Source organism: Megalobrama amblycephala, linkage group LG13 (genome assembly GCF_018812025.1).
Source record: "Megalobrama amblycephala isolate DHTTF-2021 linkage group LG13, ASM1881202v1, whole genome shotgun sequence".
In the NCBI taxonomy this organism is placed as follows: Eukaryota; Metazoa; Chordata; class Actinopteri; order Cypriniformes; family Xenocyprididae; genus Megalobrama; species Megalobrama amblycephala.
The window spans coordinates 22,420,970-22,493,058 of NC_063056.1; the positions used below are offsets into that span (position 1 = coordinate 22,420,970).

At 38.1% G+C, this 72,089-nt stretch overlaps 1 protein-coding gene across 4 annotated transcripts; it reads right to left on the minus strand.

Annotated features, from left to right (window-relative positions):
* Positions 1 to 274: 274 nt before the first annotated feature.
* tgfbr2b (transforming growth factor beta receptor 2b) lies at positions 275 to 32,691 on the minus strand. 4 transcript variants are annotated; one of them, XM_048152269.1, is made up of 7 exons: positions 32,671 to 32,691; positions 21,794 to 21,950; positions 20,954 to 21,144; positions 9,729 to 10,531; positions 6,729 to 6,870; positions 2,962 to 3,089; positions 275 to 1,439 (listed from the first exon to the last, which is right to left on the minus strand). In XM_048152269.1, exons 2-7 carry the CDS (start codon positions 21,943 to 21,945, stop codon positions 1,251 to 1,253), a joined length of 1,605 nt encoding a protein of 534 aa, XP_048008226.1. In that variant the 5' UTR covers positions 21,946 to 21,950; positions 32,671 to 32,691; the 3' UTR covers positions 275 to 1,250. The 4 variants fall into 4 exon arrangements, with proteins under 4 accessions (XP_048008226.1, XP_048008223.1, XP_048008224.1 ...); XM_048152266.1 differs by lacking the exon at positions 32,671 to 32,691 and adding an exon at positions 32,420 to 32,657; XM_048152267.1 differs by lacking the exon at positions 32,671 to 32,691 and adding an exon at positions 32,374 to 32,657.
* Positions 32,692 to 72,089: the final 39,398 nt, after the last annotated feature.

Consider the following 72,089-nt stretch of genomic DNA (forward strand, 5'->3'; position numbering starts at 1 on the left):
CTGAAATGCAGGTGTCAGTTCTCCGAGGCATATTTGACAACTGATTTTCATTAAAGAGGTTCGTTTCCCACAACACTGAACTAGTGGGCGTGCGTGACAACTGGTTAATGGAATGTTTGTTAAGACTAACTGAAAACATTGTTGCAACCCGCAGCGGTATTGCAGTTAATAATGGCTGTCAATCATCATTAATATGAAAGGAACTGTCACACATTTCCCAAAACTCATAATTCAAAGAATACTACACAATGAACAAAATAAAAAAGGTGACCCATTTTTAGTGTCAATACTGTACATAAATGTATTTTAATCAAAGATTTACAATATATTACATAAAAAGTAGTAAAAGAGAGGCACAATTCAATACCCAGAATATGTGAACATATGAGGCGTTTTGTGATTTTAAAAATACTGTTCGATTAACAAATTTTTTTGGTATGTGTAGGGCTGGGCAATATGGCCAAAAAAAATCATATCTCTGTATTTTTGACGGATTGGCGCATGGCAGCGCTCGTTCACTGAAGTCTGTGAAGTCTATCTTGCATAAGGCTCGTCCACTCCTGACAGTAAAATGCATGATCTTCTAAGAATATACCTGTGAAATGCAAGCGATGCACTGAGGAAAACACCACGTATTGATATAAACAGTATTGCCTCATCCTATTTAGTTTATAAAAATATATTGGTATACCGTACAAACGCGATATACTGCCCAGCCCTAGGTATGTACAGCATATTCTTCCCTTTTTTGGCTCTCTCAATAGTGTGGGTTGAACAGTATTTACAACATACTTTTTCTTTGGCTAGCAAGAACAATACACTTCTCGGTAAAAGCAACACCAAACATACAAACACACACACACACGCTAGTATTCTTACACACTCGTGCACACAAACACACAAATCTCTCACCAAACACATTCTTTCATAAATCCAGAAAATCCTGAACTGATCTGTAGAAAGTCTTACAATCTCCTATGAATCTTTAGTGTCGAGGCAAAACATTTTCCTGATTACATTTGGCTCTTGGTCAGCTGTCAGAGGAGAAAACCCAGCGTCTGTCCAGCTCCTCTTGCGCAGTAGCCTGACCTTCCTCAGTGTGAGCTATGCATAATCTGATAAAGTGCATGAAATCTTTGGTTATGAAACAAAGCTTAATGAAAAGGCCATATTCTTCCAACTCCATCTCAATGGAAGGATCCAAACATTCAGTTTTTGCAGAGAGAGAGTGACCTTCCTCTCTCTCGCTCTCATTTGTCATCGCTCACGCTCACAGAGCAATCTTCTGGAATCTTCTCCTCGGAGCTGCTGCAGGTGGACAACTTGTCTAGGTCGTCGTCCATGTCGTTGAAGCGCTCGGCCACACAATGCGCCGTGAGCCGGGCCTCGGGATCGTGGTCCCAGCACTCGTTGATGGTGGCACAGACTGTAGCCACACCCTGGAGACAAAACAAAGTGTCTGAGCATGTATTTGCCTACAATACAGTCTTTTGTTTTGCTCATAGTTTTTGTCTTTTGATGAAAACGCCTGTTAACTACAGCTACAGTAGTTGAGCTAATCGACATCTTTGGGTTCAACTTGAGAACTAAACTCTACATCCCTGGTGTTTTTTCCTCTTTAAATCTCCCTTTTCGTCAGTCAGTATACACTACCGTTCAAAAGTTTGGGGTTGGTTTGACAGTCAAACTAATAAAAAAATTAAACAAAAGCACAAGCACAAAATTGTTTTCTTAAAGGCCATTCACACAAAACATGTTTTTGAGGTTAAAAACGTGAGACGCAGGTCAGTGAAGGGAAAAAACGAAGCGTCGTCAAGAGCATGTCAAACCAACAGGTGGCGATATAACCAATCAGAGGACTTGAAAAAAAAAAAAAGGTTATTACCGGTTCCGGTTCCAACGTCACAAACCAGAATCTTCGGTTTCACCGTCTACATGACAACAATGCAACCGGATTTTCTGAAAATCTTCACCCTGGCAGTTTCAGCGACCGTTACTACGTTTGCGTGTGGACAAATGGCCAAACCGCATAGAAAAAGCTGCGGTTTTGAAAAATACCCATGTTTGTGTGGACAGGACCTTAACTTGAGCACCACATTTTTAGAACTCCACGTCATGAGATGCTGCAAATGACGTGACGCAAGAGTTGTCAAACACGTCCATCTAGCACATTTACATTGAAAAACAATGGAAAAGTAGAGCGGTGGAATGGAAAAAACATGTTCTGTGTGAATTGCTCTTTACTCATTATCTCGTTTTCAAGCAAAAGTATCTAAACATCCTTAAAACAAGAGAAAAATAACATTTTTTGTTAAAATGTATGTATACTACAGTTCAAAAAAAATTTTTTTTTAACGATTTAAAAAAAAAAAAAAATCTTATACTCAACAAGGCTGCATTCATTTGAACAAAAATACAGTAAAAATAGTAACATTATGAAATATTAGAATTTGAAATAATTGTTTTCCACTTTAATACATTTTAAAATATGATTTATTTCTGTGATGGCATAGCTGAATTTTCAGCATCATTACTCCAGACTTCACATGTCACATGGTCCTTCATGGTCCTTCATGAATGTCCATGTCACATGTCACAATATTTTTCTCACAATACTCTTCTACATAATGCAGTAAGCTTTAATGAACAAAATCAATAGAGAACAATCATATGTTTACGTTGCTAAGAGACAGAAGCAGCAACAAACACATTCAGTGGCGCAGCGATACTTATGTAATTCGGTCAGCTCTATGCTTATGGGAATTTTGCAACAGCTTCGAACGCGGCTCAACCAATCAAAAATCAAGGGTTGGAACTATCCGTTTTATAATATATAACTAAAGCTATTTTTCCACAGGAGAACTGTTCGCTTTCCAAAAGTTGACAAAATTCTTATCTCTCTGCTAATATGCTGTTTTTTTCCATGTTCTGAGATCAAAATACAACCCTATGCTCTTTTACCTGGTGTTTCATCCAGCTGTTGGGGATCTCTGGCCTGCCCCGGTCTCGTAGCACGTTGTCTTTCATGCTCTCCACACAGGGGTGCTCTCGGACTTTAGAGCCGAATGGAGGTTCGTAGTCCTTAACCTCTGTGAAGACAGACACAAAACAATCAGATTATTAGACTTATGATCTATCTGCTTATAAAAACATGAAGAGTCGATCTTTTAGAGCATTTCAGAAGAAGTTGGAAACTCCTAAAGCTGGAAGCAAGCCCTGACGGAGGGGGGAAAGCATGTTTCATATGTTTCAGAATTCTATCCAGTCCTGAAAAACCTAAAAAGTGTAAATGCAGCAACTGGAGAAAAATGAAACAAAATCAGTTGCTCCATCAGAATGGCAACAATTTACAATGCTGAGTTTGTGGATCATTTGTTTTGTTCATGAAAACAAATTGGTGAAATACGAGGCTAATCACTGGACTGTGCCAGCGAGCTCCAAAAACAGATTTTCCAGACCTTGTGAAACTTGCAACTGCAGAGGCCCAATCATATATCTGTCTTCAGCCTCCATAGCCAAGTACTCGACCAGAGCTAGCTATAGATAACACACACAAACATGGGGTGCTAAACAGGAAAAAAAATCTGCAAGAAACACCAAAACCTCCCATAAAACAGCGGTTATTGTCCTCTTCGTGGCCAATATAAAACCCATTACAGCAAATGATGGTTGATGAGTACGTTTACTTTGGAGCGGCTTGCTCTTGATTGGAGAGTATGTTTTGTGGTTCTTGCCCTGCACTCTGGGCCCACAGGAAGGGGCTAGGCCAGCATACAGCCCAGGACAGGAAGTAGAGGACTGTGATTGGGACCCTGCGGAGAAGCTGACTCCACAAGCGAACGCATCCTGTTTTTGACAAGTGGACTTCCCCTGTTTCAGCTCTTAAACAAAATACTCCCACCCCTGTGGTGCTATTTCTGCTGTCCTCTGTGCCCTGTTTGTGGCTCTGACCCCAAAATGAGAATTTAGCATGCATGCAGTCTGCAGATGAGGACAAACAGCCGTCTGTCTGCAACATTAAGGTCACCTAGTGTCTTTCTTTTTTGGTCTCCATCTCTTTTTCTATACGTTTTGCTTTGCTTAAGAGGCCAGGCTCCACAAATGCACTCGCTATGTGAGGAATGCCGTGGTTTTTGGGAACAGATGTCCTGCCGGCTGAGGCCTCCCACCCTGGGCCCAGCTAGCGCTATCCAGGGAAACGCTTTTTTACTACAGTTTCCCCTTTAGATTAACTGTCTGCTACCTCCACAGACCTGCCTATCTGAGTCTCTGTCTGGGAAAGAGTGCAAGAAGAAGAAAAAGAAAAACAGTTTAAGGGTGTTTCTTCATTCTTGAGCACTTTTATGTCCCAGAGGCTGATTTTTATTAAAATTAAAAACAGCTTTTTTTCTTTTTCTTATACAGTATATAGTATAAGGCAACACAGTAAAACTTTCTTGGAAAATTTTCATCATGCCTTCATCATTCACTTTTGTTACGTTTTATTGTCCCAGACATAGGCTTTGAAACGTAGAAAAAAAAAAAAAAAGTTTAAAACTAAAACTAAAATAAAAAGTGATGTTAACAAACTATTTTAATATTTACTATTTGAAAAGCATTTATATAATGAATAAAAAAAATATTTAAAAAAATATAAATATATATTTTGTATACTTACTTCTATTAAAAAACATGACTGTCCAACAGTTTTTTATTACATTATTTTAATCACTCTGAACAATTTTGCCCCAATAATTTTCAAATCAAAATCAAAAAGTCAAAAATCAAAAGTTAGTGAACTTGGTCACTAAGAAAACTACAGTATCGTTGAAGAGTAGCTTGTGATGTTAAAAAAGGTAAATTGTGCAAGGTAAATATAATTTCCAGACAAACATTAATTTTAGCAAATTAAAAAGTTTAAAAATATTATTTGATTGCATTTAGGATAAATAAAATGCTAATTGTTAAACTGTGCAAGATTTTATAAACTGACAGTTTAGAAAAAAATAAAAAGAGATACTATTTTCATTAAATAAAACATCCATAAATCACAGTGAGTGAGACAGTCAATCAGGGCAAACAGGAGGTAAGATTCCTGCTTAAACACTTTGACCTATTTTAAAGTTGCCTAGAGAGCAATGCAGCAGCAATGTTGCCGGAGGATTTTTTCAGGCTTCAGTCAGTGTCTTTTGGGGTGGATCATGAGAACACAATTCCCTTGACTCTTCTGCACGTCTGTGAAGAGCTTGAGTCAGTCAGAGGCGTGGCGGCAGTGAATCTGAGACCTGTACTGATGGATGGCCACCCTGCATGGGGTTCTGCCACCTGCTAGCCAGCTGCTGTCCTCCATTTACTTGTTTTCCTCTCTTTCTCTGATGAAGGGAGGGAGTTCTCCTTGACTGGCAGCGTCTCAAGTTTGCTCTACTACTCTCGACCGGGCAGGCCGCACCCCGTGCTAATTCAGGACTTACTAGCATACACACTGAGCCGCAGCAGCAGAACAACGCAGCCACAGCTTTCCATTTCACCATCACCCACACATTGACTTTCTGCAGTCTTATGTCCCGAAAACTTCCTTTACCCCTTTTTGCAGGAGATCCCAGGTTTTTAACATTGGTAAAAAAAAAAAAAAGGAGCAAGGGCTTGAAGAGACAGACCCTGGGATGTCTGTCTCTACCCCCCTCAACACAGGCTGGAATGAGACAGTCTGTCTGGCTGAAAACACCTCCAGCTCTTCAGATAAGCTCCAAGCAGCATGGCAGGAGGACTCCTGCAACCCCTGTCAACCACAGAGGGCATGCCGGGGCATGTGGGTAACACAACTCTACAGGCACAGGGACAGGGAGAGAAACAATATACACTTGCAAATACACTCATACATGCACACTGTCACTCATATTCCCAGAGCGGATTTAAAGGGATTCATGAGCTTGCGATTCGATTTTGATTCAATATCTATTCATTTGGAGGCACATGGATATAGTACATGTTAATTTTTCTTCATCCATTTCAAATGCAAAAGCATTTAGCACTTAGCCAAAAAAAACCAAACAAACAAAAAAAAAAAACCAAAAACGCCAGATACTTAAATTTTCTTCAGTGGACCATCATTTCACAGTGCAGCTACTGAAACATTTTCAATGCAGGAAAAACCCTGATCACAACAACAAAAATCCCTCTCTCTTCCTCAATTTCCACATGCATTTATGTTTATATTCACCGCCATAACTAATTCCAACTTTTGCTGTTGTATTTCATAAATATGAGAGCATAAATAGTCAATGAGTGACAGCTATATATTGTCGTTTACGCCTATATCTTGGTGTGCCAAGAATCTTCCCACCTGACCAAAAAAGGGAAAGTTCTTAGGAAGCACTTGACATTTCACACATTCCTTACATTCCCCAAATAGAGTGAGTACACCGTACCATCTCTGCTCGTTAAAGAACGACTCCTCCAATAACAGGAAGCTGCAAATCGGTCAAAACACAGTGTGGGCCGCAATGGGCTTTCCATGCAGTGTACTGAAACAATAGCCCAATGATGGAAGAAAAAAACAAACCAAAATGCCACTGACAGAATCAGACAAAAAAGCAAGCCTATTTTCATCCCTGTTCTCCCTGAGGGACAATTACAGGCAGAATAGAAATAGAATAGCATTGTCTCAAGTTTACTAACCATATTGATTTGGGAAATGCCAAAATAACAGTAATGTTTCCAAGTGAGAGCTTTATGATGGTTGTACTCACCACCGATGGCATTACACCTGGACGTGATCTCCCACAGTACCAGGGCCATGGAGTAGACATCGGTTTGCTTGAATGACTCGATGTTCTCAAGGTTGATCCTCGATTCCAGCACTTCTGGAGCCATGTACCTGGCTGTACCCACCTGAGAATCAGATAAATAGAATACTTATTTAACTGTAAATAATTTGATATTGTCTATCTATCAATGTCATGACAACACAGCACTTTTAATAATAATAATAATAATAATAATAATAATATATTTTGTAAATATTTGTTTTATATTTATAACAAATATTAATTAGTATAATTAATTATTATTTGAAAATAGTGTTAATAATAATAATAATAATAATGATAATAATACATTTATTTTTACTATTATGTCATGACAATACAAATCACTATTATTATAAATAATTAGTTATATTAATAATAATAATAGTAATATATTTTTATATATTTATTTTATATATTATAATTATTATAAATAATTATTGATTATTATTCATTTGAAAATATAATTAATAATAAGACATTTATTTTTTACTATTGTCATGACAACACAAATTATTATTATAAATAATTAGTTATATTTAAAAATAACCATAATATATATTTTTAAATTTAAAAAAAAAAAAAAAAAAAAAAAATATATAATAATAATTATTAATAATAATAATTATTTATAATTTGAAAATGTTATTAAAAATAACACATTTATTTGAACTATTATGTCATGACAACATAAATTATTATTATCATAAATAATTAGTTTTAATAATAAAAATAATAGTATTTTATTATGCAAATGTAAAAAACAAAAGTATTATTTAAAAAAAAATATTATTATTATTATCATTAACATTGATCTAAATGAAAAGTTTACTCACTCCTTCCATATGGATTCAGATTATAAATTCATCTAATCATTCATTGATTTTGTTCAGAAAACTGTTTTGAGGGTACCAAGCTTCTTTTGCATCCTTTTCTTTATCTTTAAAACATGCACAACTCACTTCATTACTCAACTTCACTTTAAGAGTACAAAAGGTCACACAGATGAACCAACAAAACTAAAACGTGATAAATTAAACAACCTCAGCACTGAAATCTAAACTCCCTTTGAATGTGTTTAGGGTCACTGCCTGGGACCAGCAGAAGGTTGACAAACATCAAAGCACTCTGGGTATGGAAAGACGATCAGAGTCAGGCGATTGTTAGCTAGTTCATTACTGATTCACTCAGCGCCTTTTGTCTTTTCATTTTTAGCCTGTGAATCATAAATCTGAGCAGACAGTTTGTACAAAGGGCACACATACATACATACACATCTGCACATGGTGAGATGCCTGAGGGGACTTTCCCTGCAAGTTATGACAACAGCCCTGCCACTGTAAATCTGCACAAATTTACGTATACGTCAGCGCTTTACCTGGCACTTACAAAGATATAAAAGCATGTGAATCTAAATAGTCTGATGCACTGGGGCTGATAAAATGTAAGTTAAGCTGCTTCAGGTGACAAACTTCATTATTGAAATCAAAGAGGTAAAATTTAAGCAAAAAAATTAGGAAAAATTGCTTTTTATTTGAAGGAATTACAATCCCATAAAACAATGCAACTGACGTAAATAAATAAAAAAACAATGGTATAATATAAAACCATTGATTTATAGTAATTTGTTGGAAGAATAATAACTATATTTAAAATTTATTGCAAAAATAAATAAGATAAAATATAAATAAATAAGATGCCTGGCTTTATTACACGATTCACACAATTCACATTCACACGGGTGGACAAGATCTCTGCTGATCTATTTCATTGCTGATCTCTCGCTTTCATTTGTTCACAGATTGGTGGATCTTAAATTGAAATTACGTTGACTAAAGGCTTCAACAGTCTTCAGAGTTTATGGTAGGTCTGTCTTAAAAGATTTATGTAAATCGATCGATCACTTAATAGAGAAAACAAATGACTTGAGTTTACATTCATTCTGAAGAAATTAAATATATAGGCCTACACTGTGCATGCATATATAAAATTTTGGTCACACTTTAGTGTCTAATTCTCAAATTGCCTCAAATAAACTTCTAATTACTGTGTATTAATGGTTAGTAAGGTAGTTGTTAAAGGCATAGTTCACCCAAAAATGAAAATTACCCCATAATTTACTCACCCTCAAGCCATCCTAGGTGTATATGACTTTCTTCTTTCAGCCAAACACAAGTGCATCCAGTGATGATAAAACATACTCCACGCGGCTCCAGGGGGTTAATAAAGGCCTTCTGATGCGTTAAATGAGGATATTTGTCTTACTCAAATGCACCGATTTGCTTCAGAACGCCTTTATTAACCCCCCGGAGCCACGTGGAGTACGTTTTATAATCAGTGGATGCACTTTTTTGGGCTTCAAAATCTCATCCTCCAATCACTCCCATTATAAAGCTTAGAAGAGTCAGGATATTTTTAATATAACTCTGATTGTGTTTGGCTGAAAGAAGAAAGTCATATACACCTAGGATGGCTTGAGGGTGAGTAAATAATGGGGTAATCTTCATTTTGAGGTGAACTATCGCTTTAAGTTTATGTATTGGGTAGGATTAAGAGATGTAGAATATGGTCATGGAAAATAAGGCATTAATATCTGCTTTATAATTACTAATTAACAGCTAATATCCAAGTAATATGCATGCTAATAAGCAGTGTTGGGGGCAACACATTACAAGTAACTTGAGTTATGCAATCTGATTACTTTTTCAAGTAACCGGTAAAGTAACACATTACTTTTCATAAAAAGTAACTAAGTAACACAATTAGTTACTTTTTTAGGGAGTAACACAATATTGTAATGCATTACTTTTAAAAGTAACTTTCCCCAACACTGCTAATAAGCAACTAGTTCATAGCGAGAATTGGACCCTAAACCTAAGCGTTACTAAAATTTTTGTGGCAATAACAAAATTTTGCAGTAAACAGACAGAATGCTGAATCTACCTGCCCACTGTTGGCCAAGTCATCCACTGACAGTGAGTTGTCAAGACGGAGGCCAAGCCCAAAGTCACAGAGGCAACAAGTGAGGTCATTCTTCACCAGGATGTTAGAGCTCTTCAGATCTCGGTGGACGATGGGCACTTTGGGCCTCCCGCAAGGGGTGTGGTCACTATGCAAATGAGCCACACCCCGGGCCAGCGAGCCCCCGAGCACTCTTAGATCCTCCCAGCTGATGAGGTGGCGCGTGAGGTACTCCTGCAGGTTCCCGCGTGGGTGATAGGCGGTGATCAGCCAGTACTGTTTCTCCACCTTCCTCTCCTCGGCAGTCAAGAAGTGTAGAATGTTCTCGTGCTTCAGATCGATGTCCGAGAAGATGTCCTTTTCGTTCTTCCAGGATGCGTATTCTTCGTAGGGGAAGATCTTTACCGCCACCGTCTCAAACTGTTCCGAGGGGCTTTGTCTCAGTTTGGCTTTGTAAACCTCAGCGAAGCGGCCCTTGCCTACTTGAAGGTCCAGCTCAATGGGCAAAGGTTCTGTGTTGTGGTTGAGGTTGTTGGCGTGCGTGGAGCTGCTGTCCGAACGGTCGTCGTCCATCATGATGGCGCAGGCGTCACTACAGTCCAGCGGGCCTTTGGGGCCCTTGCGTTTGGATGGCTTCTTGGTCTCCCACTCATCAAGTTTGCGGCGACGGTACATGCGATACCAGTAGAAGGAGGCGATGACCAGCACAGCCAGAACCAGGAGGGGCAGCAAACTGACCAGGATCACCAACACCACCTGGTTATTCGTGGGGTCTGGACCAATAGCTGGAGAGAAAGCAGACAGTGTCACAACATTTACCTCTACACAGCACAAGGCAAATGTTTGTATCAAAACTAGTTATGTACATCTTATAAATCAATACAATGTAAAAAGTTAACAGTTCAAAAAAGTAACAGTTCATCATGTATACAGAATTTACGATACCAAGAAATTTGATCATTTTACAAAAAACATTTTCTATGAATCTACATAAAAACACATGTTAGACAAACAATATTCCCCATATGTTGTCCCAATTATCCTTAAAGAGTTGCCTGAACAAAACGTTTTTCAGAGGTCAAGACTTTACCTCATATCAACTGTGTAAGAAATAAATAAATGACAAATCTATATTTCTTGTGCTGCTAACTGATCATTTGTTGAACAAGAAATCTTTAATTGCCCTGACGACAATTTATTGGCTGAAGGCATTTTGCATTTAATGAATGATCCAATTAAAACTGGCTAAACAATATAGTATTACTGGGAACATTTATAAAAATAAGTTAATAAAAAATAGCATTTATTTATTTATTAAAATTAATTGAATAACATTTAATTTTATTTACAAATGAATAAAAAAATTAAAATAATAAAAATAATTATTACTATCTTTATTATTTTGATAAAATTTAATATATATATATATTTTTCATTATTATAAGACTAATTATAAGATTAATTCAATTATTACAAAATGTTCACCAATAAATGATTAAAACTAGGAGTTTATAAAAGATCTCAATGCATCATGTCACATTATGAAGTAAGAAGTAGTGATGTTTTGTAACACCATTGTGTCCTAAAGCAAAGTAAGTCACTCTGAATTGGTTCATTAACTACTTAGCAGAAATGTCCAGAATTTAGAGCCATTTCAAATTCCAGCTATAACCATTTAGCTGTACCTAGTTTGACTGAACTCTTAATCATTAACTCAGTTTGTGAGCAGCTTTTCCTGCCACATCAGGAAGCATGAGTGAAGCTCACACAGTGGGAGTCTGTTCAGCGACTACATCCTTCAAGGGAAAGTTTACACTGCTACGGTGTGCGCTTGCCAACCGGAGGATTGGCTTGGAAGCCCTAGCGCTGCAGGTTCAATCCAGAGACAAAGTGAGACCTGCCAACTACGTGGGCAGAGAGTGGAGTCAGTGTTTCGTCTGTCTGCATTCTTCCATCAAACACACAGACACGCCTTATCATTGAGACACAGACATAAAAAGAACAGAAATGGATACACGACACTGGGAGAGGGAAAACGTCAATAAATGCCAAAGCGTTTGGCAGACAGAACAGTCAGCAAACGCATACATAAAGCATAGATGTGTGGTGCAGAGGGAACACTCAACCCTTCACATACAGCAGCAGAAACCTCTTCTCCAGCCAAACAACCAATATAAACATGCATGAAATCACAGAGCCTTTTCCAGCCACATAAAACAGGATGCCAGCCACACTGCTGTGGTCCATGACATTATCAGCTAATAAGAAGCACTTTTCTGCAGGCTCTACTGTTAAACACATCACTGTACATCTGTGCCAAGGTCTTAACAAGAATCAAGTGGATTACGCTTTCCAAAGCCTCTGACTCACAAGTTAATCTATTAAAATTTAATTGCTTCTCATGTCACACCAAAAGGCATGTTTCTTATTAGTGCATTAACAAGCACCACTATTTCTATTACCATTGCTCATGCTTACTGGAAAAGGATTAATTAAAAGGAACAATAAATAAGATTTTTGTATTAAAATATCCCAAAAAACAAAAACAAAAAACTAGAACAGTGTTATATATTTTGTTGATTTGTTACATTATCCTAAATGTTTCCAACAAATGTTTAAATCCAGAGAAATCCGCAATTTGAACCAGTGTAACGACCCGTGTCATTGCGACGCCTGTCAGTGACGTCATATCCGCGCTACCCTCCATTTCCAGTTTTACTTCTGTAGAAACCAATGGAAACACCTTAGATGCTTTAATATATTAAGTGTTTTAGATTTGAGATTTTGGATACCTTTATTGACAGAATATTAGTCATTCTTATATAGCTCAACACGGTTAGTCTTATTGTTTGAATCTCATTTTCTTGATTTACCGCGAGTAACATGTTTGTACCATGCCTCAGAGACAACACTATTTGGTCAAGTGGCTAACATAGCATAATCAGAAAGAGCTTTATTTGAAGTAACAATAATACAGCATTTTCTCTGCCATACAATATATTCACTCCACCGGCCTTGTTCCGCTCCCACGGCTCTCGGCCCCGCCCTGCTTCATACCACAGTAACGTTAATAAAACATGATTTTTGCTTGAGACCTGTCGGATTGCTTTCCATCAGCTGTGGAGGTGAAGATGACAACTGTACGTTTCTCTGCTAGAGGTCACCTATTCGAAACAATAACAAAGGCATAGTCTGATGACACTGTGTAGTGGAATCATTCCATGCTCATTCACAGTGTCATCAGACTATGCCTTTGTTGTTGTTTCGAAAAAGTGACCTCTAGCAGAGAAACGTACATACTGCGCCTATAAGGGGATCCAGAATATTGAGTTTTTAATTTAACAGTATTGGTCAATATTAGATATTAATTTGGTTATTTCCGCCTATGTTTACATTACCTTTGCCTTTCTGTAGCTTAAACATCAAAGCATGGTGCAAGCAACGGCAAAGGTCATGGGTTTGATTCCTAGGGAATGCATGAATTGAAAAAATTCAGTGCAAGTTGCTTTGGACAAAAGTTTCTACCAAATCTATAAAATAAATGTAATTTTTTTTTTTTTGCCACCATCTAGCGCTTACTTAAAAAAAACTCTAATTTAAAAAGCTATTACACAAACTCAATATTAATAAACATTTTTCATATTGTAATTGTGTTGCCTATATTAACTAGCATTTAAACAATTTTAGTGTTTAACGATTTTTTTACTTAGATAAATTACAATACATTTTTTAAATAAACATTTTACTTTTTTACATTTATAGGTTAATATCTTAAGCCATTTCTTTCCATAAAAAAATTATCAATTATTTTTTTCATCATGGCACTCACAAAAAGCTTGTGACTTTTTAAGATTTCAATAACTTTTCCAGTTAATAAAATCTCCGAACATGACATTTCACATATCCTTTAAGTTTACTGATTTGACAGGCCAATTCTCTCCACCCTACTGCGAACAAGCAAACAAGCTTCTGCCTGCTTTGATTTGTTGGCTGGGCACATTGTGAGCTTACTTTTGAAAATGTCAGAATTCAAAGTGAGGATTCCCATACTGTATTATTGCCTTCTGGATTTGCCCTGTCCTGAAGTGGAGTACTAAGATTGATAACATGCTCTATATGAAAAAGACAGACCTGTTACTGTTTGTTTGTTATGACTACGGCTTTGTTTTATAGCATGGCTCATACCGCAAACAAGTCTGACTTTTCTTTTTTCTCTCTCTCACTAACACCGTCTTGGTCTCTGGTTGGCTTTCTCGGTGTGACTAAGACCTTTTAACTATCTGCTCTATAACCGGAGGCCAAGATTCCTCAACATGTGAGTGTGGGTGTGTTTGCAAGCCAGCATATATACGTGCAGGTCAGGGACAGGTTGAAAATAAAGTCTATACAGACAGACTGATCCTCAGTTTGCGCTCTTCTTCCTTTCCTTTATGTTCTTCTTTCCATCAAAATAACCTATGATAAAAGATCAACTGAGTAGAAACATATTGTCAGGTTGGAAATATTCCAGTGAGACACAGACACATGCTGCTACTTATTTGTCCTGTCAGGCAAATGGCCTGGATTGTCATCCTGGGAAAGAATAATGAGTACTTTCCACAAGATCTGAGAAAGAATATTTTGGCATCTATCGTTTTGTGTTTTGGTGTGAAGATGACACTGATGTGTCAAAATAAGCACACATTATATATATATATATATATATATATATATATATATATATATACATACACACACACACACACACACACACACAGTATAAACAGTATATACATAGATACATACATGCATACATACGTGTATACAAGTTTTTATTTTACTTGGAATTGCATAATATGAATATAAATAAAATGATAATAATAATTAAATATATAATGTTTGTATGTATATGTACATGTATTTTTCATTGAGTAGTTTTTTATTTAATGTATGGTTGCTGAGAGAAAATATCTGCAAAAACTAATAAAAAAATGTGTCTATGGAAACTGAATCTAAATAGAATAGTGTCGTCAAAAGTACCAACCGCGATACAAAGTCGGTACTGAAATTTTAAAAATGTGACGCTTTGAGTGCTGTTGAGCAGATTCGTAAACACCTCTGATTGGCCATTGTGTTCACACATCAGATATGTCTGTGATTGGCTACAATGACAAAACACACGGGAGTGTTTAAATTTGAAAGAGTTTTGAAAGTGGGAGCGGGAGCATTTGAATGCAGGCGCCTATCAGCGGACAGTTACATTCCAAAAATGTAACAGTGTTACATAATTAGTTGCAGAAATCAAAGTGCACACAAACAGGAAATCCGAGGAAATTAAACTACAGAAATGACCTACAACAACCTAGTTGAGTGTGAATCTCGTTCAGTGTGCCACTGTGATGGTATATACACTGTTGCATTGCATGTTGTGAAAAAAAAAAAAAAACACGAGAGGCTTCCAGGACCTCTAAATCAAGACGCCTCCAAGGTTCCATATTCACTTCATGTTCCTTCCGATTGAGCCAATCAAGTTTACAAGTCGAATAACAGAAAAACATGTGTGCAAACCACAATGAAAAGTGCAATGCTCCTGACAAGCTTTACGAGTTGCTTATTAGAAACAAATGTACACTTGCTGGAGCACTCAGGCAATAATGGCCATCATTGTGAAGAGAGTAGCAGCAAATATGTCTGCATCAATCATCAATGACATCAATCTGTCTTCATATCTCATCATCCCATTTCAGAGCCAAATTGAACAAACTGTAGAACATGTTGTTACAAAATCACTTTCACTTTAAAAATCAAACATTTCTGTGGTTCACTTTCAAAAATGTTTCTGTGGTTTGTGCTTTCACTCATTGTTTCCTTTCTGGAATGTCCATTTCGAGGAACAGCACTAATATTCTGCAGGTGAATTAGATACATTTCAGCAGAAACTACATTACAACATTTCATTTTTTTCTTTTTTGGTAAACTAATGACAGTAATCCACAGTTAACCATAGTTTCTCCATTTCCCTCTTTCGCTCTATTCATTTGTCTGGAGTTTTGTCTAGAAGACATAATGATGTATTCATGCTGACAGACTGTTTCTCATTTAAAATATTCAGCAGTCATGCGGCATTCAAATTTGAAAAACACCATACTGGCTCTGAATGTGGAACTGAAATCTTGCAATACAAACCCACTGAGATATATACTTTGGATAAACCAATAAATCAGTCAATATTAATACATTTTGATAATCCGTTCGATTTTCCATCGCGACCAATATGGAGAACATTTACCGTGCGTTCACACCGCCGCCGGCGAGAGCGTCAACAGTCGCCTTGGCCGCCCTGCCAACAACGCTGTACTGTTCGTTCAAACCGCCGCCGACGGGAGGGTCAAAATAAATGACAAGTCGCGTCAACCAATCGGAAGCCTCTCAAGCGAGGACCTCTACATTCCAATTGGTTGCCGCCGAACCACGTCATAGCTCATTACCATAAAGTTAACCTGATTTCAACTCTCCTCGACACTCTCACCGTCCAAGACGCGCCGCGCCGCGAACACACAGTTATACAGCCTTACAAAGTAGATTTAGAGGGAGTTCTCTGAATAATTTCATGATTAAAGGTGCTAAAGAGGATCTTTTCGTCGACTGAGAAACCAAAGAGTGTTAGTGAGTTTTTGAAATGAACGCATGCCTAAGAACAACCCCCCTCCTTCACAGCTCATTTCAAGGGAACGCCTCCCAAAACTCGTGCACGAGTATTGGAACACGAGTGTTTACCACCGGCATTCGCTGTGTTGTGTTAGTGGATTCATTATGTCGGACTCACCGCAGGTAACTCATAATCTGCAGTTGTTACTCCTGTCTCCTGACAAAAACACTGCATGCGGCGCCTGTGGAGTGTGGAAAGTTACTGGAGAGCACAGCCGCGCTCGTCTCTCACAAGGAATGTCATGGCAGTGATTGACAAGCCAGAGGGCCAATCGTTTACGCGATGATCGCGTAAACGATTGGCTGATGTTTTTAAGGCCCTACCTCGTGCACAGATGATGTATATTGATATTATTCCTTTCAGTGCACCTAATAAATTGAAGAATGGATAAAGACAGATGCTTCAAAATGTCGCCAACTTGTTCATTCCATGCCTAGAAGACTTGGTGCTGTCATTAAAAATCATGGAGGCCATACAAAGTACTAGATGTAGTAGTTTTTGTTGTGGGGTGTATTCATTTTTGCATCACCCTAATTTGAGTAAAACTGAAAAATGTGTAATCTAAGTTACATTATTAACCTTACTTTCATGTTATAAGTTAAACAAATGTTACATAAAACATTTTGGAAATTGTTTTTGTGTTCATTGAGATATTGTTTAAAATGTTACTTATATAATATACACATATATATATATATATATATATATATATATATATATATATATAAATGTAAAATGTAAATGTAATGTTGTTTCCCAAGTACAGAAAAGGGATATTTGAGGCACCTTTAGTTTTCAGTGTACTTTCCACCTAAAAAGTCCACCTAGGCCAAAATTAGTGCAAGTGTGACTTTCTGTTTATTTGATTCAGCAAAAAATATGTATAAAATTGCTATACGACAGAGCCGTGCTGTGCAGGATATAATTATGAGCTGGTGTGTACACCCTGCAGCTGCCATAATAAAGTCGAAAGAAATGTCGGCGTCTCCAGTCGAATACAGAATGGGGAGCTTATCGCAGTAATGCTCAGGCTCTTAGCTCACAGTTAATGTCATAAAAATGTTATGGTCCAGGAAAACAATGCCAGGCATTTCTGGAGAAATATGCCATGGAACTGTTCCAATAAGTAAACATGGACTTCCTGCAATACTTCCCCACTCTGGCAGGGAATGAGGCCTCGTTCACCGGATGGAATTACAGCCTCCCTCAACTGCTCCTACCTACATAGTCAACACTACAGGCATCAAACACCTGCAAACAAAAGCCATATTTTGTAACTTATATCCACAATTTAACATCATATCATCTCTCTTCAATAGCTTACGATAGATGTGTTTACATACTGAAATAAAGGAAGCGCATTCACCTCAGGATACTCCGCACCTCAGAAATCCCCACGTACTGTTTTAGGTTTTACAAAAACACACAATGTGGATGTTCCTCGAATAAAAATTGAAATTGTGGCTTTTTAAAACGTATGAAACATGCTATAAACTTTCCAAATAGTGGTAAATAAGGTTATTTTAAAGCATGCCTAGTGCACACAGCTGTTTTGCCATGTGGTTGTGATGTCTCTGCTTCAAGTTACACAGACAGGAAACCACATGTCTGAGATCCTCAGCCGTCCACACAACCAGAGCCAATAGAATGTCTGCCTGAGACAGCACAGCCTGGCCAGCAACAATGCAGCTGCTTTAGAACGTTACGACAACCTGAGCTCACATACCAGAGCGCGCTACACGTTATGAGCCAGTGCTAAATAGTTAGCATTGTATGCTAATGCAGACTGTTTCAGCTTGTAGTTAAACATGTTCTGCAGGGGTTTGGGATTATATTCAGTTGAATGTTATTTATCTAGTGTGGTGAAGTGTAGCACTAGCAAAACTGAAACTAGCTGAAACACAATTCATTATTTATACAACGTTTCCAACTCTATGGAAATCCTCAGAGAGGTGTGATGTAGGCTACATCACATGAGACGGCTGAAAAGGTTGCAATGCTCTGGTTTTCGCTTATCAATTCACAGGCCCACACGGAATCTGCGACTCACTGCAGAACTCTGCAGATTTCCATAGAATTGGAACAACTGTCATTCGTAAAATTCCCGCCCTTTCCATCAGTGTTATTTTTGCATTATTTACATACTAATATGTATTATCATTTTGAAATACCTTAAACTTTTATATTTTCAGTATTCACTTTAGTTTATGTTTTAGTAATTTTGTCATTGTATTAGTTCATTTTTTTTCATTTAGCTATTTTATTTTAGTAATTTTATTATTACTTTAACTTACTTCAGTTAGTTGTCAAAGCAACATTTCTAATGAAGTGTTTTTCATCTAATATTTATATTACACTTTATTTCAGGTTTATTCCAATTAACAAAAACAATATATATATATGTATTTTTAATAGTTTTTGTTTTAATTAACAATAACACTGCTTGGCATCTAAATGGTAGCCTGATGTGGTCATACTCAATTCTAGTTCGAATATGAGTCTGATACTGCTCCATTGGGCTTTGATTATGGCGGCGTATTTCAACCGATCCAGGAAAGACCTCAATTGGATAGACCTACAACCAATCAGAGCTACAGAGTAAGTGGCGTATGTTGAGTGACGCATAGTTGTCAACAGAACTCTTCTTAGCGACCATCGGGGCCAGCTGATAAATCAAACTTTTGCCGAATCCCGTAGGAAGGACGGCAAAGACATCTTTCCCATCGACAAATGCCTTGATCGCGGTCCTCTGTTCCTTTTTTAAAATTAATGCGCTGTCGATATCTTCTATAACGGACGCGATGGCGGAATCTACACATCTCAGTTCTTCAACAGCCATCATTGTGGTAAACTAATTGACCTTTCGCAAAGACCCGCCCCCCTTAGTTACTGTTGCTTTGTCCGACAAACTGTGGCGCTGTCACGCCACACAGAGTGGAAAATACATCGCGGAGCAAAGAGGAAACTGGCAACACATCGACAGACGAGACAGAGCAGGTTACTTATGATATTAAACAAAATCCCAGCTTTCAAACTGTGTAGTTATTAAAAAAATTCAAACAATAAAAACCGTTTTGTGGCTCTTGTTACCATGACCGTGACAGATTGCTGTAGCGCCTCAGCTCAAGAGGCTCGTGAACCAATCATCTCTTCCTACTAGTCCATTTATAGCATCAAATAAACATGAATGAACATGAGAATGAATGTTGTTTCAAACGCGGAAAGACGTCAATATGCACAATTTTTCAAGTTTAACTCCACCGAGGTTAATCTTCTAACTCCTGACTGCTTTGTCGGACAAAATGGCGGATGCGGCGTTCTGATTAGTTAGATCGCTTGTCAATCAAACTCCCCAAGCACTCTTTGATGACGTGGCTGATTACGTTTCTGGTGATAATCTGTCAATCATCGCCTGACAATGTGATTGGTCCGAACAGTTTCTGTTCGGGCATAATTACTCCTCTACGGATCAGTCCAGACCGAACTCCCCGACCTCAAAATGTTGTGGGCGGGCCTAAGTTCGGCTGGCATCCAGGCTATCTAAATGGTGCCATTTCCGTAAATCTTTGTTTCCGCATCCTACTGTATTTCAGAATGAAACAGGATGTTCAACAAGAGAAAAAAATAACATGGGGGGCAGGGCTTAATTTGATCTGTAATTGATTGGATTTTTAAAAGTGGGTGTTACCAGAATGGAGCCAGGTGACTGGCGGGAAAGTTTTGTAATAATTAAAGGTGCTCTAAGTGATCCTGGGTGGAGTAACTTTCTGTTAACGTTCGAAGAGTTGTCAAACAAAACAGAGGCTAGCTAGACCCTCCCTCCTCCTCCCCCTCCCCTCCGTGCTTCCTGGAACAGTCATGAACGCGCATTTGAAATCATTCTTGTCGGCTATTGGCTGGAGCATGTTTATTATATTTTGAGGTCCAGGCTGGACCAGTTTGTTTTTATTGCCATTTTCGGAGCTTGTGGCGACTACAGAGACCGCGTTTTTTTACAGTGTGTTCAGGGGACAGGCAGCTAGCGGATAGTGAGGAGATGTTTGCTGTATGTGACAAAAAATGTTTTGGCCTAAAAACGCATGACATTACTTACAGCACCTTTAAAAGTCAAAAAAGGAAAGTCACTTCAGAGACAATGATGATTTTGATGAAAAATTATGACATCACATATTTTTTCTTTGGAATAAAACATTGAGACAAGGAACATGTATAAACATAGTAAATAGGGTCATGCTGACTTGAAATAATTTGATTATACTTTCATCTACAAATAAACATGTACTATTCAGCTCTGTTAAACAAATTACCATGTTTAAATCTATTCCTGCAGTTTTCCACATCTCTTCATTCAAAATCAGCACAGAAAACAATCCTGCAGATTCGGTCTGGGCCTGTCAAGCTGAAGTACCTTTCTCAAGGACACAATGGTCTGAAACTACAATTTTTAGTTATTATCCTAAACCACTTCTATCAATGACAAAAGGATAGACAAGAAGGAGGAATGAAGAGGGAAACTAACGGAGTGTGAATATCAGCTTGTCGTTGCACTCTTCGGCGTTGCAGGAGCAGATGTGGAAAGGGCCTCTGTTTGACATCCTCTTTCTCATTTCACACTTGGTGTTGTTGTAGTTCTCCACCATGATGCCGTAGAGGGGCTCAGAGGGTTTGTGGCACAATGTCTCAATCGTGGTGTTGTCATTAATTTTCCTCCTGATGTCATAAAGAGGACACAAATACAATTACACTGTGATTAAAGGGATTATGATATCAAATGACAGTCATTTTGTCAATTCAAAATACAATTTTGTTATTTTACTTTTTTAATTGACTTTGACAATAAAATATAAACTGCATATCCCTTTGTTGCTACACCAGTAAACATAATAAGCACTTAGATACAGCAATGACTTGTTGCTATTTTTAACTGCACTGTTTCCATAATTAAAGACAACATGAAATGGTATTCACAGCTCATTTAACTTCAATGTCACATATTTCAGAGTTAAACAAGATACTTGATATCATTTTTAGTACTGGATTATGAAGTATTAGACTTTTATTGGATAATATTATTTTCCCCCTAACCATTTGGCCTTGGTTATGTCAGTAGAAAAGAAGTTGTTTCAAAAGTGGCAAAACTCTGAATAAAAATTTCTTTCATTAGAACATATGAGACGAAAGGCATTTATTGAGGGTAATTTTGATTTCATGTTTTTTTAATGAGAATAATGTCTGTAAACAAGATGCAGTTGTGATTTTTGACTGTTGTGCAAAGCAGATGTTTCACACTTGCATACAGTACAACAGATGTTAAACACATGATAAAAAGTTAAAAAACAAGGCTTTGACAGTGACATACCAGATAGCTACACAGATCTCATCAGGCTGGGCACAGATGGACGTGATGCTGCAGTTGGTGTCACAGGTGCCGGTGCCGTTACAATTGGAGACCTCCAAGTCACAGAACTTACACAGTTGAGGAAGCCGAAACGGATGATGTAAAGGATGCATCCCATCTAGGATAAAACAGAAACAAGATCACCCATTAAATATTGACCTGTGATCAACAGAAGTACAAAATTACATTTTACGACTAGGCAAACCCTATATAATTAGGTCCGATTGGATGAGTTTTTCAGGGGGTGTTTAGATAATATGCAATCTTCCAGTCCCTCCAGAAAAACGCGATTATGCGATCGCCTGATTTCATGCATTATCAGCCAAAGTCCGCATATTTATGCAGGGGTCGCATTTTTTCAAATACGCCGCACTTTCGCCGCATAAATTGCCGATTTCAGCAAGCAAAATATATGCGGGGCTAGCATGATTTCATAATCCCTGCATTTTCGTTGCAAAAAAAGTCACATATATCTTAGCAGAAAGTTGAAAAATGTTGCGTTTACTTCACACTAGTAAAGCGCCATTATTTTCCCCCTATTGCCATGGGAACCTTGTGAAGTGACGTAATAGACCCTTTTCACAATGACGTCAGTTAACTTCCGCCTATCCGCAAAGCAGTGTATCAGTTGTTCCGTCTTACCTTCGCGCCGGCGACTTCTAGGGAAAATGCTTTAATAACTTCAATTGCGAACGGTTTATGTCAAGGATTTACACAGTCGGCTTCTTCTGGTAATGATATTTATTATTTCCTTTCTGTAACTGCCTTGGTTAGGGTTTCCACGAGCAGAAACTTTAGCAATGTTGTCATTGAATTGAGTTTTATCACAACGATTGTGACTAACAAATCTGTTAGCCTATTTGGAATAACAAGAATATTGTCTTTATCTTATCTTAAATCTTTATTTTTAGAAATTGGTAGGCTATATGATAATGGATATTGTTCTTGTGAGATTTATTTACAAATAATGGACATCTGGAAGTAACACGTCCACATATAATACTCCGAAGAATTAATAGTGTGAAGATTTTAGATCATTTTACATCATACCAGTTTAAACTGAACTGCTGCAATATATTAAGATTGTATAATTTGTAAGAAGTGTATTGAAAATACAAAACGGAAGTAGCCTATGTGTTCATTTAATGTTATTCCCTGGAGAAATAATTTGATTTTGTTCATTTGCTGCTATAACAATGAGTACTGTTGTAAATCCTCTGTATATTTTTGTATGCGACGGTCTTGTTCTGCAATAAAGAGACGAATGACAATGTTTTTTTTACTATGGTAAAAATGCCATGTACATGAGTCAGTTTTTACAACATTAACAGTCTTCATGTAGAAATAGTATTATATTAAACAATTTGTATTATTATGTATGCCATATTTATCGAAATAAAAGTATAAAAATAGACTTTGATATTTAAAAAGAATAAGCTTATGTTGATCTTCATTGTACATAGGCCTGTAGTAGGCACTGAAATAAGTAGTGCATTAAGGTTTGAATGAATAGTTTTTTACTGCACGTAAATGTTGGAAACATGCGTTTATTTCACAAATATAAACAGCTTCATCTGCAATAAAGACAGCAAAGTGCATGTATGGCTTCAGTACGTATTCAACTCCTCCGACTTTGAGCAGCAAATCGCACCGATCGGTAAGTTTGTTTGAGATCTGCGGCTGCCAAATACCTCACCTTGAATTTACATGAAATTGGGCGACTACAGTCATCCTTTAACCACATTTGTGGCATATGTACAAATATTGAGTGCACTTCATTCGAGTCGCGCTAGTATTCCACTATGCTGACGGAAGTGAGGATACACTGCTTCGAGTCCTAACGGAAGCTGTGTGACGTCATGTGAAAAGGGTCTATTACGCGACGTGAACACCATCTGCAATTACAGATAAATCCACTTTCAGTTTTCGCGTTCCCTAATAGTGTAGTGGTAGGATTTTCGTTAATACAGTCAGAGGTCCAGCTATTATTATCAGTGGTTCGAATCTGCCCTCAAATCGTTTTTTTCCTCAAAGTTCAAAGAAATTAATGTTTGTATATCAAGAGCAGGAAAATGTATGTGTGCATTTTGTTAGTGATTTCCCTAGAAAGAAGAGTCAAGCAATAGATTGACGTGTATACTTGCATGATTTCAAAAACAACACGTTTCAGCGCTAGTTCGCTTCTTATTTAACTCAAATCAACGTCAACTTGATGTTTTATTTGCATTATATCCGTGCAGCAATATGACAATTTCGACCCAAAAAGCACATTCTTTTCACGAGTGTTGTCGCGAGTCATGCTCTCGCTGATATCTCATGCAAGCAGAGTTTAAGCGCGCGCATGATCGAGAGCAGAGTCATTTGTGCTCGCGCGCATCACTTGGATGCGCTCTCGACGTTTGCCATTAAAATATTGCCATATAAACGGCCTTAAATAAACTATAAAAAAGGGTGAAGATAGTGTCTGAAAGCTCCAATTGATTTTCTATTGGTTAAAATCAATGGAGAATATCTCGTATTTTTCCGTGGGTGCTCGACCATTTCCGTGGGTGCTCCAGCCCCCGAGCACCCACGGGATCGGCGCCTATGCATGAAACCATGATGAAGCACACAAATCATTCTCATTTGCCAATAAAAATAAGCGCAAAAGACCGCGCGAAGCAGTTTCCCGGTGTGTTACATGACAGTGGTGGCAAAATATTTTTGCACTCCGTGCAACTGCGTGTTGACGCTGGAAAACCACTTTCACTTTGCCACCGCCAAGGACGGTTAAAGCAGCAGCGGAAGCAGGCAGGAAGAAGCACACATTTTTAAAAATATTTTATTTATTCATTTTTATAGAAGTTGTTGGATATTAATAATAATACGTTTATTTTATATAGCGCCTTTCTACAAACTCATATTCCTTTTGTAAAGCTACAGAACTTGTTTGACTCAATGTTTTGAAAGTTTGAGCCATGTGTTAATTAAGGTCTGAAATAAAACAGAATGAGAACTTAAATATTCTGTGATTTCGTATGCTTGCTTATCATAGGAAGTAATAGGAAATTACTCTTTACATTAAAGTAGTAGCCTAATGAGAACAAGGTGTTGGGGGAAAATCACCTTTTATTTTTTTCTGTTTTTCATCCAACCGCAGTTTTTGCAAGTTCCCGCAATTTCATCGCATTAAATTGCAAAAATATCCCGCATATTCCATCGCGGGATATTTTAACAAAACGTGCCGCATAATCAAGCATTTTAGCCCGCAACAATCACAAAAAAATTCCGCGTTTTTCTGGAGGGACTGATCTTCCCTTGCATTCAAAATTAAGAGTTCTCAGATGTGTTTGACAAAGTTTAACCTTTTAACAGCATCACAAAGCGACCCCTGGAGATCCACTTTGGATAGCGTGAGGGTTCGTTTCTCTTAAAATGCAATGCTTATGGGCATTACACCGCATCTACACTGGATGTGAACGGCGAATAGAACCGATTATAATCAGTGATGCTGTCTACAATGGATGCAGCACAGCGCAACAAATCTCCAACAGTAAACTGATGCCCCATTTGATTTCTGAAGTACCTTAAGGGCTCACGCTACTTCTGACACAAAGAACAAATGGATTTTTGCAACTGTTATGTCTAGTCAACAAAACCCGCTACTCAAAACTAGCCCAAAACCAGCCCAATCGCGTTTCAGGGAAGTCCCCCATAAAAATCGCGTTCCGGGGGTCAAAATCTATGTTTTTGGAGGGGTTCCTCTGGTAAAATTCGCATTCCAGGGGCAAAATATTATGTTATTTGGGGTCGCTTCAACTCACGGATATCAAAAATAGCCTGCGGCAACAGTGTTAAAGTATTCCAATTCCACGGGAAAATTGCAGACTCGGCAACACTGTGTTCAGTGTAGACAAGGTGTTACACTAAAATATCAAACCACAGTATCTGATCAAATCAAGAAGTCTAGAGATGTGCGAGATCTATATAAAGTCCAATATACTGCATCTACCGCCCTGGAATAGTGTCCTAAGGGACTACAAAAGAGTGCAAGATGAAATGCTGGATGCTTGTGTTATCAGATATACATGCTGCTCTCTTTTATCTGCTTTTCAATGCCCTGTTTGGACCTGCTTTCATCTCCAGCACTCTTGTCAGGTTCCTGAGACTCTGACCTAAATGCACTGAAGCGATCAAGCAAACACTAGCACAGAGAGACTAAATGGCGTCAAACTCTTGTCTCTGCAAAATAAAGACTGACATCAAGACCTCAGATCAGTGGAAAAGTTATGCTTCTGCCACTGGTTTAGTCTGTAAATCTTAGAAACCCAAAAGGTGAATTCAAGAACACGTAAGGGGTTACTGGTCTTGTATGAGTCATTTCTAAGTGTGTATGGTTTCTCAATTGCAGCGTGTCTGTATTTGGCCAATCCATAAGAAGTCGTTAAACTGTATTACGTAATCCGTTAGTTTAGCTGCTCTTTGGAGTACCACACACCTCCAAGACTTTCCTGTGATAAAAGGCCACCTTGGCTCTCGGGGACTGAAAGGGGCACCGGTCATTCAAACACACTGAAAGACATAGAAGCCAACCCATACTGCAAAGCCCAACTGATATTTAAACACATTAATCATACAGAAAACTAATTAAAACAGCACAGTACTGTTCTAATGTTATAATGGAAAGATTAATGGGGGTTAATTGGGGGAAAATTAGGAAATACATAAACGTGCATTCACAGCAGTGTTGTTATTATGAACTAAAACTAAAAAAAAATAAATGTTTTTGTTAATTGAAATATAGTTGAAATAAAATTAAATATAAAAAGTACAAAGAAAAAATACATTTAAATGAAAATATAAAATTTTGCCTTTGTAACTAACTAAAATAAAATAAGTTGAATTACTAAAATGAATAGAACAAAATTGATATAAAAATTAGATCCTTGATCCCTAATTAGAGCCTTTAAAACTTAATTAAACTTAAAACTGCAAATATAAAATTAAAGCCAATTTAAAATATTAATAAATATTATAACAATATATAAATAATACTAAAATAACACTGATTTACACAGCATTTAAATTAGGTGTGGACAATATATTGATACAGTATCAGTTATCAGCAGATAATAGTTTTTTGTATCATATTGGCTTGCATGTTGGCTGTTTATTAGTACTTATAAAGCACATATTAATGCCTTATTCTGCATGACCTTATTCTACTACATCCCTAAATCCTACCTCATACCTGAACTTAAACACTAACAACTACCTTACTAACTATGAATAAGCAGTAAATTAAGAGTTAAAGTCGTAGTAATAGTGAATGTGTGTTCCCAATACCAAAGCCTTTATAACATGAAATATAACATGAAAATAATTATCGGCTTATCACTAAATTGCTAGAAAGCATCCGACTGTATCAGGCAGCAGATCATGAGACCTCCACTGTCTTCTCTCCCATTGGCTGTTAGCGCATTCACATTTGAATAAAGTTTGATCATCAGTGGTCTGCAGTCTCTAATGTCACCTCAAATCACCAAATTTCACTGAAAATGAATGACAGTCACTCACAAATTGCAGTTTCATTCAGTATGACAACAATGTAGAGCGACAATCGCAAAACCCTTATTTTCCTTTAACTCAGCTCTCGCTCCTCAATCTATCTCCACTGCTCTTCTGGAAAGGACAGAACAGGTCCTGATCGAGGAAGGAAGCACAGATAGAACGGATGTGTGGTTTTCCTTCCACAGTTAGAATAACAACCAAGACTCTTCTACTGAAGAAACAACCTACCAACCACTACACAAACTCACCTTGGACACTACATAAGCAACACTAATAAGCTCATATTATTATGCATGTTCAAATTATGGCTGAAAATAGATTGCAAAATATTTCTATCATATTAAGTGTTGGTTAAAGGTCATCACTGTTTTGTGGAATAATAGGTTTGTTTGACTGTAAATTAAAACTACATATATAATACCATCTGTCTTATGATCCATCCACTGTCATTTTTGGCTGCTTTAGCTCGGTCTTTGGAGCTGGGCAGATAAGCAGGACTATGTGCCCTTTTAGTCTCTAGTTCATTGGAGCGAGCCAAGAGGGGATTGTGTCGGCCACGAGGATACGAAGACAAATATGGTCAAATCAGATGCAGCCATTTTGAGGTTATGTGACTCCTCTTCTCATCCCGAGATAGCTATTTTTGAGTTCTCTGCGCAGAGGCCCGGAGAGACTTTGGTAAACATAAGCTTGGACTCACAACCTTCATCCACTAGCCCGAGTCTCACATGGCTTCAAGGGCCTACAAAGGAGCTTTTTTACTCTGTAAGCGCTGCTCACTGACTCTTTATCTACTGCTTGGCCTGACTGGATAACACTGCAGAGCCATTACCTCACACTATTTCCTTTGGACAGTATTCATAACATAGCCGAAATTATGAAATTTGATTCTTTAACTTTAAATATGTGATTCTTGTCCAGAAGGCCAAAGGGAAATTACTTGCACTAGTTTGGCACTTTAAACGGTTCTCTATCAGGTCTTTTTTCAAATGTCATTTAAGGACTGAACATTACGATAAGCAGTGCACAGATCTAGATAAGCAGAACAGGCTCTTGCAGTCCGTTTGGGCCACTAAATTGGTGCCTAGAGAGAGATAGTAGTCAACTTCATTTTAAAGATTTGTCTGTTTTTTTTATTTGTCGGTATTTCAAACAAACAAAAAAAAAAACAATTGACAATCTTGAGAACCGTTAATTGCACTTTAAAACTTTCAGTTTAAACTTAAGGATAACAACGGAAAGTGCATGAGTTTATGACGTTTTTGTGCATGATGCAAGACAGGATGAGCTCAAAAACAAACATTCCGTGTAAAGATACCTACAGGAAGGCAAGTTTCATACCTGCATATGTGGGCATCTTAGGATATTTGTAATGCCTAAAACAAGCAGGGCAAAACTCTTGCACATGACTCAAAAGAACTACCGCTATACTAGCACTAGTTTTATTTCAAAATAATACAATGTTTAAGGACATATACTGTGGGTTTTTTGAACATTCATTATGTTTTTATGTATTTCTTTCCATTACTATAAATTATCATTAAGGTCATCTTAAACTAGTTTGGGATGACAAAAGAAACAGTTCTGATATCATGTCATATTTTAAAGCAATGCCAATATCCTGCCAATATCCTTTGGGCAGAGGTGTCATTGACAATCATACAGCATCATGGTTGTACCAGCACCATAGTAATACCATCTGATATTATCTTCAGCCACTTCATAAGGTATAACTTAAACATTACACACACATAGGCCTACATACTGTAACATACATAAATATGTACGTATGTATGCATCTATCTATCTGTGTTGTCAACTTCACTATAGATAATAAAACATGCACAAATATAATGGTTTTACAAACACAATGACACCTCTGCCCAAGTCATATCAAGACCAGACGTGCAAAGTTTAGTCAGCACAAGACAATAAAACAGCATTTTCTGGGACTGGCGTCATCTCAAAACACCTGAACAATATGCTGCTTCTTACGTAACTCCTGAAAACTGCACAGAAATAAACAACAAGGCTGAAGTTGGCGTTCACTGAATACGATCACCTGTTGCACGCTTTTAAAAGTAAGCGGTCAAGAAACAAACGCTGCTCTATGAGCTCACGAGCCACAGTGGATCATAAAAACACGGTCTTCTGCGCAAAAACACATTTAAACACTGTACCTGGCAAGCATGTGAGAAGTGTCAAGACAGTCACTCACCAACTATGTTCAGATCCATGACAACTATAGAAATAAAAAAAGTCAGAGCAACAGAGCAGAGAAATCCAATATAAACGCAATCCTGTCCGTAGCCCTCACATTAATATGAACGTGATCAAGCTGGTGCTGTTTAGAAAGCATAGTGATTTTAGCGTGCGATCTGGAGTGAAGGAGAGGTTCTATAACAGATTTGAACAGGTCTTTTTTCTAACATCATTTAAAGGATTAGTTCACTTTAAAATGAAAATTACCCCATGATTTACTCATCCTCAAGGCATCATAGGTGTATATGACTTTCTTCTTTCTGACGAACACAATCTTAGTTATATTAATAAATATCCTGACACGTCCAAGCTTTATAATGGCAGTGAACAGGACCAATGAGTATGAAGCTCAAGAAAGTGCATCCATCCATCATAAACATACTCCACATGGCTCTGGGGGGTTAATAAATGCCTTCTGAAGCAAAGTGATGCATTTGTGTAAGAAAAATGTCCATATTTAACAAGTTATAAAGTAAAATATCTTGCTTCCGCCAGACCGCCTTCCGTATTCAACTTATGAAGAAAGTGTAAAGCCTCTCGCAGTTCAAAACACTTACACTACATCCTACACCTTCCGAAAAAAAAAAAAAAACCTAACTGACGTCACGTCAGTTGCTTCGTAAGTTGAATATGGAAAGTGGTCTGAGGAAGCTAGATATTTTACTTTATAACTTGTTAAATATGGATATTTTTCTTACACAAACGCATCACTTCACTTCAGAAAGCCTTTATTAACCCCCCCAGAACTGTGTGGAGTACGTTTATGATGGATGGATGCACTTTCTTGAGCTTCATACTCATCAGCTTGGATGCATCAGGATATTTATAAATATAACTCAGATTGTGTTCAACAGAAAGAAGAAAGTCATATACACCTATGATGGCTTGAGGATGAGTAAATCTTGGGGTAATTTTCATTTTAAAGTGAAGTAATCCTTTAAGGACTGTGCATTATTATTAAATCTAAGCACAATTATTTGCACTTTAAAACGTTCACTTTTAAACTTGAGGGTAGAGTGACTCCAATAACAAAAATGCATGAGTTTATGAGCATGATGCAAGACAGGATGAGCTCAAAATGACCTATGTGGTCATCTATGTGGGGAGGTGAAAAATAACCAACACCAACAAAAAGGTGCCATACCTACATATGGGGGTGTCTGATGCTATTTGTAACACCTAAAACAAGCAGAGCAAAACTCCTGCATGTGAAATGCAGCACACACAGTGCTAGTGTGTTTCAGCAGCGAAGTGTGCAGAACTAAGCAAGCCAAGCAAGACTGGAAACAGGAAGTGGCAAAGATGTAACTGGACATCTGGAAAATATGATTTCTGTAAGAAATATCTCAGCATATGCCAGTGCTGTGTGACAAACATATCCTGCTGTATAATCACAGGCGTGAGGTGGGGAGGAGTTCAGTGAGTGTAATTAGTGTCTAAAGTAACCTGTAATCACAGAGGCTGAAATTAATGACAGGACAGAAAGAGATAAACAATTTATACCAGTGGGAGGAAGGATACAGGGCTGGTTGAAATGGAAAAAAGTCTTGAGTGCACTGTCCAACACTTCCACTACAACTGAAAACACAAACTCGTAATGTTTTTCAGCTGTCAGCTCATAAGGGCGTTCCCTTGTGCGCACACACAAACAGGTCTGATGTATTAACATGTCATGAACTACATTTCAAAGCTACAGGAGACAGAACGTATCTTCATAAACAAAAGTGCCAAAAAAGTACAACTGTACTAGCATTAGTTAATAACACTACAATGTTTCATGTACTTCTATGGGTTTTTTGAATATTTATTATGTCATTTTGTGTGTTTCCTTCCATATAAATTAGCATTAAGGTCATCTTAAACTAGTTTGGGATGACATAATGGACATAGTTCTGATATCATGTCATATTTTAAGGCAATGTCAATATCAATATCCTATACTTTATCTGTAGGCTATTCGCTGTACACAAATATGTCGGTAACACTTTACAATAAGCTTAATTTGTTAACATTAGTTAATGTATTAACTAACATGAACTAACCATGAGCAATACATTTGTTAAGGTTTGTTAATAAAAATACATGCACTGTTCGTGTTAGTTCACAGTGCATTAACTAATGTATTAGTAAATGTTGAAATGAACATTAACAAAGATTAATAAATGCTGTAGAAGTGCAGTTCATTATTAGTTCATGTTAACTAGTTAACTAATGAATCCTTATTGTAAAGTGTTGCCAATATGTCAATCATTCAGCATCATGGTTTATATCAAAGCACCATACTGATATCGTCTTGAGCCACTTCATAAGAGGTATAGTATAGCTTACACATTGCATACACACAAAGGCCTACGTACATAACATATCTATCCATCTATGAAACACGCACAAAGATAACGGTTTTACAAACACAATGACACCTCTGCCAACTCACTCATATCAATAACAGACGTGCAAAGTTTAGTCGGCACAAGACAATAAAACTGCATTTTGGGACTGATGTCATCTTGAAACACCTGAGCAATATGCTGCTTCTTACGTAACTCCTGAAAACTGGACAGGAAAAAAACAACGTTGAAGTTGGCATTCACTGAATACGTTCACCTGTTGCACGCTTTAAAAAGTAAGCAGTCAAGAAACAAACGCTGCTCTATGAGCTCACGAGCCACAGTGGAACATAAAAACACAGGACTCCTCCTGCATAAAAACACATTTACACGCGTAAATACCTGCCAAGTTGAGGAGCGCGCGAGAAGTGTCAAGACATTCACTCACCGACTGCGTTCCCATCCAGGACAACTGTAGAAATCAAAAAAGTCCCCCAACATAGCAGAGAAAGCCGATATTGCTCCATTAGAAACGCAATCCTGCCCGTAGCCCTCGCATTAATGTAAACGTGATCAAGCTGGCGTTGTTTGACCAGAAAGCGTAGTAATTTTAGCGTCTGATCCAGAGTGAAGGAGAGCGTCTCATGCTGCTGAAGTGAACAGTCACAGTGAGGGAATCTGTGGGCTTTAGTCACTTACTTCTGCAAGTCAAACAGGAAATCTTTCAGAAAGGGCAGGACTTTCCTCCGTCTCCCTCCCTCTCGACACAGTCTTTACTCTAGCCCTGTAATTATACATATGCCTTCACTTCTAATTTTATTGTGTCGAACTTTAAATAATACGTTGACGGCATTATCGTGGGATTCGTGTCGTTTAAAGACGACGGATGCCTTCATCGCGACGCTCTCACTTGATGCGGCTCCTTTATGGCATTTTTGGGGTGGAAATATCTGTCTGCAGTGCTCACGAGTATTTGTATACTTGTTTCATGTGCTCTTGTTATGCTACTTATTCAATAGTGAAATAAATGTAAATGAAATAAACAGTCCTAAACGACAATCCTCGCTAGTAATGAACTTTAAAAAAGGTAAAAATGTCTTATCTATCTATCTATCTATCTATCTATCTATCTATCTATCTATCTATCTATCTACAATAATGCTCCATTTAGACAGCTATATTTGTATACTTGTCTAATGTGTATATTTGTCTCATTTCATTTATAAGTGGCTAAAATGCATTCACAAATATATTAAGACATCTTCAAATAGTCAAGTTTAGGGTAGCAATCATAATTGACAATTTAAGTACAACAGAAGTCAATGACAAGTATATGGTATGTCTATATGGCATGACTTCATTGGAAAACAAGTGCATTCACATGTATCTGTGTGGCCCCCATTTGCCTCTACAGAAACAGTTGCTGCCCTGTAATCATTATACCATAGCACTTGTTATAGTGGACAACATAAGTGATCATTAGCCATGTCAGGCATCAAGTTCAAACCTTACCAAGTTACAATACAGCTGTCTCTGACTGTGATTTACACTGTAGGCCTACATAAGCTCTCTCTTGCTTGATTGCTACAGTGCTTTAGATTTTGTTAATGCTTTTTTTTCTCTGAGAGGCAGCTAATGAAAGACAGAACAATGTGGTTCTTAGTATTTAAGTCAAACTTGAGGCTTGTTTGTTGGATGGAGTAGAGAAACAGGTCTGAACTTGCACAGCCTACCACAGCAGATACATACAGAGATAGAGAGCAAGAAAAGAGAGAAAGAGGTCCACTTAGAATCAAAAACAATCCAGCAATGATGCTGACAGGGGTTGCAGACCAACATAGCGCAGCACGTAGAACATTTAAAGCTGGGGCTGCCAAGATCTGAGAATGATTGATTATTGTTTGTGTATGATTATGTTGAAATCTTTCTCTGGATTTATATAACAGTGCTAAAAGCACAGCTAGGCTCTCCAACAAGCATCAGGACGCTTTATCTTCTCCGTCGATGTCGTCATGCTTTTACCCATCTCTAATGTTAATGCTTCTATCTAAAGAGTGATTTGAAACAACAAAGTAAATCATAAATTTTCTGGCATGTAGTGGGCATGATTAGCTACTGTATGTAACAAAAGCATTGCAACTACTGCATAGAATGATGCATGGAAATAATTAAGTTATGCATAATCATACTTTATGTTGGATTGCTGCAATTTATCTACAAACACTTTCTCCTCAAGAATCTGATTCATTGTCAAACTAGTATTAATAAATTAGAAAATCATATTTCTAATGGCCATAAATCTCTAGCTTTCAAAAGGTATGGCCAGTTGTTCAGTCTGTTCGGTTAAGAAAATATCATATTCTTGGTGCTGATGCACATGCCAGAGGTGAATTACATCTCTCAGAGGTCGGAACATCCTCTTGGAAAGAGCAGAGGGACTTATGGAAGCACTGGCGAGTGTGTTGGAGATCATGTTGCTCAAGTGCTGCTTTCAAAAGGTAGATGAGGATGCCTGAGAGGTTAAAAGAACAAGATATGGAAAAGAGAGAGAAACTCACTTGCACTAGGAAAAAATGATGGCGGCTAAAACAAACAGCTGTGAAGTGCTCAGAATTTAAAAAAAAAAAGGGTGTAATTTAAACTAAAAAATGTTTTAGACCTAAACGAAATACATTTGACAAATATGTCACCATGAAATCACAATTCTTATTTTTTATGGAATAGTGCAGTAATTATTATAATAATTATATATTAAAGGGTTAGTTCACCCAAAAATGAAATTTCTGTCATTAATTACTCACCCTCATATCGTTCCAAACCCGTATGACCTTTGTTCATCTTCAGAATACAAATTAAGAAATTTTTTATGAAATCCGTAAGCTTTCTGGCCTCCGACAGACTGCAACGTTACTACCCATTTCAAGGCCAAAAAGGTAGTGAAGGCATCTTTAAAATAGTTCATGTGATTACAGTTGTTCAACCTTAATTTTATGAAGCGACGAGAATACTTTTTTGCGCAAAACACAAACAAAAATAACTACTTTATTCTACAATTTCTTCTCTTCAATGTCAGTCTCCTACGCTGCTGATGTAGTAAACAGTGCAGCGCTTCCAGGTTCTACGTCAGAATACCGACTCGTTATTGGCCGACGCTGTTCACATGAGCACTACGACGCATGTGTGTGATTCTGACGCAGGAACCGGCCAATAATGAGTCGGCATTCTGACGTAGGACATTGTAGGAAACTGACATTGAAGAGAAGAAACTGTTGAATAAAGTCGTTACTTTTTTTTTTGCACACAAAAAGTATTCTTGTCACTTCATAAAATTAAGGTTGAACCACTGGATTCACGTGGACTATTTTAACTATGTCTTTACTGCCTTTCTGGGCCTCGAAAGTGGTAATAACATTGTAGTCAACGGTCAGAAAGCTCTCGGATTTCATCAAAAAATATCTTAATTTGTGTTCCTGTAATGAAGCGAGACTCAAGGTAAGATCCATGTGCAAAGCTTTATTAGAAGTAAGCATGGCCGTACAGGCAGGGTCTAGGCAGGGGCAAACAGGAACAGCAAGGGCTAGGCAGAATCGTGGTCAGGATACAGGCAGTGGATCAGGGCAGGCAGATATCGTAAACAGTCCAAAGGCAGAAGGCAGAGAATCATAAACAGGAAACAGGCAGGATACAAATGCTCAGAATTGTCACAGGGTGAATCAAGACCTCGCAATGATGTGTGGTGAATGAGAGTCTTATATAGTCCGGTTAATGAGCTTCAGCTGTATGTGGCAATTAGTGATTGGTGTTGAGTGTGTGCATGTGACTGGCAGGGAGGATTATGGGAATTGGAGTCCGGAATGAACGGGAACGTGACAGTTCCGAAGATGAACAAAGGTCTTATGAGTTTGGAACGACACGAGGGTGAGTAATTAATGACAGAGTTTTCATTTTTGAGTGAACTAACCCAACTAACGTATCTGTGCTCAAAATTTTTTGCAAATTCACGTGCCCAAATTTCCATCAACCGGTCACTCACTTGAAACGATTGCAGCATTTAGCAAACAACAATGATCCAACAATCAAATGAATTCACAGTGGACAAAATCAAGTCCTACATTTGGTTGCAATTCTCAGTTCATGCCAACCTTAAAATTATAAACACTTGCTCATGGTGAAAACTTGAAAGAAAATCGCTCCCCACCCTTGGGCGCAATGTTGAGATCACATGACCAGCTGAATACTACTTTGTATGTGGATAAAGACTAAGTGATTAAGACAAGTAATAAGACAATCCCAGGTCTTTACAACTTGTTGAGACTTTTATGTGAGAACATGCTTTATACACCTGCCCCGTTGGCATCATCTATCACTCTGGCAATAATCTAACATTTCAGAGTTGACAGGTGTGTGGTCAGATCACCTCCTCAGAAACACCTGAAACATCTGTTCTGACATCCATCGGTTCCATCGCAGGCCTGAAGCCATAAACGTAAACAAAACTTTACTGCGGTTACTTTCATCTGTTGTATCAAAAAGCTTAAGTGTGTCGCGTGTGTCTTGTTGGCTCTATTCTGAGCACACAAAGGTTAAGGAGAGTAGAGGAGTTGGGTTTCTGATGGCATGCTTGCTACGACAGGCATGCCATGTGTATCTCTGCTCTACTGTCACCTGAACCCATTGCTGTGGAAAGCAGGGGAGGGATGCAATAGGAGGGCCGACACAGAAAGCTGTAAAAGAGAGCTGAGTTGTTTATATTGCTGAAATATTCATAATGAGATGGGGAAAGATGAAAGGTAATCTAAAGAAAGTAGGCTGCTAACTTCACCACACGGCTTTATGTATAGCTTGATTTGAGTCAGACCTTTACCATTCTATTCTGTACAGAGTTTGTTGTGTGGGAGTGTGAGTGTTTCTAAGAAATAAAAGTGGTTCTCAACCTGTTTTTCATGCATAGTAGGCCATGACCCAGATTTTTTTCATTGGGTATCAAGCATGATGCATTATATTATATTAAACATTGTGCCCAATCAAAATATCAAAGAATTTGACTATACACACAACACATGACATCAACAACAAAATATATGTATTTTTTTTATTTTTATTTTAAAACTCAATAAGCCCCATTATCTTTCCTAAATATGCACATATTGTTTTTCAGTCCACGACATTATATCAGGCTTATGACCTATTTTTTGGACCACAGCACACCAAGTGAGAACCACAGAAATATAGTTCTTTACGTGTAGTTGGAAATTTCCTGTACAAAGTTTATCTGACATATTTATTCTTTAAAATACAACATTTCCGGTGATAGTGATGCCGTATTCCAGAAGCCCAGAATACAATGCAACAAGCTCAGTGAACAAAAGTCATCCAAGATGACAGATGATGGAGGCAAGAACAGTAGCTTAGTTTTGACTAGGGATGCACCGATTGGGAAATTCTGGGCCGATACCGATACCGATGTTTAACATAACATCTTGGCCGATGGCCGATGCCGATGTTTTTTCTTTTTGTTATTTATTTCTTCTTTTGTGCCACGGAAACATACAAGTCTTTCGGCTCTTGATCACACTATCCTAGAATAAGCACAAATTCAATCAGACCAATTTATGAAACAAAAACAACCTTTAATGTCACTTGGTTGACATTAGTTATAACCTTATTTATGACAAGTTCTTTACCTTTCTGAAAAATAACATTCAAAAACATTTGACTGCTAACTAATCAATGAAAAGATTGTTTCAGTACATTGCCCAACAAAATTATTTGAGTGGTTTTAGCCTGATAAACAAAAACTTACTCAATGAGATTATTTTCATGGCCCAATAAAACATTTTTTTCTGATAAATAAAAAAAAATACATCAAGTGTAAATGCAAAAACAAGTGAAATAAATAAATTATGCTATTAAAATAAATTGTTATTCATAAATACAAACATAAATAGGGCTATCTTTCAACTTGTGTTTTCTCATACAGAATAAAACATTACAGTGTTTCAGAACTTACAGGCTGGAACATGGGGCATCTTATAAAACAAAAACAGTACCTCCACTTCTGATCATTAATGACACATAAGTCACCTGCTGTATCTCTGGCCTACTTCTTAATAAGATGCATGTTTTTCTTTACAAAGATAAGCATCTCTGCCTTGTCACAGCAAAGCCTATTTCTCTTTTCATCCAAGACATGAGACACAGAGCTGAATAACCGCTCACTCTCGGTGCTGGTGCATGGCGCACTAAGGTATTTGCGTGCCATTTGTGCGAGTTCGGGAAAACGCAGGTGGTTATTTCTCCAATAACAGAGTGCGCTCTCACCTCTGGGAATAGTGGTCTCTGCCAGGAAAATACCCAGTTGTTGGGATACAGAGGTACTTGTCCTCTCTGGTCCATTTTCTTCCAGAATCTCCTCAAACACATCATGCAGGGAGGGCCCTGCTCTGTCGGATCGTTGCCTCTTGCGCTCTGTGTGATGTGCGCGCTCTCCATCGCGCGTCCAATCCTCTGCACCGGCAGCAGGCAACAGGTGTGCCTCAAGTATTTCTCGAGCGCGTTGTTTAACATCCTCATCAAAGTAACGATCCTTGTATCTGGGGTCCAAATAGGTGGCAATGCAGAACATGGGATCGTACTGGATTTGATCGAAGCGTCTATTTACAGCCTCTAATAATGAGGTCTTTGTTGTTTTAACGCCGTGGTCTGTGTCAGCCTGCTTACTCAGAAGACGTCTCAGGGCTGTCACAGAGGGGATGACATCTGCAGCTGATGCTTCTGATGAGCTAACTTCTCTCGTCAATTGTTCAAACGGGGAGAGGAGTGTTATAAAGTTTTCAATTAATTGCCACTGGTGCGCACCGAGAGTGGCCGGAAGGTCGTAGTCTGCGGCATATGTAGCAAGTGCGCGCTTTTGTTCCAGCAAGCTCTCCATCATATAAAATGTACTATTCCAGCGAGTGGAAACATCTTGCTGTAGCCTTTTTGGTTTCATTCCCAACTGGATCTGCACAGCCTGGAGACGTGAATATGCGAGGGGTGAGTGTTTAAAGTGGCCGACGATTTTTCGGCAAATAGCCACAACATCCGTGAGGCTGCGCTGGCTAAAAACACCATCATGAATTGCTAGTTGCAGTGTGTGCGCCATGCAGCCAAAACTAGCCAGACCACTGTCCATCATAGCTTTCGTCATATTCCTAGCATTATCTCTCACGACAGCATGCACTCTGGTTTTGTCGATTTTCCACGTCTGGAACATTTTCTCAAATGCCTCCGAGATAGCAGATGCTGAGTGGGTACCTGCGAACTCCTGGGAGTGCAACACTGCCTTCACCAGATTGAAGTCCTTATCAATCCACTGTGCCGTGAGGCTAAGCATGCTCACAGGGCTTACATCTGAACTCCATATATCTGTGGTGAAACTGATTGCAGCGATGTCGCAAGCCAGTAGCTCACGAATGTGCGTGGCCACAATGTTGTGGATTTCGGGGAGACAGACCTCGGCAAAGTGACGCCGGCTCGGCAGCGTATAGCGTGGCTCCATAAACTTAATCAGACTCCGAAAACCCACGTCCTCCACTACAGAGAAAGGCTGGTCATCTAAAGCGATGAACTCCATCACCTTTTTTGTTATTTGCTTCGCTTTGGCGCTGTCTGGAGGCAGCTGTTTGGCTTTCTCAAATGCCGTGTCAATTGAAGTCTGAGTCTTACCGGGGGTTTGCGCTTTCTTGGCGGCTTCATTTTTCCGTTTTTGGTCAGCTTGCAGGTAATCGCCGTACACCGCCTCGTGCCTGCTTTTCAAATGTCCAATGAGATTTGTTGTGTTAAATGACTTTCTAACAGCCCCCCCTCTTGAAATTTCAATGGAACACGTATTGCAAACTGCAAAACGCTGATCTTTCTCTGAAACTGTAAAATATTGCCACACGACCGCCATCTTCTTTGTTTAATCTAAAGTTACTGAGGACTCGGTATCTCCCCCCGCCCAAATAAAAAGAGGGAAAAAAAGTTTCTCCTGAGCACAGCGTTAATGACACTCATAATCATCAGACATCGGTGAATGTCATTTTTATTTCCCGATGGCCGATGGCAGTTAACGAGGCACATATCGGCCGTTTCCGATGTTCAGCCGATGCATCGGTGCATCCCTAGTTTTGACTTACTATTTAAAGGGGACATATCTGTCACAGAGACGAACTCCGTGATTCCCTCCTCTGGCCATCGGAGGGAGCCCTCACCAGAATACTAACACACTCACACATACACCACACTACATTTCCCATAAGCCTCTACCTCAGACTGATTACCTCGCCAGCTGTGACTCATTATCAGGACTATAAAAGACTCTCAGTTCCATTCTTGCTCTGCGAAGTCTTGTATTGCCACGGTGTACATTTCTGAGCGTTTATATCCTGCCTGATTGCCTGTTGCTGAACCTGTTGTCTCCCATTTACGAACCATCGCCGCCTGTCTTGACCCTTGCCTTGTCTACCGTTTGTGAGTGATATCTGCCTGTACTGACCATTGCCTGTATTCTGACCACGGATTCTGTCTGTTTCTGCTGTTCCTGTCTGCCCCTGTTTGACCCAGCCTGTCTGACTTCGATATTGTACAATAAAGCATGCAAATGGATCCCAGCTCTAGTGACAAATCATTACAGAACACTTCGCCAACACAAGATCCAGCTGCTTTTCTGTGTGCCACTATGTCTGCCCAAGCCAGCCAACTAGCAGCCCATCAGCACCAACTCAACCGCCTTACCTCTATTACTGAGGACCTGGTGAAAGCGCTGCAAGGGCTCCAAACACCTGCTCCTTCTGCACCTCCCGCGGTGGCCGCCATTACCCACGCGGCAGAAACGCCATCTCAAGTCAACCCGCGTCTCTCAATGCCCGATAAGTACGACGGTGATCCCTCCAAATGTAAAGGCTTCATCCTACAATGCTCCCTGTATCTCAGTCAACAACCGGCGATGTATTCCAATGATACTGGTAAGATCGCTTTCGTTTGTTCATTACTCACCGGGAGAGCTCTTGAGTGGATAACTGCTGTTTGGAGGGATGATGGGACCGTTTTTCCGTCTTACGATTACTTAATGCAAAGATTCAAGGAGGTGTTCGATCATCCCAGTGATGGCAAGGGAGCTGGGGATCGATTGTTGGAATTGAATCAGGGACGCAAAACTGCTGCTGAGTATGCTTTGGCTTTTCGCACATTGGCTGCACAGACGAACTGGGTGAGTGATTCTCTAAAAGTATGCTTCCACAGAGGGTTAACGCAAGAATTGCAATCGGAGCTCGCTTGCCGTGACGAAGGCAGAAGTTTAGACCAATTCATTGAACTTGCCATTCAGATTGATAACCTCATGCGAGCTCGTAAGTCCAGTCAGCGACACTCCATCCACTCCACTCCTTCTATGGACACAGAACCACCTGAAGCATGCCAATTAATTCCTACCATCTGTCTGAGGAGGAGAGAAGTCGCCGTTTAACCCAGCGCCTGTGTTTGTACTGTGGTAATCCCGGTCACATGAGAAATAACTGGCCGGTCCGTTCACGTCCTGAAAAACCACGCTTGGTGAGTGATTCCAACCATTACAACTCTGAAATGTGTGTGTCTGTGCCCATTACACTGCAAATTAATGATCTGCTACTCACCACGTCTGCAATGCTGGAGCCGCGGGGAACTTCATGTCCTTGAGTTACGCCCAACAACATAATGTTCCTCTAATCCAATGTTCCTCTCCTCTCACAGTGGAAGCTATAGATGGTCGACCCCTGGGCTCGGGACGCGTCAACTCAATTACTCAACCCATCACCATGCAGACCAGTCTATTTCACACTGAAAGAATACAGTTCCATATCTTACCCACTTCTACTTCATCCATCATCCTAGGTCTCCCCTGGCTGCGTACACACAACCCACAAATCTGCTGGAGAGAGGGCCAGATCACGCACTGGAACGAACAATGTCAAGAAAAATGCCTATAAAACCAACCATCCCTACCCATCGGCTCTATCCAGTCCACCGAAACTATTGAAACTGCTGAGATTCCGCCAGACCTCAATCTGCCCAGCGAATACATGGATCTGGCTATAGCCTTCAGCAAGGTGCGTGCATCAAAATTACCTCCTCACCGCTCTCATGACTGTGCAATCAATCTGCTTCCAGGAACAACACCACCCAAGGGCCGTATTTTCCCTCTGTCACAACCCGAGTCGGAATTCATGAAGAAGTACATTGAGGAGGAACTGGCTAAAGGGTTCATTCGTCCTTCCACCTCTCCAGCCTCAGGGGGTTTCTTCTTCGTGAACAAGAAAGATGGTGGGCTCCGTCCTTGCGTCGATTATCAAGGTTTGAATGAAATCACTGTGAAATTCAGATACCCACTACCGTTAGTACCAGCAGCCCTCGAGCAACTTCGCACAGCCAAATTCTTCTCAAAGTTAGACCTCCGCAGTGCCTACAATCTCATCCGCATTAGGGAGGGGGACGAGTGGAAGACTGCTTTCTCCACAGCAAACGGGCACTATGAATATCTTGTTATGCCCTTCGGGCTTGTCAATAGTCCGTCTGTCTTTCAAGCTTTCATAAATGATGTCTTCAGAGATATGCTTAACAAGTTTGTTATTGTCTACATAGATGACATCCTGATCTATTTGAACACCATGGAGGAGCATGTGCAACACGTCAGAATGGTTCTTAAACGACTAATCCAGTATCAACTCTACGCAAAGCCTGAGAAGTGTGAGTTTCACCAAACGTCCACGTCGTTCCTGGGATATATAATCAGTCCAGAAGGCGTAGCAATGGATGAGAAGAAAGTTGCTACAATCCTCAACTGGCCGCGTCCCAACACACTCAAGGAGCTACAGCGCTTTCTGGGCTTCGCAAATTTCTATCGTCGCTTCATCCGCAACTTCAGTACTATAGCCGCACCCCTCACAAGCATGGTCAAGAAGGGCAGTACTCACCTTCAGTGGTCATCTCCCACCGTCCAAGCCTTCCAAAACCTAAAGGAACGTTTCACAACAGCTCCCATATTACACCATCCAGATCCATTACTCCCGTTCATAGTCGAAGTCGACGCATCCAGCACCGGTCTTGGGGCCATACTCTCACAAAGGCAAGGTAATCCATCGAAATTACATCCCTGTGCTTTCTATTCCAGAAAACTTTCGGCCGCAGAGAGGAACTATGATGTCGGGGACCATGAACTTCTTGCCATGAAGGTCGCCTTCGAGGAATGGCGCCATTGGTTGGAGGGAGCTTCTCACCCATTCGTGGTATTCACTGATCACAAGAACCTTGAGTATCTACGAGCAGCCAAGAGACTCAACCCTCGCCAGGCCCGCTGGTCCCTGTTCTTCTCCCGCTTCGATTTCACAGTCACATACCGCCCAGGCTCCAAGAATGTCAAGGCCGATGCTCTTTCATGACAATTCGAAGGTAATCAGATCATACAACCCACTGAGACTGTTTTACCTACCTCCATTGTTGTTGCTCCCATACTGTGGGATATAATGACCGAACTTGAACAGGCCAACGCTCAGATTGAAGTCCCATCTGAATGCCCCGCAGATAAGGTCCTTGTATCCGAGGATCTTCGTCGCCGAGTCATGGAAATGGTTCACAGCTCACCTGCTTCTGGTCATCCGGGCATCACCGCCACTATCCACCTCCTACAGAATCGCTTCTGGTGGCCGACGCTCTGCAGAGACACAACCCAATTTGTCAAACAGTGTACAACCTGCAATACCCACAAACCATCTCACCAGTTACCAGCCGGGCTACTGGAACCATTACCTCTCCCTCAACGCCCTTGGTCTCACATTGCAATAGACTTTGTCACTGATCTCCCCGCATCTGACAATTACACCACAATACTCACCGTCATTGATCGCTTTTCCAAAGCCTGTCGTCTCATTCCTCTTCCTAAGCTACCCACTGCCATGCAGACAGCTGAGCTATTATATGACTGGGTCTTTCGCATTTATGGTTTACCCGAAGACATAGTTTCTGACCGCGGTCCTCAGTTCACCTCCCGCCTACGGTCAGCTTTCTGTCAAGCCCTAAATATTAATGTCAGCCTGACCTCCGGCTACCATCCTCAATCTAATGGACAGATCGAACGTTTGAACCAAGAACTGACTCGCTTCCTTCGTAGCTGCTGCAGCCATCATCAGAACGATTGGTCCCGCTACTTGTTATGGGCTGAGTATGCTCAAAATTCCATCCGCAAACCTGGCACCGGGCTTACCCCTTTCCAATGCGTGCTGGGATTCCAACCACCTCTGTTCCCCTGGTCCGGTGAACCCACCAACATGCCCGCGGTTAATGACTGGATGAATCGCAGTGAAGCAACCTGGAACAGAGCGCATACCCACCTGCAGCATGCTGTCCGCTGTCTGAGGGAACAGGCTGATCGGCATCGTCGTCCTGGACCTTAGTACTGCCCTGGCCAATGGGCTTGGCTGTCGACACGAGACTTACATCTCAGACTCCCTTGCAAGAAATTAAGTCCGAGGTATGGAGGTCCATTCAAAATAACACGTCAAATCACTCCTGTTTCATTCCGTTTAGCTCTGCCTAATAATTTTCGCATCTCTCCCACATTTCATGTATCCCTGCTCAAACCTGCCGATGGTCCCAGAGAGGAGGGAGAGGAGGTGTCCGGTGACCAGGGTCCCCCTGCCATCATGATCGAGGGCGAGGAGGCTTATCGAGTCCGTGAACTGCTGGACTCCTGACGTCGGGGTAGAGTACTCCAGTATCTGGTTGACTGGGAGGGCTACGGTCCAGAGGAACGATCCTGGGTCAACTCGGATGATATCCTAGACCCCAGCTTAGTGGAGGAATTCCACCAATGGCACCCAGAGAGACCAGCCCCTCGTCCACGTGGACAACCTCGGCGTCGGATGCTTCCTCACGCCAGGAGGCGCTCGCAGGAGGGGGGCTCTGTCACAGAGACGAACTCCGTGATTCCCTCCTCTGGCCATCGGAGGGAGCCCTCACCAGAATACTAACACACTCACACATACACCACACTACATTTCCCATAAGCCTCTTCCTCGGACTGATTATCTCGCCAGCTGTGACTCATTATCAGGACTATAAAAGACTCTCAGTTCCATTCTTGCTCTGTGAAGTCTTGTATTGCCACGGTGTACATTTCTGAGCGTTTATATCCTGCCTGATTGCCTGTTGCTGAACCTGTTGTCTCCCATTTACGAACCATCGCCGCCTGTCTTGACCCTTGCCTTGTCTACCGTTTGTGAGTGATATCTGCCTGTACTGACCATTGCCTGTATTCTGACCACTGATTCTGTCTGTTTCTGCTGTTCCTGTCTGCCCCTGTTTGACAGCCTGTCTGACTTCGATATTGTACAATAAAGCATGCAAATGGATCCCAGCTCTAGTGACGAATCATTACAATATCATGTAAATCTGACTTTTTCCATGTTTAACTAAGTGCTATAATCTGGTCCCTGGTGCATCTACCAAACCAGAAAATGTGAAAAAGGACAACCCAGTAACTTTGTTTTGGTAAGCCTTTCTCTGCAAGCATGTGAAAAAATGAGCCGTTCAGATTTTGCTCCCCCCTGTGACGTAGGAAGGGGACCTTATTATACTATTACCGGCCCCTGAATCTGTATGTTTCCACCCACGGCACTGCCATTTTGTTTCGGAGCAAAACTCTGCAGGACAGCATTTAAGAACAACCGTCCCTGAGCTTGTGAAATGTCTCAGCTATGTAGACATTATCACTGATCTTTAAACTGATCGGCTATAATAGTAAACATACGAGTCTCCATAAACTCCTGACATCTGAGCCACTAAGGACGCAGTGGTGTAATTTTATTTATGAAGGGAATGTGTCCAGATAAATTCATATACCAGTATGTGCAAGTCATTTTACACCAGACTGCTTTGCAATCAAGGGTCAGTAAAACACAGGATTTGCTCAGAAGTTGATTCTCAAAGATGGATCGATACCAACTGATCCAATTTCATATATATTTTGTGATGTTTGCAAATTGTCTTTCTGAATGTGTTTTGTTAGCACGTTGCTAATGTACTGTTAAATGTGACTTAAGTTACTATTGTTTCTTACGGTATTCACAGAGACCAGAATCATATTATTTTCATTCTAAACCCGAAAACACTTGCAGTCTGTATAATTCATAAACGCATCTCCATTCTTATTGAGTCTCTCCAACAGTGTGTAGCTTTAGCCATGTTAGCTGTGCAGCACGTTATCAAACTCATTCAGAATCGAATGTTAGCAAACATCCACAAAATACATGCCATACCTACGTGATCTGATATGCTGCATCACGAACAGTTTGAAATGATCCATTTTGAGACTTATATTTGCAGTGTGAGCTTCTCCTGTATTATTTATGCCTCAGTGTATTGGAATCGCTAGCTTGGGGGTGGGAAACACAAGCTCATTTGCATTTAAAGATACACACACCAAATCACCACCCAAAAATAGGCAGTTAAAACATGGTAAAATAAAAAATCCAAGGGGTATTTTGAGCTGAAACTTTACAGACACATTCTGGAGACACCTGAGACTTATATTAAATACTATGGTATTTTTTATATATACCATTGTACCAAATTCATGCACCAAATAATTTACATGGTATTCAAAGAATGCCAAAGTACTACTATATATAGTATGTCATGTCCAAAAAACCTTATAATGCCATGATACTTAAGATGTTATTGTGATAGTTGTTTAGTTTACCTCAGAGTCATTCACAAGCTGATCTGAATAAATACATTCTTCTTTAATTATTTGTAAAATATTGCAATACAACGTGAAAACCGCTTTCAAGGTTTCAGCGTGAGCGTGAACTCTCTGAATGATTTTAACTGAATTGTGAATTATGCTATTTGACAGATTCGTTGTAAGGAACCGAATCAAAAGATTCATTATCATTCATTCACACGTGTATTCGGTCTAAACACCACACCTTTCACCACATCAAATGAGTCAGACTAAGAACCAAATCCAAGATAAGTCATACCCCACACATTTTCCCATTATCCCTAAGCTTACAGGGATGTGCAGAGTATACAAATGCACTTGGAAATAATAACATCATTGAAAAGGGGTGAGGATAAGGAGGGGCTTTTACATTCAGCCTGTTCTGACTAATCTAGTGTATTTAAACAAGGGACCAAGACAGATGACTCAAGTGGATTATCGGAGGACTTCAAAGTTTTGGTACACATTGTTCTATCTTTACTGAGCCCAACGTATCCGATCAAATCACACTCATATATACACAAGAACACACAGTAAAGGCCTGTATACTAACTCAGACTAAATATGAAGTACACAGAAGATAAATACACACACTTACGTTCAAGACAAGCACACAGTGTTTGTTTAAACGTGCCCTAAGACAATAACTGAACTTGCAGCGTTTTTAAAAACAGGATGTGAGTCACCACAAATAGGCTGAGTGTTTCTCAACAAAACTCAGCGCTCGTTCACCAAATGTAAATCACTTGCACTGAATGGTGACCCAATCACTGTCAAATGCCTGGATGAAATCCTGAATGGCTCATGGGAAGTCCGTTTGGAGTGAATTAGACTGAGTCAGTGCATGGAATCAGTCCCAGGCTCCAGGGCTAGATGTGTCTAAGCACTTCCTGTGGTCTTAATCCCCTTGGAGGGGACCAGTCGCCCACTCACTCAAGCTCATTTGCCAGCTGTTATGACACTTCCTACATTCAGTCACACACATGGCACTGGGTGAAAAACATGTCTGTTGACTTAATCACATCCAGAGTTGTGCACGTTTGGGCTTGTATATGAATGTGGAGTATATCTACGCACGCGGACAGAGAGGATCTCGAGCTGATCTTATCAGAGATCTCCTTGCTTTGTGTCAAAGCCCTGTTGGGATGGGAGTAGTGGGGTAATGTAATAATTACAGAGCTTCTTCATGATTTCAATCCCATCCAAATCAGCCTTGTCAGTAATCTTCCCATGCCAGTAAAGATTATAGTGTACTTTGACCTTCTATAAAATGCTCTGAGAAGAGGAGACAGCAGAAAATGAACAACGAAACCTATTAAGAATGGTCCATTTCTCTGAGGTGTTTTGTGCAGTCACTCTAAGTATAAAAAATAGTTTGATTGTCCCCTTATAAATCAAGTTATCTGTTCATATTTAATATTTCTCACATAATTATTCTGCATAGCTAAACATATTTTGTGATTGGCCAGTTACGTGTCTGCAATGTGTAAATACACATTCCTATCTCTGTCATTTCAACAGACATCTCATCCCACATCCAAAATAACAATTACTTTACGGACGTTGACCAAAATTCTAATCCTGTCCTAAATGTGCTTTATTCACCAAATCTCTCATTCACATCAGCCAAGTTCAGAATTTTGATTATGTGCATATTATGTGTATGAGAGAGAGAGAGAGAGAGAGAGAGAGAAAGAGAGGAAAAGAGGAACTGAACTGCATTAATAAGTCCATTGGATTCCAATGACTTTCCATTTTCTACCCACTTCAAAAAGGTTTGCACGCTTGTTCACACAATTCCTCGGGCTTACAGCTAATTAACAACAAAATAAGCCAGCGGTTCTTCACAATAAAAGCAGAAGCCACATGAAAAAGATGAAAAGGAAAAACAAAAACACTTGCTGTGTGTTAAGCAGAAAATGGGAGGTCAAAAATACAAACTTGCACAAACCACAAAAAATGACTAATTTGAGAAAAAGAAAGAGAACTAGAGTAAAGCTACTCTTTTGGAAAAAGTACTACAAGTCATTAACGAAAAGAAGCTAATTATAATGAAGTTTATATATATATATATATATATATATATATATATATATATATATATATATATATATATATATATATATATATATATATATATATATATACACACACACACACACACAACAATTTATAATTCATTCATGGGCATATAGCACAATGAAGGGTTTTGAATCTCATTAAGGGTGACATTCAATATTGAAAAAAAAACATGACACTAAAAAACTAAGAAAGAAGGTTGGTTACCCCCTAATTTAAAAATAAAATAAAAAATACATGATTATATTTATATAAGTTAAAAACCTTAAGTTAAAAATGGCATATACATAATATTTGGGACGGATAACACTTCTCAATACAATTCATTAGTTAATAAGAACTAAAAATGAACTGCACTTCTACAGCATTTATTAATCTTTGCTAATGTTAATTTCAACATTTACTAATACATTATTAAAATCAAGAGTTGTACTTGTTAACATGAACTAACATGAACAAACAATGAACAGCTGTATTTTTTTTAAACTAAGGTTAACAAAGATTAACAAATACAATAACAAATGTATTGCTCATGGTTAGTTCATGTTAGTTAATACATTAACTAATGTTAACAAATGAACCTTATTGTAAAGTGTTACCGACATATTTAGCTATAAAAAGATTCTAAAATGCTGCGCATGGACCTGAATGGGCTAATGAACTTTCCACATGATTCACTTTACCTAGTAAAAAAGTTAGTGATAGTAGTGTTGCTACTTTAAAAAATTAGTTCACTTCAGAATTAAAATTTCCTGATAATTTACTCACCCATGTCATCCAAGATGTTTATTTAGTCGAAAAGAAATTAAGGTTTTTCATTAGAAGGTCCAATCTGCAGTTTCAGTCTTGTCTAGCAAAAGAAAAAAAAATCTAGTCTTTTTGTACCTACATCGACGATGAGAGATGAATCTAATTTATTTTCTTAATATTTCTCTTGTGGCCCATAGTGAAAAAAATAAATTATTTTTCGTGAATCAAAGTATTTCGTGTTAAACAAGGATTTTTTTTTTTTTTTTAAATGAGGAGTAAGCTATCTAACTAATATTTTATTATCCTCGCAGCATGTAGGTATTGTGGGGCAAATGAATTGCAATATTAATTTCATATTAAAAGTAGCATAATAATAATAATAATTGAATAGTCCTGTATGCCCGTCCGCTATACACTGTGAAGGGACAAATGGTGTTCAGGCATGGCATCAAAGCGATTAACTGTTTTATCCAATGCATGCATGGACCATTCAGTGTTCAGTACTGCAATGTCTGAGTTTCTCCTGTCTCATGGTGTTTCTCGTGCGTTTTCAGTCTGCACAACCAAGAAAAAAAACTTTCACATGATGCAGTGTTCATCGGCACAGTCAAGAATAACTTAAAGAGGTTGCCAACATTTACTTGTCTGTTGACTAGCTTTGACTCTCTGAACAGTGGCCACATGCTGCCAAATTTTTGTGACCATGGATGGTGCGCGTACAACAGCGCATGTGCGAGAATCAATGTTAAATCAATGTTAATGTGTCAAGGTTAACCGCATTGAATAAATATCACTTTTGCACCCGCAATTAATGTTGAAAAAATGTTGACATTTCAACAAAAAATCAATGGTAATGCCATTGAATCAGTGTTACAATGTGATGTTGGTTCAACATCATGCTTGCACTCTCAGAAAATGAAACACAACTACAACTGACTTAAAACCACACAACCGGAAATCAACTGAAAATAAAAGAAGACAATAAATCTCTCAAGATCTCAGCAGAAGTTCTTTTTGAAAATTAACAGAGGTTTAGATGTTGATGGTTTATTGAAAATGTTTGGTGTCACCATTTTGGTGATCAGTGTTTCCTTTAGTTGGGCAGTTTGACTCTTGGCTTTTTGTGTGAGTTTGTGGTCTTTGTAACAGTGTTTACCAAAACACATAATTTGTTGTAAAGAAAATCAGAAACAATGATGATCAGGTGATATAGTTTCTCGTCTCATAAAGAAGAACAGTTTACTAATCTTGTTCCTGACCAAAAGTAGTTATTTGTTATTAAAAAATTATATTCACCAACAATACTTTCTTGCCACAGATCACATTCTGATTTTTTTTTTTAAATACGTTATGAGAACAAATATTTTTACACACACAAAGACATCAAGAATCAGCAAATGAATCTCAACAATGGTGACATCCTTCATGCCGCAATGCATGCTGGGAGCCACCATAGTATACAACTCATGACTCCCAGCATGCATTGCAGCATGAAGCATGTCACCATTGTTGAGATTTATATGCTGATTCTTGATGTCTGTGTGTCTAAAGTTTTTACAGATTTGTTGCACTTTAAAAGTCATGATTCAGAATGTCTGCTATGTGGCAAGAAAGTATTATTGGTGAATGTAACCTATTTGAAACAAATAAACACTTTTGGTCAGGAACAATGATATTGCTTTACGATGAGGAACATTATATCACCTAATCATCATTGTTTCTGGTTTTCTTTGTAATAAATTATGTGTTTTGGTAAACACTGTTACTCTGTAACAGTAGACCACAAACTCACTCAAAAAGCCAAGAGTCAAACTGCCTAACTAAAGGAAACACTGATCACCAAAATGGTGACCAAACATTTTCAATAAAACATCAACATATAAAACCTCTGTTAATTCTCAAAAAGAACTGCTGAGATCTTTGTAGTCAGAACTGCTGAGTCAGTTGTAGTTGTGTTTCATTTTCTGAGAGTGCAAGCATGATGTTGAACCAACTTCACATTGTAACATTGATTCAATGCCATTACCATTGATTTTTTGTTGAAATTTCAACATTTTTTCAACATTAATTGTAGGTACAAAAGTGATATTGATTCAATGAGGTTAACGTTGACACATTAACATTGATTTAACATTATTCTGATCGCTATCTGGCTATTAGATAGACGGCACATTCTCCTGCTGTGAAAACAAAAATTCCCTCTATCTTTCGATGACTGGCTGAGAGATGTTAATTAGATATATGTTAAGGGGTGGGGGGGGGGGGGGATCGTGTAGAGCCCTTTGAAGCGGCATTGAAACTGAAATTTGGACCTTCAACCTGTTGGTAACTGTTGAAGTCCACTATATGGAGAAAAATCCTGGAATGTTTTCCTCAAACATTCTTTCTTCATTCGAAAAGAAATTAAGACATAAACATCTTGGATGACATGGGGGTGAGTACATTATCAGGAAATTTTCATTCTGAAGTGAACTAACCCCTTAAAATTGTTGATCCTATACTGACTTTGAGAACATCTCAAACACATTGTCCTTAAGATGAATTGTGGGAGAGTTCAGGGAAGGAGGAAAAGGAAATGAAGTGTGTATCACTCACAGCAGTATCACAAAGAGTTTCCCCGCCTCCTCATATCCAAGCCATTGTGTTTAGTGAACTCAAGCAGAGAGGCCAAAAGATGCTTGTGTGAAATATAATCGAGAGCGAGTGTGTGTTTTTGGGTGTTAAGCCACTCTTCCTTTACTTGCTGACCTCCTTCTCTTACTTTCTTGCAGCTTCTACATCCATGCTGTCACCCCTACACGATCCCTGCTGCGGGCAGAAACAGTAAGCACTTTGGAGGGCCGGAATGCTGCTCGGAATGTCGCTGACAGGAAAACAGGAAGAGGGGTCCCTCCACCTTCAGATGCTGCAAAGGATGCCAGCATTTCTTCCTATCTTTTACATTCAAGCATAGCACACGCACATGACCTGAACCACTTTCTTCACAATGAGGGCTTGTTTCTGAGGTATGTGGGATTTGCTTCCTGTTCCTTATCTTCAAGTGGATCTCTGAGGTTGATGGATCTGCATGCCACCCAGAAGAAGCACTTACTCTGTATTAAAGTTATGGCCAGACATCATTTTTAATGACACTGCTCACATTAGCTCCCCTTCACTGCAACACTTCCACATGTTATTTGCCTGACAGAAAGTGACTGTGGTTTTATGGCAGTTCTTCCTTAGATGATCACGAAATGATGAGGCTAATGGTTAAACAACATTTCCAGAATTGGGTCGGATTGGTCCCCGTTCCCCACACAGCAAAGCTCACGAGAACAGCCTGATTTGGGTGGAAGAAATGGCTGCTTGGGTTTGGGGTCTGGCAAGCTTTGAAATTCCATAATGAGGAACAGGTCTGTCATTAGAGGATGAAAGGAAAAGGAAGGATTTGAGGAGAAGATGCTAACCATCCTAAAAACAGAAAAGACTTGATTACAGGGCCTGACGTAAAAGAGATACAGATATCTCACAGTAAGAGCTGAAACATACTCTACACAAGTACAGTACATGAATGAAAACACTTCTATATGCAACTTTTATTTTGCACATCATTGCATTCTGAAATATGTCAGATCCAGGGCAGGGCTTTTCAGGATTTAAAGATTTGGTTTTATCCATCGGTTTTTGACTGGATGGAGGCAGATTTGTATGTGAGCTTGTCAGATGTATGTCACCAGAGAGAAGTCTGTTGTCTTAGCAGCACGTCAGGGTCTGAGCAGACGTACGCACTTTTCCTTGTCAGATTACTGCAGGTTTTTGGAAATCTAAGCTATTCTTGCAGCTCGCCATTTTAAATGACAGGATTTGGATGATGACTGGTGATCTTTTATATGTAAATGACATTAATTAGGTGTCATTTACAATGCGGAGAACTGAAACCAGCAGTTCAAGATCATTTGTGATTTATAGATTTCACATCTGAAAGAGAGGTGTACGCTCGTTTTCTGTGTGTACGTTCATTCTATGAATCACACATACGCACATCTGAGAAATTATTGTAAGATCAAATTTAGGACGGTTTCTGTGCAACATTTTATAAATGAGGCCCCAGATCTCTCCTGATCTCAGCAGAGGAAGATTAAACAACTCATTAAACAACAACAGACTGACTTTATTTCAGTCATTCATCTACAGAAGTTCTTATTGAGAATTAACAGAAGTCTAACGCTCATGTTTGTTTCATTTGTAGTCACCATAATGGTGATTGGTGTTTCCATTAGTGGGGCTCTTAACTCTTATAATATATAACTCTTATAATAATCATTGTGAAATAGCATGAATTACTGATGTCATTTGAAATGTAATAATTGTTTGTGTTTTGATCTTAATACATTTAAATTACAAACCCTATTTTCACACTGTATTGCAGAAATCAGTTAGAAGCAGAAAAAAATAATCTACAAATATAGCTGCAAGCAGCAATTATCGGGGCTAAGCACAAAGAAGGCACAACAAGCCAGCCAACATGGCTGTGAGCATCAGATCAACTGCAACGGGGAGCAAATAAAATCCTATTAAGATAATTTTAGGCAAAATAGCTGAAAAATCATGAATACAGTCAATTATAAAGATTTACTGGTTTATCACTTTTGACCAATAGGTGGCACTATGACCAAATTAATGTGGTAATGTCAAAGGGAGGTGATAATGACAGTCGCAAAGTTTGGTGTCAATATGTTAAAGCATTGCAGAGATACAGCCTCATTTTTTGCATCAAGCCTCTACTTCGTTGCTGCGGTATACAAAAACGGTTTGACGAATCAACTTGAAATCCATAACTTTTTGTCAGCATGGTCTGAAGATGATACGATTTGATTTTGGTGAAAATCGGAGCAACGGTCTAGGAGGGTTTTGAAAAAGTAGGTTTTTTATAAAAAACAATATGATGGACAGGAAGTTCAGCCGACTATGGCAAATTTGGTATCTATGTTCTCTGCATGATCCAAGCAATATATTGAGACCAGTCTCATTACAATAAACACATACTGAGTTTTGTAATAGTACACCAATGCATACATAAAATATAACCTTTTTTATCATAATAATGTATTGTAGTTAATGGCAATTTCATATTTTGTTCAATTATAGCGCCACCAAGAGGCACAACCCCTCCAATTTTTTATGTGTCCTCAGAGTGAGCCCATACATGTGTGTATCAAATTTGGTGAAAATATCTCATTTCGTTTTGGAGTTATAAACATTTATATGTATGAGAACATAAAAAAATTTTGCCACTTGCTATCAGAATTTTGACATTTAGGCGGAAACATACAGTTAAGCAGCTTGGGTTCCGTGTTTGCTACGTTGGTTTCGTCTCGATCGGACTAATGGTTTCAAAGATATTCGCAATTGTTTTTTAAGCGCTAAACCACCACAACGCACAAAACATAAAGTGAAACCTAGCATGTTTGGTATTGTTGGACTCGGCAAGGATTCAGGAGTCTAATGAGATGACTCGTGTGAAAATAAGCCAACCACATCAAAAGTTATAAGCATATAAATATTTTTTTCTCCACTAGGTGGCGCTGGTCTGAAACTTCTCAGGCTCCTTCAAGGCATTGTGCTGATAACCCACACAGAGTTTCGTAACGATACACTAATGTGTTCATAAAATACAGCATTTTAGCACAAAATTCAAATTGGCCAACAGCCAAAAGTGTGCTAAATTTCACAACTTTCCCGCATATGGTTCTTATAGACTGCTATAGACTCCCAGAGCTGAAACAAAATAATAATAAAAAGAACGCTTACAATTACAATAGGTGCCTAAGCTGGCCCCTAATGACAAACACAGATATGAGCAATCAGCATATGAATCTCAACAATGGTGACAACAAAATAATCACACAATCAGATCAACTCTTGACATCACAAAAAGCTACTAAAAGAAACAAAAACCACAGCAAAAAATAAAAGCAAAGAGTTAGAATTGAAGAAAATAATAGGACAATTCAGCTGCATATTTTATTCATGCTGTCATGCATGCTGGGAATTTTGTATTACTGTTCCCAGCATGCATTGCATCATGATGATGAAGAGGTTGTCATCATTTAGTGGTCTAATCTTACACACAGTGTTTTTTTTTTATCATGTAAATGTAATGCAGTTAATTGCAGTTAAACGTAATAATAGTCTGTTATATAATGCATTGTGGCATGAAGCATGTCACCATTGTTGAGATTTATATTTCTACGTAAGAGGGTCTATGGTTGGAAAATTCTAGAGAAGTCCTTCAGCAGTCAACCTGAAGCTTTTATCTGCACACCCCCTGAAGCTAAGCTGGGTTGAGCCTGGTTTCTTTCTGGATGGGAGACTTTCTGGGAGAATGGGTAGCTGTGGGAAGAGGCGTTAGAGGGGCCAGCAGGTCTGATCAACCCGTCGCCTGAGTGGATCTAACGCCCAAGTTTTATTAGCTGTACTGTATAAAGGGTGTAACCCTGGTGTAAAATAGTCCATACAGCACATCACATACTGCCCAATGCCCCAGTACAGTCGCCATAAACTGTACTGAATAAAGGGTTAAAATAAACCCCAGAAAATAAGGGGTGTAACCCTGGGGCAAAAATAAGCCCTACATTACCATGCAGTCTAGTTAGCTAGTTTCACATCAAAAAATATATAGTACTTTATTTAGTTCTTACAACTTACATGGAAGCACTCTATTTTTTTTTTTCATTACTGTTTTTAGTGGTTTTGCAATTATTTGATCAAAAATACAGAAAAAGTGATCATTATTGAAATCTCAACACAGCAAAACTGACCGTCATTGAAATCTCATAACAGAATAAAACAACCGTCATTGAAGTAACGGAATAAAACCGAGTGTCATTGAAATCTCGTAATGGAACAAAACATACTGCACTGTAAACCTGAATAGTACTACTAACTTATAAAGATTGAGTATGCTGCAATTAAAGTTTGTTAAATCATTGATGGAACTAAAAACAATTACATTTTCTGAATGAGGAGTTTAGTTTTATTTTTGTGTAGCTCAACATTTTTGAGTAAACCCTTACACTTAAATTATTATTTTTAAGTTTACTGAGGTGATAAAAAGTGACTTCATTGCCGAAGTTGCCTACGTTATCGAAAGAGTCCATTCAACATTAAACTGGGTTAGAGCAGATTTCAAGTTCCCAGCATGCTTTGCTTCACACTCTGTAAGGGAGAATAAATGTTGAAATTGAGTGTTATTTTGTGTGTTTTTGCACAAGATTAATACAGGGGAAGATGTTTTATTGTTTAATGTTCTGTTATTTAATTCTGTTACCATCATGGTGCAGAGTAGTGCCTGTGGTTAGGTTGAGAATGGGCTGCAAATCTTCAAGGTTATATATACTGCATGTTGATAAACAGTTCATGCAAGTGGATAGTCTCTTTGATAGTTGCAGTAGCGCATGCTGGTATTAACTAACACTTAACTGTAAAGATTAGGTGGTATATTCAATACTTAAATTAAAGTACAATTACTGAATTTGTGAAGTATAAAATAATTTTTTTGTTTACTTAAATGTTTTGAGTAATCTGAATTTATTTGGTTTTACAACCATTGCATCAAAATAATTGAAAAATAAACAACATTATGTATGGTAAACAACAGTTTTAAGTACAGTGGACTTAAACATTAAATAAAACTAAAATTAAAAAAATTCAGTTTGACTTAATTGTCATTTATAATTATTCTTTACTTAAAAGATTTGAGTTGCTTTACTTAAATTTTTTGAGGTAACTGGAGTCTAGAATCATTTTGAGTACTCTGAACTTACTGGGGTTTACAGTGTGTATTGAGATCTTGTAACTGAACAAAACTGACTGACAATGAAAACCAACTGTCATTGAAATCACGTAAAGGAACAAAACTGACTGCCATTGATATCTCGTAACCAAATAAAACCAACCGTCACTGAAATCTCAAAACACAACAAAACCGACCATCATTGAAATCTCGTAATGAAACAAAACCGTTTGTCATTGAGATCTCGTAATGAAACAAAACCGACTGTCATTGAGATCTCGTAACTGACCAAAACCAACCTTCATTGAAATCTAGAAGAGGAACAGAACCAATCATCACTGAAATCTCATAACAAAACAAAACCATCAACCATTGAGATCTTGTTAAGTCAGTTTTGTTCTTTTACGAGATCTCAATGACCGTCAGTTTTGTTTCATCTTGAGATTTCAATGACAGACAGTTTTGTTCCTTTGCAAGATCTAATAAAGGAAAAAAATCAACCATCATTAAACTCTTGTAACGAAACAAAACCGACCATCAAAACTGACAGTCATTGTGATCTTGTAAAGGAACGAAACTGTTTGCTATTGAGATCTCGTAAAGGAATGAAACTGACTGCTACAGAGATTTTGCAACCGAACAAAACCGACCGTCATTGAAACAATATAATGGAACAAAACCGATCAGAAGATTAAAAAAAACATAAAAATTATTCTAAGATGACACACAAAGACATCAAGAATCAGCACATGAATCTCAACAAAGGTGACAATCAAAAGTGTCATGCCGCAATGCATGCTGGCAACAGTAATACAAAACTCCCAACATGCATCACAGCTTGAATAAATTATGCAGCTGAATTGACCATTTGCTTTTATTTTTTGCTGTGGTTTTTGTTTTGCCTTTTAGTAGCTTTTTGTGATGTCCAGAGTTGATCTGATTGTCTGAATATTTTGTTGTCACCATTGTTGAGATTCATATGCTGATTGCTCATATCTGTGTTTGTCATTGTAGTTTACTATGGAAACCCTAAAAGGCCGTGGATTATTATTTTTTTTTTTCTATCTTGTTTTCTTGTGATTGTGAGTTATTTTCTTAAGGCCATGGATTTTTTTTTCTGTCTTGGTTTACATGGCCTTTTAGGGCTTCTGTAGTCTTAATTTTTATAGGCTTAATTTTCTCGTCATCTCAACATAACAAAAGTTGTTTTCTTGAGATTGCCACTTAACTTTGTTGTCATCTTGACATAAAAATTATTCTTATGATGATTGTTTGATTCTGAAACACATGCAGATTCTACTGTTGCTATAGTAACGAACACAACTTTCAAGGGCATTTGATTGATGGATAAACTGTGCGCTCTTATATGTTGTGGATATTTCAACAAAATGTTTACTTCGTTTAATAATAAATTCTACAATAAATAAATAAATATAGGCTAATCATTCACTGTTCAATCAATCTACGCTAAACATTTAGTGTAATTAACATGTTTAAATTATCAACAGAGCATTCAACACCATTCAACACCTCGGGCCTCATTTATAAAATGTTGCGCAGAAACTATCCTAAATTTGATCTTACGATCATTTTTCAGATGTACGTGTGATTCATAGAATGAACGTAGCAGGCGGAGTGCCTTCAGGAGGATTATTCTATAACTATTCTAAAAACTTTTAGAGCTGCTTGGATTCAACCCACTTTATTTTCCTCATAAGAAACAACATTTATGGGACATTTCAATGTAGATTTTGTTGCTGATTTGAAATATGTTATTTAATTGTGAGTTCGACAAGCAGTTTTTAAGATTCATGATTCCCCCATTCAGATAGATAAGTCTTGGATGCCTGAAACAGCTGCCCAGAGGCGTTGCAAATATGGCCGCCGAGTGAACAGATTTTCCTTGAAAGGGACTTTGGCTTAAATCAGAGCTCTGGCGAGACTGTGCACAGCACGTTACAATAATGAGTTCTGATTGGTCAATCACTGTTAGAATATATTGTATAAATTACACATAATGAAGTTTTTAAAGGTGCCATCGAACGTTTTTTTACAAGATGTAATATAAGTCTAAGGTGTCCCCTGAATGTGTCTGTGAAGTTTCAGCTCAAAATACCCCATAGATTTTTTTAAAATAATTTTTTTAACTGCCTATTTTGGGGCATAATTAGAAATGCGTCGATTCAGGGCTTCTGCCCCTTTAATTGCTCGCGCTCTCCACCCCCTCCCGAGCTCTCGACTCTATCATTGCATAAACAAAGTTTACACAGCTAATATAACCCTCAAAATGGATCTTTACAAAGTGTTCGTCATGCAGCATGTCTAATCGCGTAAGTACAGTGTTTATTTGGATGTTTACATTTGATTCTGAATGAGTTTGATAGTGCTCCTAAAGCTAACATTACACACTGTTGGAGAGATTTATAAAGAATGAAGTTGTGTTTATGCATTATACAGACTGCAAGTGTTTAAAAAATTAAAATAGCGACGGCTCTTGTCTCCGTGAATACAGTAAGAAACAATGGTAACTTTAACCTCATTTAACAGTACATTAGCAACATGCTAACGAAACATTTAGAAAGACAATTTACAAATATCACTAAAAATATCATGATATCATGGATCATGTCAGTTATTATCGGTCCATCTGACATTTTTCGCTATTGTCCTTGCTTGCTTACCTAGTCTGATGATTCTGCTGTGCACATCCAGATGTCCTGCCCTTGTGTAATGCCTCGATCATGGGCAGGCATATGCAGATATTGGGGGCGTTTCAATTCGATGGCACCTTTAAAATAACGTTATAATACATTTTTAATTAATGTTAATACAATTATGGTTTACTCATTTTTAATATTTTCTACTAGTTTTAAACATTTAAATGGTGGCTGTCATAAAACGGTGTTCAATACTGAAGCACATGTTTAGTACAATGAATAAACAATGGCCTATATTCACAGTGGATATATATCAAAATGCTGCTTTCTAAGTTCATTTTTGTAGTTGACTAACGAGTTTTTGGACATTAAACGGCTTTTCTGAGGTAAATTTTCTGAGGGACATTAAACGTTTTTTTCCGCGGTTGAAATACGGATTGATCGAATTAATGTTACATGTGACATGATACAGATTCTGGTTGTACTGTATCTTTCAACATACCTTTGGATATTCATTCATGTTTATTTTGTGTTGTAGAGCATAAGAGATGATTGGTTCATGTGCGTTCTGCATCTGTTTGAACTGAAGCCTACTCACATGTGTCAGTCACGCCACAGAGCGCCAAAAAAGATCATGACAGCTCGAGAGACATCTATGGTCTCACTCCAGTCCAGTCTATGGGAAAGTAGCCCATTTTCGATTCTCATGAGGTTTATTGTGCTTACAAACTCACCCTCAGTTTTGCCACAGGTGGCGCTATACCATTCATGTGACTTGTAAGCTAACTACAGAAATGGCAGAGCATAACAAGCTTATTTTTTAAATACCATGCACAAAGTGAACCAATTACAGATAGATAACTAAAATAGATGTCCTTTGCTCTGCAATTCATTAGCCATGCATTCATGTCTGTATTTACATATGTTTGCGACCTAATAGCTAAAGACTTGTCTTTCTAAAACATACAATATTGACTGCATATAGTGCACAGTTGGCTTAGAGACAGGAAGTAGGCCTAATAGTCACACACAGCATTTGAATGTCATCAGCTGATGTTTATAAGCAAAAAACCACTGTGCGATACCACAACAGATATGCTACAACCTAAAAAAGTATGATTTTATGTAATGTAATGGAGACATCACATGGATTGCTCTGCATGTTGCATTCTGAAGTGGCTCATCTCTTCACAGTACATGCACCCAGCAGTGAGTCTACAGGCAGCCATCAGGCCATAATGATTTACTGCAAGAGCCTTGTGTGTGGCGGTCTTATCTATGACATGAGAGGGAGGAGGGGACGCTAATCTTGGCCTGAAAAGAATAACAGCTGATAAGTTTTTTGGTAGGATGATATGTGTGCGTGTGTGTGGATAATTGTCTTTCAGTACAGGTCTGGGGGAGGTTTCACTCCCCACAGGAATGGGAACATCCCCACATAACAGTGGGTCAGCCACATAAATCATGTGTGCCACTGTGTCAGCGTGAATGTTATTAGGCCGATGTGGTATGGTGTTAATGTGAACTGATAATTATTCTCACCGCAGAGCAGATGAGAGAACTGAGGAACTTGAAAGCAAAAACCAGGATTGGTTTAACAGAAACTCATGTCATTCCTTTGTCACCACAGTATTTACTGCAAACCAAGTAGCAGTGAGAGAAAGCGTAGACGGATATTAGCGCTTTGAGAGTAGGCTTTAGTGCAGCGCACAATGCAGCTTATCACCCATTGCAGAAGTCATGATTAGGAATTTATGGGATCCGTTCAAACTCATTAAGTGCTTCATGTCGACTCAGTAGATGGAGTCGTCGCTGTGCAGGGGTTGTTAACTTTACTGCCAGTCTTTAGTGCTGCAATTTAACAGTCAGGTGAATAATATATGGACGTTTTTTTAAGACAGCTATCTGATTTTATTAAATACTATATTATTTTTACATTATATTATGTTATTATATATACATACACTATCAATAGAGACAAGATAGAAAATATATTTTCATTTTTTTTTTTTTTTTTTTTAACTATTGAAATATTTAATAAAGATTTTTTTCCCCCAGAAAACAGTGCTGAGGGAGTAAAGCTGTGTGACTCATGTCATTCTCTCTTAAAGACATATTTAAACAGAATTTTATGAATATGTTTACAAGCTCACTGGCTCAGTAGATGCAGGGCCAAGGACAGCTGCTGTCACCCTAAAGAAATAAGTATGAGTGACTATACACTTTAGAGGCTAAACACATTCTTTAGCAAATACCACACAGATCATTTAAAGTACCTCCTTGAACATTGGACTTGAAACTGGAATAAATAAGCCTACTGTATACGAGAAAATCACATTGAAACCGTTTCTGAGAAGTTATTGTAACAGGGTGGCAGCACGATTGTGTGTTATTGCTTTTATCCATCCATCTCAAACCGCTTTATCCCCTGCGGTGTCACAACTCATGGGTATTGCTTTATGCGACAATTAATTCCACAAAAAGTTAATGAGTAACTTACATTTTAGACAAGACCTCTTCAGTTACTTTCCAGTCTGTTTCGCTCCGCCGAAGAAATAAGGGCTTTAAGCAGCAGCTGCTGATACGACGGTATTCTTTTGCGCATACGCGAATTTAACTGTTACTTCTTGACGTTAAGCTGTTGCTTAAAATCCCTACTACTATCTCAGCAGAGGACAGACGACAGCAGAATTTACGTTGAGTGAATTCGAGCAACACACAATAGTGTTTCATTTTCGAATGAATCAGCGTTATTGAACGAATCGGTTGAGTAAATGATTCAGTGACTCAGTCAGTTCCTGAATGAATCAGCATTTTGATCGAACCGGTTGAATGAATCAATGGTTAAATGACTCACTCATAAAGACAGTAACTTACTGCCACCTATTGGCGTAACTTCATGTTACCTGCAGGAATAAATTCATGTTACCTGTAGGCTCTGTGTAATTACGTTGTGTTGAAACTTTATATTTGCCTGTATATGGCTAAAACATTTGGAATTATAAAAGTCCAAAGGTCTGAGTTTTGTCCACTTAAAATGGGGTTAGAGTTTGTTTAGAGCATTCACATAAGCCAAAAGTTTTGTGAATCACTCTCAGACCCTTGAAATAAACCGAACATGGCATATATTCAACCACTCCCTAATCCAAAAGACACATTTCATTTAGCTATTGAATGATCCATTAGTTCTTCACGTACTGCTGTACACTTCACACTACAGTGATAGTGGTTTAGCTGAACAATGACCCAAGGACATGTATTGACTTTGCATTTGTTCAAAACAAACCATTTGGGCATGTCAAACCAGACATTTTTTGTGATTGAATCACTGTTCCTAATCACGCGGATCCAAACAAATGACACGCCACTAGCTACGAAAAAGAGCTTAAAGACACAAGTGATGTCAGAATGAATGAGGTGATTTCTTCTTTGAAATGGGGCGTCTCCTCCTCGATGAAGCAGTAAAATAGTTGAATACATGCCTGTTTGGCTCTTTGGAGCCCCATCAAGGGATTTTACTGATTATGTGGTTGTTATTTGCATAGAGATTTACTGAGATTTTAAAAAAGAGAGACACTGATGGGAAAATACCTCTATGTCTGCTGCAGAACAAATAAAAGAACACAGATGTCTGGCCTATACACTAAAACTTTATCAAAATAACAACCTGAAACAACGTATCTTGAGATCATAATAATGTTAAAGGAAACAAACACACATTCGTAAAACTTGTTTGAATACTGGTTGCGCCAACAGATCACAGTGAATATGACTTTTTAAACACAAAAGGTATAGGTTTATTTATTGAAAGAAAGAAAGAAAATATTCAAGAAGAAATATGCACTATTTCTATTTATTCAAATAATATACACTTGTGACAATGATCGTTTGAACTCATCTGTACACAAGGTTAGATTTTCTTATTTCTCGAATTTCATGTTAATTGTTAAATTCACTTTTTACTCAAATTGTTTTTCTGATATTTAAAATAAACTTAAAATTAAATGAGTAACATACAAAGTAGAGGCATCAACTTTAGACTCCACATTATAAATCAGAAGCTTTCAAGATTCCAGAATGAATATTCAATGTTCATTTATCAGCACATATATTCCAGGGTTGGGTGTGAGAAACCTCACAGACTGCAGTGTAACTCTACCTTTCCTCTCAGCCACCGGTAACACGAGGGGCTCCAAGTTCAGCTGTTGAAACAATCAGAAGAAAAATAGCGAGCATAAAATGCCATCTGCTTCACTGCTCAGCGCTTACAGGATTGTGAATAATGAAGGGAAACTGAGAAAAGCTTTGACTACAGAATTTATGTTGACTCAACAAAGCCTTGCTTAAAAGATTAAACAATCTGAAAATCTGAGCGGTCCAAAGCTTCTTTTCAGCTGCAGCTGTAACACCAACAAAATTAAGAGGTGTAAATCACCATATATATGAGTGAAACAGCTCCTTCCTGAAAGAACAATGCAGAGAGGAACAAGAGATCAATATGAACAAATTATATTCAAAATAAAAATGCTTGAGCCATGTTTCAAGTTTGAGAATGATAAGAAACAGGCTTTTACATTTATAAAGATACATGTAAACTTGTTTATATTGGAAGGTCAACTCAGAGCTAAAAATCAGGACAAAGTGGTCCATCTGTGCACAGGGACAGATCAGAGAGGGGACCACAGGCTGGTTATAGAGATGTTATTGAGTGAGAATGTGGTGCTTTTCTCAGAATAAAGTGTTTGAACATCTGCTACAGCTTTCTAACGTCATCCAATGCCACAGACAGTCTTAACAGACAGCCAAAATAGTAGTATTTACAGTAAAATAACCTCTTGACATAAATACACTCGACAAGCTGGAAAAATCTCTCTTACTCCTTAAGATGTTTTCAGGTGTGAAAGTAGCAGTGAAACAGCAACATGTACAAGAAAAAGGTTATAGTGTGTGCATTGTTGGAATAAGTACACAGCCGGAAGTCCATATTAAGCTGGAAGTTATGTTTTTGAACATGGTAACTGGTTTTTAATTGGTCCAGGATGCTCATTACTGGCTAGTCTAAGATGATTAGCTGGTAAGTGAAACATTTTTGTTAACTGAAATAAAAATAATATTGAAAAAGTTTCATATTTTATTACCAGACTTCAATAAACTTGAAGATTATATAAGTTAACATTAACTTTGACAGCACAAAAATAATAAAACTAAAATATAATCAAACAAACTAAATAAACTAAACAGTTATTAGTTTTAACATTATGGTGCTGACAAATTTAGAATGTAAAATTATATATATATATATATATATATATATATATATATATATATATATATATATATATATATATAAAAATTTTACATTCTAAATTTGTCAGCACCATACATTTTTTTTATTTAAAAAAATAAAAAAATGTGTATATATATATATATATATATAAAATTTTACATTCTAAATTTGTCAGCACCATACATTTTTTTTATTTAAAAAAAATAAAAAAATGTATATATATATATATATATATATATATATATATATATATATATATATATATATATTTTTTTTTTTTTTTTTTTTTTTTTTTAAATCCAAAAGTGTACGTTTTGGGCGTTCATTTCAACAGCGATTTGCAGGCATGAAAATGCAAACTTTTGAAAACGTGTTTCAATGTGAACATTTTTGAAAACATTGTCTCCGTGTAAACTACAAAGAAGGTGACATCATGTGCATGCTTATTTCGTGTTCAGTGTATTGGTGCGTAGTGTTCCTTTACAAAGTAACATCGCCAACTATTGGCCTGGCATGCATAATACAGCCTTTTTAGTTATTTTCGTGGATCAGTTTGAACGGGATCGTTTTGACAATGTTGTCATTTGTACGCAAAAAACACAAAGGAAATTTTTTTTCCCTGGTTTTAGTATATCGTTGTCGCGTAAATGTACTCTAATGGGCCGTTTACATGACACCATTTTCAACTAAAAACTAAAACAATTTATGAGTTTTGGCCATTCATTTATATGACAATGGTATTTTAGGGCCTGAAAACGCAAACCTTTGAAAATGTGTTTCAAAGTGCACGTTTTTGAAAGCCATACTGTTATCGTCTCTGTGTAATCTACATAAACGAGAATTTGAGAAAGTGGTGATATCATCTGCATGTTTATTTACAAAGTAACATCGCCAACTACTGGCCTGGCATGCATAATACAGCCTTTTTAGTTATTTTTGCGGATCAGTTTGAACGGGATCGTTTTGACAATGTTGTCATTTGTACGCAAAAAACACAAAGGAAATTTTTTCCCCCTGGTTTTAGTATATCGTCGTCACGTAAATGTACTCTAAGGGGCCGTTTACATGACACCATTTTCAACTAAAAACTGAAAACAATTTATGAGTTTTGGCCATTCATTTATATGACAATGGTATTTTAGGGCCTGAAAACGCAAACCTTTGAAAATGTGTTTCAAAGTGCACGTTTTTGAAAGCCATACTGTTATCGTCTCTGTGTAATCTACATAAACGAGAATTTGAGAAAGTGGTGATATCATCTGCATGTTTATTTACAAAGTAACATCACCAACTACTGGCCTGGCATGCATAATACAGCCTTTTTAGTTATTTTCGTGGATCAGTTTGAACGGGATCGTTTTGACAATGTTGTCATTTGTACGCAAAAAACACAAAGGAAATTTTTTTCCCCTGGTTTTAGTATATCGCTGTCGCGTAAATGTACTCTAATGGGCCGTTTACATGACACCATTTTCAACTAAAAACTGAAAACAATTTATGAGTTTTGGCCGTTCATTTATATGACAATGGTATTTTAGGGCCTGAAAACGCAAACCTTTGAAAATGTGTTTCAAAGTGCACGTTTTTGAAAGCCATACTGTTATCGTCTCTGTGTAAACTACATAAACGAGAATTTGAGAAAGCGGTGATATCATCTGCATGTTTATTTACAAAGTGACATCGCCAACTACTGGCCTGGCATGCATAATACAGCCTTTTTAGTTATTTTCGTGGATCAGTTTGAACGGGATCGTTTTGACAATGTTGTCATTTGTACGCAAAAAACACAAAGGAAATTTTTTTCCCCTGGTTTTAGTATATCGCTGTCGCGTAAATGTACTCTAATGGGCCGTTTACATGACACCATTTTCAACTAAAAACTGAAAACAATTTATGAGTTTTGGCCGTTCATTTATATGACAATGGTATTTTAGGGCCTGAAAACGCAAACCTTTGAAAATGTGTTTCAAAGTGCACGTTTTTGAAAGCCATACTGTTATCGTCTCTGTGTAAACTACATAAACGAGAATTTGAGAAAGCGGTGATATCATCTGCATGTTTATTTACAAAGTGACATCGCCAACTACTGGCCTGGCATGCATAATACAGCCTTTTTAGTTGTTTTCATGGATCCATGTGAACGGGACTCATTTTGACGATGTTATCATCTGTACATGGCAAAATGCAAAGGACAGACTTTTTTAGTTTTTAGTATATTGTTGTTGTGTAAATGTACTTTACATTCAAAACTCTAATAACCCTGGGTAATACTATGGTAGCTGGTTACCACATTGCACCAGCTAATGACCAGCTTAGACTAGCTATAAACCAACTACTACCATTTTCCAAAACACAGGCAACAGCTTAAGATGGATTTTTCAGCAGGATATATGTGTCTCCACATATGAATGCGCACACTCAGCTTTAAAACCCTGCACAGTGACCCAGCAGCTCAAACATTGTAATGTTCTACAATACAGGAGCGATTGCGTGTGTTTGCCGAGCAGAGTGGTATGTGTTTCTAAATTATCCTTGTCCTCTGTACATGCTCGATCTCACCGCTCTGGTATGTAACACACACAGCCTCCTCTTCCCCTCCCTCCCTTCTCCTTCCTTCACTTCACACGTCCATACTTTCAGCAGACAACTGGCCTTTTAAAATCAGTTTATTCCACTTGTGTTTTTATTGCCCTGTAGAGAGTGCTTGCGGTCTGCTGCAGACAGGCGGTTATGCTGACGGAAGTGGCAGAAGGTGACATGCGCTTGAGTGTTTTAATGCATCAGTCATGCATGGTGAATTCTCTGTGGTGTTGTGTCTGTCTGTTTGAGAACGTACAGGTGACCCTGCAGGAAAGAAAAATGACAAATGGGGTCTATTTAAAATCTCAGTTTTTCTGGAATTGGTTAGACAGAGAGAAAATGTGTTTTATTTCTCAGATTTATCTCGTAAGACATTTCTCATTGAAATCATCCAAGACCTAATTATGCGAGAAATGCTATCCATAGGAATATTCAGATCAGCAGCACTATTGTGACTGCGAGTGTAATACTGCTTTTACACCACAGTGCAAAAAACAAGTTAACATTGAGAAATGTACATTTTAGACACAATATTGCTAGTTATTAGTCTGTATTTGTTCTGCCAGTGAAAACAAAAGTCACCACATTTGTGCATCTCCTAGCAAAAGGCAGTAGTGGCAAAATAATCAGTGTTTTTGAAGGAATCGTTTGAGTGAATGATTAAATGATTTGTACATACACAAATGAATCAGTGTTTGATTCGATCTTCAAATTAATTAAATGAAATGAGTTTGTTTCACTCAAATAATAATGAAAATTCATTGTACTTAGTAGAAAAAAGTTGTGTGAACTCAAAATTTCATTGTAGTAAGCTGAACTTAATATGATTGAGTTGAGTTGCAGCAGATTTCTAATTCCCAGCATGCTTTGCATCAGACTGTATAAATAAATGTTGAAAATAAGTGTTATTTTCTGTGTTTTTGCACAAGATTATTATAGGGAGACAAGTTACCGTTTAATGTTGTGTTATGTTGGGATTTACAGCAGGTTCTGTTATGTTAGTTTTGTAGGGTTACCATTGTGGTGAAGAGTAGAGCCTGTGGTTAGGTTGAGGATATGATGCAAAACTTTTAAGACCACATATACTAGATATTATCACATAGAGACTGTGTCTGTACCTCGAACTAGTAAATACAAAAAACTTCCGAAACCTTTTAAGGGTAAAAATTTAATTGATGTTCAAAAAATGAAAATCACAGATAAATCAGATAAACAAATGATAAAGCTTGGGTTACTGAATATTAGATCTATTTCTTCAAAAGCACTTATTGTAAATGAAATTATCACAGACAATAAACTAGACTTGCTGTGTTTGACAGAAACCTGGCTAAAACCAGACGATTACATTACTTTAAATGAATCTAGTCCTCAAGGTTATGATTATCGACACAATCCTCGACAGAAAGGCAAAGGGGGAGGTGTTGCTGTAATTTATAGTAATATATTCAGAATCATTCAAAAGAATTTCAAATATAACTCCTTTGAAGTGATGGTGCTTTATGTAACATTATGTAAGTTGACATTTGTGCTGGCTACTGTATACAGGCCACCAGGACACCATACTGACTTTATCAAAGAATTTGCTGATTTTCTATCAGAGTTAGTACTGGCTGCGGATAAAGTCCTTGTTGTTGGTGATTTTAATATCCATGTAGATAATAATAAAGACGCATTTGGATTGGCATTTGCAGACATTTTAAACTCTATTGGAGTTAGACAACACGTGTCAGGACCCACTCATTGTCGTAATCATACCTTAGATCTAATACTGTCGCATGGAATTGATATTGATGCTGTTGAAATTCTACAGCAGAGCGATGATATATCAGATCATTATTTAGTGTCGTGTATAATACAATTAGCCAAGGCTACAAAACCACCACCCAGCCATAAATATTGTAGAACCATCACGTCTACCACTAAAGATTGCTTTATAAATAATCTCCCCGAGCAGTTTCATCGCCTTAGTATACCTGACAACTTAGAAGAACTCGATGCTGCAACAGAAACTATTGGCTCTCTCTTTTCCAGCACATTAGATGCAGTCGCTCCTTTACGTCTAAAGAAGATTAAGGAAACTAATCCAACGCCGTGGTATGATGAGCACACTCGGGCTCTAAAACGAGCTGTTAGAAAAACTGAACGTAGTTGGAAGAAAACAAAACTAGAAGTTTTTCGCCTTTCGTGGAAAGAAAAAATGATTGAGTACAGAACGGCTATAAGAAATGCTAGATCTACTTATTTTTCAAATCTCTTAATAGAAAACAAACATAATCCTAGGTATTTATTTGACACAGTGGCTAAATTAACTAGAAACAGAGATTCAACTGCTGACGTTTCCATAGACCACAGCAGTAATGACTTTATGAACTTCTTTACTTGCAAGATTGATAATATTAGAGAGAAAATTAAAAATATGCAACCGTCCACAGTTTCGCTTCAGACAGTGCACTGTAGTGTCCCTGAGGTAAAACTAGAATCATTCGCCGCTATAGGAGAGGAAGAATTATCTAAACTTATCAAATCATCAAAATCAACGACATGTATGTTAGACCCAATGCCGACTAAACTACTGAAAGAAATGCTTCCAGAGGTCGTAGGTCCACTTCTTGATATAATTAATTCATCCTTAACACTAGGATACGTGCCAAAAACCTTTAAGCAGGCTATTATTAAACCTCTTATTAAAAAACCTCAACTAGATCCGAGAGATTTAGTAAATTACAGGCCAATCTCGAATCTACCTTTTCTGTCAAAGATACTAGAAAAGGCAGTTTCAACACAACTGTGCTCCTTTTTAGAAAGAAATGGAATCTGTGAGGATTTCCAGTCAGGATTTAGACCATACCATAGTACTGAGACTGCTCTCGTTAGAGTTACAAATGATCTACTCTTATCATCCGATCGTGGCTGTATTTCTCTATTAGTGTTATTAGATCTCAGTGCTGCTTTTGACACTATCGATCACAACATTCTTTTAAAAAGACTTGAAAACTATATTGGCATTAGTGGAATTGCTTTGGCATGGTTCAAATCGTACTTATCTGACCGTTATCAGTCTGTAGTAGTTAATGAAGAGATGTCGTATCGCTCACAAGTTCAATATGGAGTACCACAAGGCTCAGTACTAGGACCGTTGCTTTTCACTCTGTACATGCTGCCCTTAGGAGAGATAATTAGGAAGCATGGTGTTAGTTTTCACTGCTACGCTGATGATACTCAGCTCTATATTTCCTCGCGCCCTGACGAAACCTACAAATTCACAAAACTAACAGAATGCATAGCTGACATTAAAAACTGGATGACAAGAAATTTCTTATTATTAAATTCAGAAAAAACTGATATCCTAATCTTTGGACCAAAAACTTCCTCACGAAAAAACCTTGAATACTCCCTAACGAAATATGTTTTTTACCGTAAATTTAATTCTCCATTAAAAAATATATCTAAATTACGGAATATTTTTTTACATTGCTACCATATAACTTTACGGTAAAGTTCTGGCATTAAACATCGTATAGATTTTAAAATCCACAACTCTAAATGCTGTTTTTTTACCATACATTCAGAATTATGATAATACCCAGAATATCAAAATCAACTGGGCGGCATTTTTTTTTACACCTAAACTCTGGAACAATCTTCCTAGTTGTTCGGGAAGCAGACACACTTTGATTATAAAAACACATCTCTTTGCTCTTGCACATAACACATTATCAATACATTAACATTTTTCAAATCCGCAAGTATATAATGACAGTCTCTTTGATAGTTGTAATAGCATATATTATTTGCTACCTAACATTTAACCAAGATCTGAATGTGATGTTTATGTAAATGAACTGTATATAATTGACATTGTGATGAGTTGGGCGAGGCTGAGAACTGTGGGATCAAAGGGATGCCGGTGACATGATTGTTAATGAGAGACACCTGTACACCACACTGACCTTGCTCCGCTTCCATGGCTCTCGGCCCCGCCCCACTTGTCACAAAAATTTTACATTCTACTAACTTAGTTAGTGTACTTAAATGTTTTTGAGTATTCTGAACTTGAGTTTTACAGTGTCATAAAGTATTTGTTTTGAAGAAATGTGTGTTTAACTCCACTTTTAGACATTTTTAGACACTCGTGAACTTCCCTTAGCACTTCCCCTTAGGGGAAACTCTGCCACCATTTTGAAGTGCGCTCAACTTTGTCAAATGAACGAGGGA

What these genes read in the sequence shown, in the direction of transcription:
- tgfbr2b (XM_048152266.1), bottom strand. Translation starts at nt 32,498, where the DNA reads ATGGAGCAATATCGGCTTTCTCTGCTATGTTGGGGGACTTTTTTGATT. An exon ending in CCTGGATGGGAACGCAGTCG is followed by an intron (nt 21,951 to 32,419) that starts GTGAGTGAATGT and finishes GTTTTATCCTAG; the next exon opens with ATGGGATGCATCCTTTACAT. An exon ending in GAGATCTGTGTAGCTATCTG is followed by an intron (nt 21,145 to 21,793) that starts GTATGTCACTGT and finishes TTATGACATCAG; the next exon opens with GAGGAAAATTAATGACAACA.